This window comes from Nicotiana sylvestris, chromosome 10, assembly GCF_000393655.2.
Source record: "Nicotiana sylvestris chromosome 10, ASM39365v2, whole genome shotgun sequence".
In the NCBI taxonomy this organism is placed as follows: Eukaryota; Viridiplantae; Streptophyta; class Magnoliopsida; order Solanales; family Solanaceae; genus Nicotiana; species Nicotiana sylvestris.
The window spans coordinates 160557220-160629308 of NC_091066.1; the positions used below are offsets into that span (position 1 = coordinate 160557220).

The following is a 72089-nucleotide window of genomic DNA, read 5'->3' on the forward strand; positions in this document are numbered from 1 at the left end:
TATACAGGTATGCGAGAACAACAGCACCTCAGCTGTACTGGGGTAAATCATCCAGCTGCTGAAGATGATGGAGAAAGCGCATACTCACTTTACTCCCTGAAGTGTTCGGGAACAAGACATACCCGAAAGGTAGGAGCAGCGCCAACCGTGTGTACCTCTCAATATGGAGATTCTCCGTCTCGCCGGTAATGTCTGGGTGCAAAAACGCCATATGATCTCTGATGGCTGACAAAGCAACGCAACTGTCCCCAGCGTCACCCTGATGTCTATAACCAGTAAAATTCCCTATCATAACCAAAAATTGTGCACGCGTCATGGTTCTAATGTACTGGGGCAACGCCACGGCCCGTCCATCTACGCATAGCCCGTACAAAACCCGAACATCCTCCAGCGTGATGGTGGCCTCTCCAGTGGGCAATGAAAAGTGTGTGTCTCCGGTCGCCACCGCTCTACCAAGGCCGTGATGAGAGACCAATCAAGTTGCATCCATCCAAGCTCAAAATCGCATAGAAACCCGTAGCCTGTAGGCGCGCGACTACGCGGGCATGGAAAGGATGCTCCACGATGAATTCCCACAAATCGTTAGGTCTCCTGGGGCGTAGAGCCTGCATCGATAGTTGTCCCTCCCATACAAAGGAGGACCTATGGTCGCCCTGCAACACTAGTAGCCGATCCTCGGCAGGTCCAGGATGCGCAGGCGGAGGAAAGTCCATGTCGTCTACTATAATTTAAACAAAATTAATTGTGTGTTAGTTTAAGGAATTAAATAATTAATTATGTTTAATATTGGACTGAATAATTATGTATGGATTCCAGGCTCGATATTTGAGGCCCGGTAGCACCAAGTTATCCTTAATTATTATGCGTGTCAAGTTCAACATTTTTATAATTTTGTTAGCTTAATAAATTAAATAATTAATTATGTTTAAAATTGGACTGAATAATTATGTCTGGGTTCCAAGTTTGATTTTTGAGGCCCGGTAGCACCGAGTTATCCTTAATTATTATGCGTGTCAATTTCAACATTTTTAGAATTTTGTTAGCTTAATAAATTAAATAATTAATTATTTTTAAAATTAAACTGAATAATTATGTATGGGCTCCAGGCTCGATATTAGAGTTAATTTTACAACATATATTAATTTGTTACTTTTGTAAGTTTATTGTTATAAATTAAATAATTAATTTTGTAAAGTGTAATTGGATAGAGTTTGTAGTTACTACATACTTAAACTACATAGACTCTACGCTAAAGGTTCTACATTTTACTACGCCAAAAGGCTCTATATTTTACTACGCTAAAAGGCTCTATATTTTACTATACTATAAGGCTCTATATTTTACTACCTAAAAGGCTCTATATTTTACTACGCTAAAAGACTATTTATTTTACTACGCTAAAAGGTCACTATTACATATAAAAATAATTAACATAAAATACAAATATGAACAACAAACAAAATAAATAATATTAATTTTTTAACAATACAAATAATTTATCAAATTTTAACAATTTTTTTGTACCAAAGCTAATAAATCAATCCGGGTATAAATAAGATACAAATTTAAACACAAACATAACACAAATTAACATGGAAACACATTAAACAATACAAATATGCATGTACTATACGAGTTTCGACATAAACAAAATCGAAATACCTCGATTTAAGTTTTTTGAATTTGATTGAAATCGAATTTTTGCACCCGAAAGAAGGAATCCAAATCTTGTCTTGTGTGTGGGACCTACACTCCTTGCTCTTTAGGTGACGGGTGGGGCCCAAAAAAATTTATTAAAACTTTGACGCGGGGGGAGGGGGGGACCAGCAGAATCCGAAATTTTTTAATGGGGTGCGTCGGTTCTGTGGTCCAAGGAAGAAGAAGGGGCTTTATTTTATTATAGCAATTCGCAGTATTATACTGCGTTTTAAGAAGAAGAGGCTTTATTTTATTAAAGCAATTCGCAGTATTATACTGTGTTTTAGTTAAAACGCAGTATAGTACTGCGAATTGTTTTAATAAAATATAGTTGGGCCCAGATTTTAAGTAAAACGCAGTATAGTACTACGAATTAGTAAAACACAGTATTACCTAGTTATGTAATTTTTTTAGCATTAAAAATATGTTTTTTGTCCAAAAAAGCATAAAAAATGTTTCGGACTCGTATGGGATGGGGGTACACCTTATCCTGGGAAATGCTAACCAAGCTATCAAATCAAAATCATGGTCAAATGTTTGTTATAAAACAAGATTTTGGAATATTGCATTGATAAGATCTCTCCTTTGCTTTTTCTTTGTCAATGGATAGTAAATGTGCTACTCCATTTAGGTTGTCCCCAACCCATTCCCCAACGTTGAAATCATGATCTTTGTGGCCCCCTTTAAAAAGCAAATTCTGGAGTATAAAAGCATATTCTTCTTCTATTTATAATTAAGAACCTCATTTACTAGCTCTTTAATCACTTTGTCTTGCTTTTGCTTCTTTATTTTAGATCTTCTAATCTTCAAAAACAAAGTTTAGAACAAAAATCATGTAAGGAGGGGGGGAGGGGGGTCCAGAAATCATTTGCATGATAAAGAATGTGAAGAATGTTTCCAAAAGAAATAACAATCTTAAAAAATGGACTGCAAATGTAGGGACCAATACTAAAATTCGAAAAAAGAAGACAAATTCAAATCACAAACATGTAGGTAATGAAATAATATTCAATGTGGACCATACATTATGCAAATGGCTTCAATTTCACCTTTCTATCCTTTACATACCTCTTCTTCTTTTCCCTTTTCCTTTTGCTTTTGTTGTAGCGTGCCACTCACAGTTTACACAAGAAAGGAAAAGAAAATGCAGCATCCCGTATTTATGCCAATGAAGAACTGCACCCCAAAGGGTGTGATGTAGACAGTCTACCCTAAAGCAAACATTAATGGTTGTTTCCACAGCTCGAACCCGTGACCTATAGTTCACACGGAGACAACTTAATCGTTGCTCCAAAGATTAACAGAAATTCAAACAAAGGGAAATAACAGCCAAAAATTGCTTTTACAGACACTAACTGGAGTAACAATTTAAAGACTTTGATTGTATTAGTCCTCCTCAGATAGTGTCTGCTTCAAACAGTCAATATTGCAATATGCTACTGATCTCATCATATCTCCAAACCTGCAATCAGTCCAAATCAATAGTCAAAATACAGCATGATGATATTGCTAATCATATTGTAAGACCATAAGTAAACGTGCCGCATGCAAAAGAATTTTACACTATCAGCCTATCAGGTCAAGATAATTATAAGTAAACTGAAATTACTTAACGTGGAAAATAAAGTAGGTCCACTGCTATAACATGTTAATATATATTGATAGTGTAAAAATTCTTTACCGGTCGATGTTGTTCCTCCCTCTCTCAGCTAGATCAGTGCTAATTCTTGATTTCCAAAGTAATCCATACTTTTTCTTAGTTTTTCCCTCTTGTCAACACTATTTCTTGGCTTTAGTACTCTTCTGTCTGTGCTAGGCCTTATTGCAATGATCTCTTTATGTTCAGTACTGATTCTTGACTTCTCTATCTCTTCAATCCTTGGTCTGCACTTAATTTCATTTGTAATATCAAGAGTATAATTTAAGTCAATTATACTTTCCTCAATAGTTTGGCGATCTGATTGTCTTTCCACTGAAGTTATGAACTTTTTGAGATGAGTAAAGAACTGAGGAAAGACTTGTAAGTCACAATGATTTCCTCCATTTATCCACAAGGGTTCATACTTCATTTTACTGAGCTCCCAAAGTTTTTTACCATGTGAAAAATCAACTACTTCATCTTCTGTTCCCTGCAGACCAAAATGAACATGTCCAATGGTATATTCTAAGAATTTATTATAAGTTGCAAATACAAAATAAATGGGAGACAGTCAATAAAATCTTATCCATGATTTAGTCATAAGCCTGAAGGTGAGCTTCGACGTAAGTAGTAAAATTGTTGGCATGTGATCAGGAGGTCACGGGTTCGAGCCGTGAAAACAGCCTCTTACACAAATGCAGTGTAACACCCCAAATTATTTTACAATATTTGCATTCTTGATTGAGCATTTTTTTTATAACGAGGAAATATTTTACTTTGCACTTCCTAAATATAGAATGGTCAATATATGAAAATTTCTTACTTTAGGTTGTGTTAATATTGGCAATGAAATTCCATGGTGTTGCTATATGTAACACTTAATATTATTTTGACGAGTTGTTAGTAAATATAGTATATAATTAAGTTTTGGGTTTCCAACCTTTTGTATTTAGCTAAGAATATTTAGTAGTTGGGGAACCATTTTATTTCATATATGTCCATAAACTCCCTATTCTTCTACTCTTCAGAAACAAAGAAGAATAACTATCTACCTCTCTCTCTTTCTATCTCTATCTTTCTATCTCTATCTCTCTATCTCTATCTCTCTCTCCTCCGTAAGAACAAGAAGCTGAAGTTTCATAAAAAAAAACCATGGATTTCTACTAAATCAACGCACAAAATTCGTTTTTGGTGAAGATCAAGTTGCTCCTCTTGGTAAGTTTCTAAACTCGTTTTTATACTAGACACCTACTAGTATTTTCTACATATTTTTTTGTACAGAGCTCCGATTTAAGTGATCCAGGACTTTCTGGAAAGGTATTTCATAAATCTATAATTTTTATGAAGGAATCCAAATCTAGTTTTGTCGGTATATACCTGAAAAAGGGTCAAAAAGTACAGGACAGGTGCTGCCCAGATTTTCAGTTCTTGAAATACTTCATGTACTGCTGTTAGTAATTTTAGCATAACTGTTTGTTCAAAATTGATATGTTGGTGATTCAAGATGTTCAGAAACGGTAAGACATAGATCTACAACTTTTGTGAATACTATAAAGTTTCGTTCTATATTCTATTATTTAATAACACTAGAACATGAGATTGACACACAATAATATCAAAACAGATTAACTATTCTTTGATTAATTTAAACTAACATTATTAGATGAAGGAGTTATTATACATGCGACCCCATTATTCATTAATCAATCAACTACATTTTTATACAAAGAAAGAAAAAATTCTATTCAAACACAAATCTAAACAGGAGGAATTCAACAGGAACAAAGCCTGGTCAATATTTCATTTCGCCTCAAGCCAAAAGTGTACAAATGTGTACCTGAAAATGGCAGTACAAGAAGAAAAGAAGGAGTCAGCAGCAGTAATAACACAGCGACAGCAGGTTCAGCAACACCACAAAACCAGTAACAACCAGTAGAATAACCCAGTAACAGATTGAAAAATCAGCAATACCAAAGTGCAATCGCAGTCAAAGCAGAAGAGATACGGATACAAGATGCAGTAGTTTACTGATTTTGAATAACACTCGAGGAAAGGCGAACAGAAATTATTCAAGTGAAAGTTCAAATTGTCTTTCTCTTTTACTCTCAAATTCTGATTTCTTGAAATTCAGTCAACTCTCTCAATTTTTTTTTTCTTCTAAAAGTCTCTTCCTTTCTCTCTCTCTAAGTCAAAGTCTTTCTCCTCTAAGTCCCTCCTCCAGAATGTGTCAAATGACCTTATATATAACAAGACTCTTATCTTGAACCCCTAACCCAAAATATTTCCATCATTGCATGCTTTGCTTCCCACTTTCTTAAACAAATGAATTATTCCCCAATATTTTGTGTCTTGTCCCCCACTATATTAAACTAAAGAATTATTCCCAACCCATTATGTCTTGTCTCCCATGCCTAACATAAACAATTATATTACCCACACCCCATTACATTTTGTCCCCCATGCTTAACATAAACAATTATACCACTCACACCCCATTACATTTTGTCCCACATGCTTAACATAAAGAATTATTCAAAATGTTCAATTACCAAACTACCCCTCTGACCTTATTGCAATTACCATTTTACCCCTGAACGTACTGCAAATTACCAAGCTACCCCCATCAGCTATAACCAATTCACCTAATCAATTTCAACCAAAATACAGCAAATGTAACCAATTTCTAAACAATTTTCAACAACAAATTCAAACTAAATGATGAACAATAAAGAACAACTAAAATTATTTTGATTGAACAATATCTTAAAACAACAAACAAACCTACTTTCAGATTCAACAATCAACAAAACAAACAAGTATATTCAGATTTCTAAATTCAATAATCATTTGAACTTAAAATTAAATCTAACAACATTACAACCAACAATTTCTATATTAAAACTAAACAAAATCATGAAGTAAGCTGAAGAAATAATCATAAATGATAAACAACAAACAAGAAAATCAAACTTATACTAATTTCGGATTCAAGAACAATCAAACAAAGTATGAACATAAATGAAAAGTTTCAATAACAATAACAAGCAAGTTTTATTCAAATTCGAATTAAGCTTAAACAAAACAAATAAACATATTCAAATCACTAAACTTCAAATAATCAATTGATCTTTTTAATTAACTCCAATAAAATTATAACAAAGATACATGATTCAAAAAAAATTAAAAACCAAAACATAACTTCTCATTAAATCACTAAATTAAAGACGAACTTTAGACAAAATGAACACGAATTTAATCTACAACAAACAACGGATTCAAACGATTTAAACTAACATCTAACAATATTAAAATTAAACTAATAATTTCTTTTACAAATACAAAATAAAAGCACATAAAATAAACTGAAAAACTAATTAATCAAAGTTCCATTTGAATCTGAAAATTAAATCAACAAAACATATGAACAAACCAAAAAATTAATTCAACGATGAACAAAACAAGAATGTGAAACCCAAATCTTAAACCCACTAACCGGATCGAAACGACGATCGAAGAAGATGGTCGTTTGGCGTCGTTTGAAGACGACGCAGCAGCTACAGTAGCAGTTCTAGGAGCAGCAGCACAACACGTCGGAGCAGGCAACAGCGCGGCACAGTAGCAGCAGTGCGAATGGAGAAGATGCAGCGGCAGCCATGGGAGCTCGAGTTCGAGCTCGATGAAGCTCGTCCATGGCTGGACGTAGCAGAAGGAGCACAAGAAGTAGACGATGCAGCAGCAACACAGCTGAAGCAGGAGCATGCGCAGCAGTCATCAAGCAGTTCTGAGGGGTCGTTTGGGCATGAAGGTGGCGACTTGGGTGAGCTGAAGCTGCTGGACATTGAGCGACGATGGTGGTCGTTCACGTCGCTGCTGGAACTTGACGAAGAAGAGGGCAGCCATGGACGAGCTTTTTGAGCTCGCCATGGAGAAGACAAAGACGCGGCAGTGGCAGCGCTAGCCATGGCAGCCATGGTCGTTGGGTGTTGTGGTTGGTCGACGGAGGGGCTGTGCGTGTGTGCGAAGGTGAGGCAGAGGGGGAAAGGGTAGCTGCCATGGTTGGGGAGCTCGGGGAGTTGGAGAAGAAGAAGAGAGAAAGAGGGAGGGGCGGATCTCTTTAGGGTTTTTTAGGTTTTGTTTTGTTTTGTTTTGTTTTTTGAGATGCAAGATAGGGGGGTGTTAGGTCTTTGGGGTTGTGGACCGGGTCGACCCAATTAAAATGGACCGGGTCATGGAAAAGGTTGGGCAATTTTTTGGGCTTGTAGCTTGAATTTGAAGAAGATGCCCAATTCCGATTTTCTTTATATTTTTGCTCTCTCTTCTTCTTTTATTTTTCTAAAACTAAATTAAAAATCCTTAAATTATTATTAAGAACTAAATTAAGTTATAAAAGCGCAAATTAACTCCCAATGACAATTAACGCACAATTAAGTAATAATTAAGCATAAAATTGTACCATTGGACATTAAATGCTAAAAATGCAAAAGATGCCTATTTTTGTAATTTTTAATTTTTGTAAAACAAACTTAATTACTAACAATTGTAGAATTAAATCCTTCATGCAAAATGCGACATATTTTTGTATTTTTTTTTATTAATTTAACAAATAAACATGCACAGACAAATACAAATAATTATCCAAAAATGTCACAAAAATTCTCAAAATTGCACACCAAGGAAAATCATTTTATTTTGAATTTTTTTTTGGGAATAATTCTTTCATAGGGCAAAAATAACGTGCTTACAATACCCGATAGTTTGAAATTTATGTACAATATAAACTTGCGGTGATTTTGAATGATTGTATAAATCAGTTAGGAAGTTGTTTTAATCTGTTAATGTTTTGACATTGTATTTCATTTAAAATAAAATTATGGTGTATTAAAATATATATATATTGTACTTTCAACCTTTTAGCATGGGCCTACTTCCGTTACTAAAATTATTCTAAATATTTTTATTAATATTTCTTTTAATATTTTGTAAGTAGGAAATTAGATTTGTTTTCCTAAGTAGTACCCTCCCAAAGGGGTTGCTACAAGTTTTGGTATCAGAGCCACGGTTTGTGATTCTAGGATTTGTTTTGTTGTGATAGTACCTAGTATTTATTGTTATTTCCTTTCTTTAAAATGACTTGGAGTTTATAAATTTTTGCATACTTGTTTAATTTAATTTATGGTATTTTGTGTGCATATGCATCATGTACATGTCCCTAATGCAGTGTGATCTTATCTTTTATAGGACTTTTAATATGGCCACTTCTTCGAATAGAGTTGTTGAATCCGTTGATGAAAGTCAGGCCCAGTATAATGTCATGCCTCACCTTCAAGGAGGAAATGAGGAACCCTTTCCTGACCTAAATCATCCTTGTGTTAGTGGAAATGAAATGGGCAGTAATCCAAGAGCAATGAGTCATAATACTCCATTTATGACTCCCCCATTCCAGCAGATGGCTGAATTCTTTCGTCACTAAGCTGGGACAATGTCAGAACCAAGTGAAATGAATTTTGAGAAGATGAGAAAAATGGGCGGTGTTGAATTTGAAGGCACTACAGATCCCACGGTAGCTTAACAATGGCTTGAGCGCATGGAGAGGGTCTTTGAACAACTGGAGTGTACTAATGCTGCCAAATTTAAGTATGTTATCTCTCTTTTACAAAAAGATGCCTATGATTGGTGGGTAAGTGTGCCAAATGCAAAAGCAAAACCTCTGGTGCTGACTTGGGATGACTTTGTGAAATCATTTCGTGCAAAATATGTTCCCCCTGTCTATTGTGATGATAAAAAGAAAGAGTTCCTGAATTTAAGACAAGGGAGTATGTCTATTGCAGAGTATCAACAAAACTTTCTCAGGCTTTCTCGCTATGCTAAAGGTATTATTGATGGTGAAAGAGACAAGTGCAGAAGATTTGAAGAAGGTTTGAATGGTTACATTCGAAAATCAGTGGCAATCTTACAACTTGATGATTTTTCCAAGCTGATTTCAGCTGCACTTACTTGGGAAAGAATTGACAAGGAAGAAGCTAGTAGGAGAGAAAACAAGTTTAGGAAAGGTAATTCAGAATATGGTGGTCCATCCAAAAAGGGAAAGTTTGACTATTCCAAGACCGAGAGTACACATAAATCATTACATCATAAGCAGAATAAGTCAATTTTTTCTACTGCCAGTACTCTAAGTTATGGCCAAGGCAAAACTCATACACCTACTTGTGCACAGTGCGGGAAGAATCATTATGGTGCATGTAGACCAGCTTCTGGTGCTTGTTTTAATTGTGGAAGTATGGATCATAAAGTGAAGGATTGTCCTAATCCTAATCCTCTTTCTTATACCCATATAGAGGGATCAGTTCAAAAGCCTGTCACTACTCATTCTCAAGCTAATAGCAGTGCTAGACCTCGAAATATGCAAGCAGCGGGTTCGAGTGGAGCTAATCAGGCTGGTGGGTCAAGAGCTACTGGACGAGTTTATGCTATGAGACCGAAGAATGACCAGGATGGCCCAGACGTGGCTGCTGGTAAATTTCACTTATTTGGCATATCTGTTGTTACACTATTTGATCCTGGATCTTCACAATCTTATGTTTGCTCATCACTTGCATTTCCTGATACTGTTAAATCTGGGAGACATGACTTTAATGTGCTGGTCACGAGTCCATTAGGTCATCAGGCTGTTATTAACAGGATTTACCGAGATTGTCCATTCATGATTCAAAATCTGGTCTTCCCTGCCGACTTACTTGAAATGCCCTTCCAAGACTATGATGTTATTGTTGGCATGGATTGGCTCCATAGGAACCATGCAGTGGTTGATTGTAGGTTGAAGTAAGTGACATTTAGAACTCCTGCACATTCACACATAGTAGTTCAAGGAGAAAGATCATTGACATCTAATATTATTTCGGCGGTCTTGGCAAGGAAGATGATTTGTCAAGGTTGTGATGTCTATCTTGCTCATATAGTCGATACACGAGTGGGAAGTCCAAGTCTTAAGGACATACCAACTGTGTGTGACTTTCCTGATGATCTTCCTGGGTTGCCTCCAGAAAGGGAGATTGAATTTCCTATAGATCTTGTCCCTGGAACTACTCCTATTTCTATCGCTCTGTATAGAATGGCTCCAGCTCAATTAAAAGAGTTGAAGGCTCAATTGCAAGAACTTCTTGAGAAAGGTTTCATCCGTCCCAGTATTTCACCTTGGGGACCTCCTGTTTTATTTGTGAAAAAGAAAGATGGCGCTCTTAGGCTTTGTATTGATTACCGACAGCTGAACAAGGTAACAATCAAGAACAAATACCCATTGCCTAGAATCGATGACTTGTTTGACCAACTAAAGGGTACCAGCTTATTCTCAAAAATTGACTTGAGGTCTGGATATTATCAGTTGCGTGTGAGGGAGCAAGATGTTCCTAAAACTGCTTTTAGGACCAGGTATGGCCATTATGAATTTTTGGTAATGCCATTTGGTTTGACAAATGCTCCTGCTGCATTTATGGATCTAATGAACCATGTATTCAAGCCTTATCTCGATCAATTTGTGGTGGTATTAATTGATGACATTTTAGTCTATTCCAAGAATAGAGAAGATCATGATAAGCATATCTGAATTGTCATGCAAATTTTGAAAGAGACACAACTCTACGCGAAGCTTTCCAAATGTGAATTCTGGCTGAATGAAGTGGCTTTTTAGGGCACATTGTATCATCTGAAGGTGTGAAGGTTGATCCTAGTAAGATTCAAGCTATTGTTGATTGGAAACTCCCTAAAACTCCAACTGAGATAAGAATTTTCTTGGGATTAGCAGGATACTACAGAAGGTTTGTGAAGGGCTTCTCTATTATAGCTTCTCCCTTGACCAAACTTTTGGGGAAAGACGCCAAATTTGTATGGGATGACAAGTGTCAGGAGAGCTTTGAAAAGCTCAAATCCTTGTTGACACAAGCTCCAATACTTTCTTTGCCAGCTGAAGGAAAAGATTATGTGGTATACAGTGATGCATCTCATCGTGGCTTGGGTTGTGTTTTGATGCAAGAAGGGAAAGTAATTGCTAATGCCTCTCGAAAGTTGAAATCACATGAGTTGAATTATCCCACTCACGATCTTGAACTTGCTGCCATTATTTTTGCTTTAAAAATTTGGAGGCATTACTTATACGGAGAGAAGTGTCACATATTTACTGATCACAAGAAGTACTTGGGTACACAAAAAGAGTTGAACTTGAGACAGCGTAGATGGCTTGAACTCATCAAAGATTATGATTGCACGATTGATTATCATCCTGGTAAAGCCAATGTGGTTGCAGATGCGTTGAGTCGCAATTCTCTTGCAAGTTTAACTCTAAGTCCTTTACCTTTGCTTCTTGAATTAAGAGCCATGAATGTTTGTCTTTCATTTAATTCTAATGGTTCTATCATTGCTAATTTGCAAGTCAAGCCAGTCTTACTTGAGCAAGTCCAAGAAGCACAGAAGTTAGATGAGAAGCTGGTGAAACGGGTTGAAGAAGTCCAAAATGGAAGAGAATCAAATTTTTCATTAAGGAAAGATGGTACCTTATTTTATAAAAATAGGTTGTGTGTTCCTAATGATGATGAATTGAGAAAGCAGATCTTAATTGAAGCACATAGTTCACCTTATGCAATGCATCCTGGAGGTACTACAATGTATCGTACCATTAAAGAGCACTATTGGTGGAGTGGTATGAAGAAAGACATTGCAGAGTTCATTTCTAAATGCTTGGTATGTCAACAAATAAAGGCTGAACATCAAGTCCCAGCTGGTCTCCTACAACCTTTGTCAATACCTGAATGGAAATGGGAAAGGATAGCGATGGACTTTGTTTCTGGACTTCCACGCACTCAAAGAAATCATGATGCAATTTGGGTCATTGTAGATAGACTGACTAAGAGTGCTCATTTCTTGGCAATCAGAATGGACTACTCACTGGAACGTTTAGCAGGAGTGTACATTAATGAGATTGTGAAGTTGCATGGAATCCCTGTTTCTATTGTGTCTGATAGAGATCCGAGGTTTACATCCACATTTTGGTCTAGCTTGCAAGAAGCTTTGGGTTCCAAGGTGAATTTTAGTACCGCTTTCCATCCACAAACAGACGGCCAGTCTGAAAGGGTAATACAAATCTTGGAGGATATGCTTCGAGCCTGCATTATTGAGTTTAAGGTTAGTTGGGACAAACATTTGCCCCTAATAGAATTTGCTTATAATAATAGCTACCAATCAAGTATAGGCATGTCACCTTATGAATCTTTATATGGGAGAAAATGTAGAACGCCTCTTTGTTGGAATGAGGTTGGTGAAAGAAAATTTGTGGGTCCTCAGATTGTGCAACAAACTGAAGATAAGGTAAAAATAATCAAGGATCGTTTGAAAATTTCTTCAGACAGACAAAAGTCCTATGCTGATCTTAAAAGGCATGAAATTGAGCATCAGGTGAGCGATAAGGTATTTTTAAAGGTTTCTCCATGGAAGAAGATTATGAGATTTGGCCAAAAAGGTAAACTTAGTCCTCGATTCATTGGACCTTATGAAATACTTGAAAGAATTGGTCCGGTTGCATATAAGCTAGCTTTGCCACCTGAATTAGGTAAGATCCACAACGTCTTTCATGTTTCTATTGTGAGCACGTGATTTTTGCCTTACGAAAAGCTACTCCAAAATAAATCAAAAAATAAAATAAATTTCTTTTACTGTGTAATTTTTTGAATTTGCGTGGTGTTAAATACTTGTGTTATGTCCGTAAGTGTTTACATTGTCATAATAAAATGAAAAAATTAAAATAAAATACATGTTGCATGCATATAGGATTTAATTATGTATTTAAAAGATAATTTAAACAAAATCACAAAAAATATGCAATAGTTCTATTTTAAATATTCCACTGTGTGATTGATGTTTTGTCTATGTGTTAAATAATTGTTATAGAATAATTAATATATTTTTGTGAAGTTAAAATTGTTTTATAATTAAAATTAGAAATCTAAATTAGAAAAAAATGAAAAAATGTATATATATATATATACAAAATCGGACCTGGATTAAAATCCAGGCCCAAAACATTTTAACCCCCACAGCCCAATCCTTTAGCCCAGGTCCGGTCCAAACCAGACGAACCAAAACGACAGCGTTTGGTCGTGGCTTCTCAGAAACCGTTGGATCAAATCCAACCAACGGTCAAGATCTCACCCCCTTTACCCGTAACCCGTAACCCGATCCAGTGACCCGACTCAGCCGACCCTGGCATTAAACCAAACGACATCGTTTGGTTTAATGAATTGATCCTGGCCCTTCATTCTACTTGATCTAACGGATAGTATCAATCCACCCCACCCCTATATAAGTCCCAAGCCCCTACCCCGGCCCCTAACTGAACACCCCCCTCCTCTCACTGTTCATCATCTTCCTCAGACCCCCCCCCTAACCCTAGCCGCCCTAGGATCCCACCGCCCTGAAACCCGGCGGCATCAACGCCGCCGGTCACCAAAATAACACCCTAGAATCCCCTGAACATCCTCTACACAGATCTAACATTGGTTTCCTTCGAATCAGGCCCCAACTCTTCGAATCTTAAATCGAAGGTTGGCCTGAAAACCTTATCTTCTCCGATGACCTCCAAAATAACACCACAGTTTCTCCTAAATCCCCTCACCAAGGATCTGTTAGTTGCATGGTTCGAATCATACTGGAACTACTCGAATCTTCATTTGAAGATTCGAGTACAACCTGACCTTATCCCAACCTACTTCAAACTCACACCAGTTACCCCTCTGACCTCCCTCGTGCCTAGAACATCTTTGGTTTCCCTCGAATCTAACCAGAAATGAGTAAATCCCAAATCGAACTTTCAAGAACCCTAAAAATACCAGACTTTTGGATTCTGTCCAGATTGAATAAAGATTGAGGTTTAATCGACCTTAGTCGAAGTATTTTCAGTGGAAAATACTTCGACTAAGGTCTGTTTGATTTCAAACAAATCCGAAGCCAAGTTGAGTTCGAGTCTGATTAAAATTCAGAGGTACTTTTCTATTTCTGTTTGTGTATTCTGTATGTATTTTCGTTTGTTTTAATAACTTGTTAATTTTTCATATTTTTGTTTTGATTAATTCTGTCATCTTTGTCTCATGCCCGTCTTATGATCAAAATATGAAATTATTTCTGTTGGTTGTGATTGTTTACAATGTGTGTAATCGACTCGATTAAGTTCGTCGATTAGTTATATTACGAATTTTCATTTCTGAAAATGCTGACTGAAACAGTCTGCTTCTATTGTTTTAGACTGATTATGGACAAATGTTGTAAATAGTCAACTGATTAATACTCGTCAATTAAATCATGTTTGTTTGTGAATCAGTGAATTCAAATGTATGCTGTATATGTTGTTTTCTGAACAGGGCATTGTCAGTATATTGACAATGCTCCTGTGTATGTTTGATCTTAGTTCAATTTGAAGATCAGTTTGAATTATTATGCTGAACTCAGTGTAATATTGTTGTAATGTCAAGTTTGAATTCAAGTTTACAAATGTTGATTGGATGTAATTGTGTTAGGGGGTTACATTCTTAGTCAGGATTCAGTCCAAACTTTAGGATTGGTTGTAGCTGTTGTAAATCAGATTAATAATCAGGCTTATACAGATTTTAAAATCTGTATTGTTAAGATGCTGAATTTAAGGCAGTAATACCAGTAGAAAACAGTAAATCTGGATATTTCTAGGATAGAAACAGTAGGGTAATGTGCTAATAGTAGTGGGCTGAAAGTGGAAAGTTAATGGCTATTATTTAGTGTGATAATGGGAAACAAAGGGTAATGGGCTGCTGAAAATCAGGGAAAAGTTAGCCTAATGGGATTTAAAGTGGAAAAACAGATTTTTTATGGAAATTTTCTGTTTTTAAAAAGATAAAAGGGGTCCGAGCAGCACTTAAAAAAGGGGGGACAGACCTGTATAAGATAGAGGGAATTGGGACTGATTTAGATCAGTTTTCAGAGAGAAGAGTTTTCAGACAGACTGGAAGAGAGTTTGAGAGATATTAGAAAGGAAGAAGAGAGAAAAATCTGATTTGAAAAGGAAAGGGTCAGATTTTGAATACAGATTTGGAAGAAAGATTGAAATCAGATTTTGAGAGGGAGATCTTATCAGTTTTCATAGAAAGAAAGAAAAACTGAAGCATAAAAATAGAATTCTGTCTCGGAAGTCAGGATTGAAGTTGATTCTGTGTTTTAAAAATTGAAATTTTTTCAGTCTGTTTTGTTCTAAGTCTCAGAATCAGAAATATTATTCTTTTCATTAAATCTGTACGGATTTGTTCAATATCATTGTTCAGTTAAAAATCTGAAACTTCCTAAAAGTATTGTCACTGTGCATCTGGGTTCTTCGGGTCTTATTTTTGCTCAAACTTGGGGAAAGACTGTTATTCCGTTGATTTTGTTACTGCTGCTACTGCTGAAATTTACTCCTTCTACCTTCATTTTCAGGTACATATCCTTTTAAATTCTATGTTGGAAAGAGATTCAGCATGACAGATAAATGAAGCTTGAATTGTAATAATGTCTGTTATTCATTTGAGCTCTTTAATTAAAAATTCAGTTTTGTTTCTTGATCAAATAAGTAATATATGTTGATAGGATGACTGTAAGTTAAATGTCCTTTATTGAAGACTGTATAAGTGTTGTAATAAGGTTAATTTTCTAAATTTTCATTAAAGTATAGTTATGATTGAATTGTTAAGATAGGGAATATGGCAGAAAGTTGGCTATTAGTTAAGTCCTATGACATTGTTAGTCAGGTATAGAATATTCTGAAATATCAAGAAAATGCATGGTTAGTGTAATTCGATTGTTTGGTTGTGGATTAAGGTCTGATGTTGTTAGTTGAATAAAGAGTAGTACAAAAATATCAAAAACCATATTGCTAGTTTATTCTAATACCAGATTTAGTTATGGATTGAATGGTGTGAGTTATACGTTCATATATGGCGTGATAACAGGTATATATATGACCATTAAGGGATGATGAATTGATGTATCTCATTATGATGTTAAGAATATTATGAATGTTTAAGCGTACAACTATGTTGTATGTAATACAATTTGAATTGAATCAATTTGCATAATAACTCTATTCTCATCAATTTGATCATTTATCGTTATAAATAAGCGGAGTAATTATAATTCTGGATCAAAAACAAGCATGTGAGAATGAGGTGATATGTATAAGAACAAAGCACAACATTTTATATCAATGGTAAATAAAAGTAGAATTTGCATTAATTAAAATAAAATAAAATAAAATTTGTTCAAAAATACTTCTTCCCTTCATAAATTATTTTTGTGAGTTTCACATGGCATTCATCCTTTGGTATATGTATATGTTGTATTTGTGAAGGATAGTATTAATCATGTTCTTATTTTACTTTGAATTTGAATAGTCTTGGGATGAACATAATTAATACTCGGAAATTATAGTCAACGGGCAATATTTAATAAATTGTGAATTTTTTTTAAGAATTTAAAGACATCCCTTGAATATGAATTTCTCAGTATTTTTATATAAAATGTAGATACAACAAACAATTTGTAGAAAAATTCATAATACCATTACGAATATTTGGTGTGATTAGGGATACGTTCGCGTAATCTGATTATACCAATAAAAGCAATTCGAATTATGCGTACGCGCAATTTCGAATGAATATTTAATATAAGGGATTTCTTCGAGGACGTTAAATTAATTTCATAAAAACCCGAGATGTGCGGTTCACTATTTAAGAAAAACAAATATTCTTGATTCAACACAAATTTCGAAAAAATGATTGCTTAATAAATATATTATCAAAAGTTATTGTGTACACGTACGCGTGACACAATTCCACATTTTTAAATTTATAACACGAATATACGTACGCGTAATTCGATTCAAAGAAGGGTCCTTAATCACAATAAAAGCGGTAGAAAAAATCACGTAACAAAAAGTATTTAATAAAATCAAGATAATTAAGCCAATAATAAAAACAGTTAAGCGACCGTGCTAGAACCACGGAATTCGGAAATGCCTAACACCTTCTTCCGGATTAACAGAATTCCTTACTCAAGATTTCTGGTTCGCAGAATAATAAACAGAGTCATATTCTCCTCGATTCAGGGATTAAAATTGGTGACTTGGGACGCCTTAAAATTCCCAGGTGGCGACTCTGAAATAATTAAATAAATCCCGTTTCGACTGTCCTTCAATTGGAGAAAACTCCCCACGCGCCCCGCGAGCGCGGTAAAAAGGAGGTGCGACAGCTCTGGCGACTCTGCTGGGGACACGAACCCAGAATCATTGGTTCAGGGTTTAAAGAATTCGAGCTTAAAATATCTGTGTTAATTGGCTTTATTTACTATATGATTTTCAACTGTTTATATGCTAATATGCTAAATGTTGCTTTTTACCGCTTTAATATTATTTGAATTGTGAATATATACAACTGTTACGAAACCCCCTTCTTTCTGAGTCTTCTGAATTTATGGTGTACACGTGCGCGTGACCCACCTTTCTGTTAAAGTCATACCAAATAAGACGGAGTTGGGACAAGTAACTAGGCCGGGCAGACTTTCGTGCTCCCGGTACGTTGCCCCCGCTTCGGCTCAAACTGTCCGTTTGGGTAAGCCAGGTTTAGAACAATCAACCTCAGGTTTTTCACTTAGAATAACTCAGCCATGTACCGGATCCCTAGTAGGAACGTATATTTGCATCATGTACATTTGGCCTTGGAGACTCAACACAGGGGTTGGGTCTGTCTAGGACAGGTGAACCCGAAATAAAAAGACCATCATGATGCATCCTACTTGCTACTTGTGCATTCATTTGCCTCGAACATGCTTGTTGACCAGCTTAAATGAAATCATGGTGAGAAGAGAGGAATAAAATGGGTTGTTTTAAAAATTTCAAAAAAAGAAAAATATAGTTTTAAATCTTGGAATAAAGGTATTTAATAAATAAAAAAAAATTCGAAAATGATTTTTTTTAGTATAAATTTTCAAAATGAATTTTGACTTTATTAAAATTAAATTTCAGATACAAAATGAGCACCACACAAAACCCCTCATCCACGAGTACAGAAGAATTTCTATTTCAACTTCAAATGTGGTGGTATGATTTAGGCGAAGATGGTCAAAAATGGGTCGTCAAGCATTTGGGAAATCTCACGGACATTATGAACGTTAAACCCCGTGATGATCTGATTGCAGCGTTAGTAACTTTTTGGGACCCTGCTCACAATGTCTTTCGTTTCTCTGACTTCGAGCTTACTCCTACATTAGAGGAGATAGCTGGATATACTGGTTTTAACGGAAGTTTAAGAAATCAAAGCTTGATATTCACAAAGGCTCCTTCGGTACATCGATTCTTCGGTCTTCTGAACATCAGCAGTCAAATTAGGAAAAACAATGTCATCAATGGATGTTGTTCCTTCAACTTTTTGTATTCAAGGTTCAGAAAGTCAGATGGGTTCGAAATTCATGAGAAAGGCCTTACCAATAAGCAAAACAAAGACATTTGGCAGATTCACCGTCGCTTTTCTTTCATGGTGGCTTTTCTAGGAGTCACGGTCTTTCCAAACAAAGAGCGAACAATTGATATTCGCACCGCAAAAATTGTGCAAATCCTCACCACCAAAGAAAATCACACCTTTGTCCCCATCATTCTATCAGACATTTACCGGGCTTTGACTTTATGTAAATCAGGAGCAAAGGTCTTCGAAGGATGCAAAATTTTGTTGCAAATGTGGGTGATGGAGCATCTCCAACAACAGCCCAAGGTCATACAGTATGGGTCAAACAATGATAATTGCATCGAGAGCTATGAGGAAAGAACAAAAAATTATCAAGCTCCAAGAAGGGATAGAAGCATGGGTATCTCATCTAAAGGCTTTAACGGCAAATCAAATTGAATGGACTCTGGGATGGCTCCCGATGAGGGAAGTAATACACATGTCAGCCTCAAATAGTTATCTACTACTATTGGGATTGAGAAGCATTCAGCCGTATGCACCACTGAGAGTCCTAAGGCAATTAGGGAGATATCAAATAGTTCCTGATGATGAAGATTTGAGTGTGCAAGTAATCGAATTACACCCAGAAGCCACTATTCCCGAGGCTCTACTTCAGCAGATGTGGAATGGGTGCCGATACTTGAAAAGTGATACTCAAGTCCCAGACGCTACAAAGGGTGAGATAAATCCTGGATATGCAAGGTGGTTTGAAAAACGGTCTCGCGTGGATGATGTACCAGAGCCTGAGCTAAGAAGGCCAACAAAAAGACCCCATATTCAAAACTTCAATGATAAAATCCAAGAACGGTTGATCTGGGGAGAAAAGGAAAAAGGGTACAAAGCAACTATCCATGCCCTAAAAGAAAATCTAAGAAGCCTCAGTTTGGAGAAAGATTTGCAAGCACAAGAAGCCGAAGGCGAGAAAAAGAGTCTAGCTTGTGAGAATGAAAATCTTCATGCTCGATTCCAAAAAATGAAAAGAGTTTCTGAAACGCCAAAGAGGAGCTGGAAGGATCAAAAAACCATCGCCAATCTCTTTGAAAGAATGCAAGATTATGATTCCATTCTTGCGGAAAACGAAAGGGCATTGAGCAAAGCAAAAGAAAGGATCCAACAATTAAACGAAGAAGCCAGATCTAACAAGGAACGCCAAGATAGGCAATCCGAAAAAGACAAGGCACAATTCAAGAAGGAAAAAGACTATTGGATGCGATCAGAAGACCAGCTTCGTGCACAACTAGAAGAGGCAAGAAGATGCAACAGAGAACATCAACAAGCAGACCTCGACAGGGAAAGATCGCAAGCAAGATTAGAGCAGGCCAGACTCCGAGCTCTATTAGAATCAGCTTTAGATCGTGAAAACCGTGTCAGAGATATAGCCACCACTCGTCAGCAGCAATTACAAGACCAAGACCAACGTCTCCAAGGTTTCAGGGCACAAATCCACGACCTGGCAGTCTTCACATCTCAAAGTTATGTAAACTGCCAAGGAATGGATTATGAAAGGTTTACAGAGCATGCGCCCACTTTTGCTCATCATCTAGCAATGGAGTTGGAAAGGATGTATCGTACGCTGGGAGGCCATCCAGGTCAAGCCCCACATTGAGCAGATAATCCAATATTTGACAACAAAAGTGGAAAGTGGGGCATGTTGTGAGATGTTAAGAATTGTATCTTTTATTTTGATTTAAGTATGTGTGTTTCAAGCCATTTTCTTAAAGTTTTCAAATGTAATTCCATCTTTGTGTAATGAATAAAAGTGATTGCTTTTAGTCCGAACTACGCAAGGTCTGATTCATGTAAGGGCATGATACGTAGGCAATCTCTAAAATTCGACCACCACGATAAAAGATATATATAATAACAATAAAAATTTCAAGAAAGCTGGGACGACACAAGCAGCCGAGCAAATGCATAATAGAAAGGGATTATTTGTCTAGGAGCATTGCATCTCAACGTGTGATTATATATGTGTTAAACTCTCAAAACTAACAAGTTTGTTCATTTTCAGAATTCAAGCAGTTAGTTTCTCTAAAGAGTATACTGGCATATTATCACTATCACACAAGATCAAAAGGACCAATACCCGAAAGTATGTCTATCCCAGATGTTGACACAGGTATGGAGCTAGAGGAGATGGATGTCGGGAAAATGAAAGAAGAGATGTTTAAACTCAAGCAGCAAATGGCTGAGATGTACCAAGCCTGGTCTACAGGACAGTTACCCCCATCTTACCCAAATAACCCTGCTCCATCAATGACCCAAACTCAGGATAATATTACCACTGAATTATCCCCAAATTTCCCCATTTACCAGCACTACCGAGGCACCACCTCTCAGACACCGCAGTCTCCACCTCCGAAACCAGTTCCATATTTTCCTCCACCTATGACTCCTGTTTTCGTAGCACCTCCCCCTGCTACATTCCACAAATTTCCTAGTGAGCCTACATTCCAGGCCCAGGACAACCAATATTGCCCCCCGGAGCCCACCCTCAAAGCTTCTGAAATTCATTCAACTACTCCTCATTTTGATCTCCCAACCGAAATTGACAAACCAACTAAAAATGTTGAACAAGAAGAGATGTTCAGGAAGGTCAAGAGTCTAGAGCAATCATTCAGAGACATGCGAGGATTAGGCGGGCAAGTCAGTGTAGCATACAAAGATTTATGCTTATTCCCCAATGTACAATTGTCAGTTGGCTTCAAGATGCCCAAATTTGACCTATACAGCGGGCACGGCGACCCAGTAGCTCACTTAAGGGGTTTCTGTAGCAAGATGTGAGGAGCTGGGGGAAAGGATGAATTATTGATGGCTTACTTCAGTCAAAGTTTAAGCGGATCAGCTTTGGAGTGGTATACACGCCAGGACCATGGGAGATGGTACACCTGGGATGACCTGGCACAGGCATTCGCATACCATTTCCAATACAATCTGGAAATCATCCCAGATCGATTATCTTTGACAAAATTTGAGAAGAAACACAATGAAAGTTTCAGAGAGTATGGTTTTCGGTGGAGAGAACAGGCAGCAAGAGTGGATCCTCCTATGAAGGAGAGCGAAATGGTAGACTACTTCCTCCAAGCCTTGGAACCGACTTACTATGCCCATTTGGTTTCAGCAGTTGGGAAATCATTCAACGAAGTAGTGAAGATGGGAGGTATGGTGGAAGAAGGCCTCAAGACAAATAAAATCATGAGCTATTCAGCAATTAAGGCAACTACTCAAGCTATTCAAGGCGGGGTAGGAGGAATCGGAAGAAAGAAGAGGGAGGAAGCAACAGTAGTTGATTCAGGAATTTGGCCGGGACCCAGAGGTTCACCGCTTTACTATAATCAACAACGACCTCGCCAATCAGCTTACCACCATGATTCATCCCAACACTACTATCACCCTTCAGAGCCTCATTTTTCCATTAACCATGCTCAAGCATACAATCAGCCACCTGTTCACACCAATTGGCGTGCTCCTGTCACACCAAATACTTACCCACGAGCCTATCCCGGACCAGGTTTCAGGCCTAGGCCAGCATTCAGGGGAGAAAGGGAACAGAAAAAGAAAACTTACACTCCATTGGGAGAGTCTTACACTAGTCTGTTCCACAGGCTGAGACAGCTAGACATGCTGAGACCAATACAATCCAAACTACCCAATCCTCCTCCAAAGAATCTGGATTACACCATTAGCTGTGAATATTGCTCCGGTGCACCAGGCCATGATACGGAGAAATGCTGGCATTTGAAAAATGCAATACAAGAGCTGATTGATACTAATAAAATCGAGGTTCAAACCCCTGAAGCCCCAAATATCAATAGAAATCCAATGCCAGCCCATCAAGAGGCTAATATGATAGAAATCATACAAGCTGATGGGGAGACAAAGAAGCCGTCACAAACTGTCATGATGATCAAGTCTCATGAAGCCAAGCCAGATAAGCAGTTGATAGAGGAGAAGCCGGTGTCTAAGCAAAACAAAAATGGTGATGAACCATCTATGATAGTCGATGAGGGATCATCGAGCAAAGTTGCCGCAAAACAAGAAAGGCCGAAAAGTGATAGTACCAGGGGTTGCTAACAAACCCATTGTATTCGTGGAAGGAGCCCGTACAGATCGGGTTATTATTGCACCTGTAATCCAGCTGCCGGTCATCAACAACAAAGCCATCCCATGGAACTATGAACGGGTGACTGTAATGTACAAGGGAAAAGAAATCAAGGAAGAAGTGTGTGAGGTGCAAGGCTTGACTCGTTCGGGAAGATGTTTACTCCCGAAGAGTTGAGAAAAACTAAAAACAATCCAATGCCAACAAAGAGAGCTGTGACGGAAGAAGAGGCGGAGGAGTTTTTAAGAAAAATGAAACTCCATGATTATTCTGTTGTGGATCAATTAAAGAAGACCCCCGCTCAAATTTCATTGTTGTCATTACTGATCCATTCAGAGGAGCACCGTCTGGCTTTGATGAAAATCCTGAATGAGGCTCATGTTCCTGAAAAGATCTCTGTAAATCATTTGGGAAAAATAGCCAACAGAATCTTTGAGACAAACAGAATTACATTTGCTGATGACGAATTACCTGTGGAAGGTACTGAGAACAATAGAGCTCTTTACCTTACCGTGAAATGTGAAAACTCCGTAGTAACTCGGGCATTGGTTGACAATGGGTCAGGTGCAAATATCTGCCCTCTCTCCACTTTAAGCAAATTAAAAATTAAAGAGGAGAGGATCCAGAAGAATAGTATTTGCGTACGGGGATTTGACGGTGGAAGCAGAGATTCATTTGGCGACATAGTGTTGGAACTAACAATAGGGCCAGTTGAATTCACAATGGAATTCCAAGTGTTGGACATAACTGTTTCTTACAACTTGTTGTTGGGTCGACCATGGATCCATGCTGCTAAAGCAGTCCCGTCAACACTACATCAGGCTGTCAAGTTTGAATGGGATCATCAAGAAGTAGTCGTGTATGGAGAAGAAAGTTTAAATGCTCACAGCAGTACCATTGTACCGGTCGAGGGAACAGAAAATGACCAGGGACCATGGGTATACCAAGTGACCGACACAGTGTCGATAGAGAAAATTCCAGAGGGGAAATACCTTCCAAATCCAAAGATATCCTCTGCATCAGTCATGGTAGCTTATGAAATGTTAAAGAATGGCTTTATACCCGGCAAAGGTCTGGGTTTATCTTTGCAAGGAATTATACAACCAGTATCTCTCCCCGAGAACTGGGGAACATTCGGTTTGGGGTTCATACCCACTGCCAATGACGTGATAAGGGCTAGGAAGCTGAAACACCAAGCATGGGTTCTTCCAAAACCAGTCCCACATCTGTCAAAGTCTTTTGTCAAGACCGGTGCTAAAAATCGCCCGATAACAACAATTCCTAAATCCCAGGTCAATCCTGAGGAGGAATTAATTGAAAGATTCGAGAAATTGTTTAGTGATGTGAATATGTTGGAAAGCGGAGAAGGGTGTAGCAACGCAGAAGTTCAATTCGTTGGGCCAGAAACAAAGCTCAGTAATTGGAAAGCCACTCCTCTCCCAATTCGAAAGGAGTCTTGGTAGTTTATTTTGATTTTCTTTCAGTTTGTTTGGGTTACTTCAGGGTTGTAATCCCAAAGCTTATCTTACAGTTTGTTTGAAGTGTGCAAAACCTTGTTATCTTTCATCATCCAATAAAAAGCAGTTTCCTTTTTATTATCATTCCTAATAGTTTTCTTTTCTGTTTCTTCTTTCCTGTACAGTTCTTTTTACGCTGGCTCTAGTGATATGGCATGCATGAGGAATCCTCAGCCCAGTCTTAAAAATCAATCTGGTTCCGAAGTAATAATTCAAGAAATATATTGTGATTATGAATCAGAATATGATGAAGATGAGGTTTTTGAAGAGATTAGTAAAGAGTTAATTCACTTTGAGGAAAAAATCAAACCTAACTTGAGTGATACCGAGGACATCAATATAGGGGACACGAGTAATATCCGAGAAACTAAAATAAGTGTCCATCTGGAACCAAAGATCCGAGAGGAGTTAATTAAAGCACTCATAGAATTCAAAGATGTTTTTGCATGGTCGTATGACGACATGCCGGGCCTGAGCACTGATTTAGTGGTTCACAAATTGCCCACCGATCCAACGGTGCCTCCTGTCAAGCAGAGGCTGAGAAAATTCAAGCCTGACATGAGTGTGAGAATTAAGGAAGAAATCACCAAACAATTGGAAGCAAAGGTCATTCGAGTCACTCGATATCCTGTTTGGTTGGCTAATATCGTTCCTGTACCAAAGAAAGACGGCAAAATTAGAGTATGCGTCGACTATCGCAATCTCAACAAAGCAAGTCCAAAGGATAATTTCCCATTACCTAATATCCATATTTTGATCGACAATTGTGCCAAGCATGATATAGGGTCTTTCGTGGATTGTTATGCCGGGTATCATCAAATTCTAATGGATGAAGAAGATGCAGAAAAGACGGCATTCATCACACCATGGGGAACTTATTGCTACCGGGTAATGCCATTCGGTTTAAAGAACGCCGGAGCAACCTATATGAGAGCAATGACCACAGTGTTTCATGATATGATACACAAGGAGATTGAGGTATACGTGGACGATGTGATCATAAAATCAAAGCATCAGGCCAACCACGTTGGGGATTTGAGGAAGTTCTTCTTAAGACTTCGCAGGTACAACCTCAAGCTTAACCCTGCCAAGTGTGCATTTGGAGTTCCATCTGGAAAGTTGCTGGGATTCATAGTCAGTCGACGAGGCATCGAGCTAGACCCATCAAAGATCAAAGCCATCCAAGAACTGCCACCTCCAAGAAACAAAACTGAAGTAATGAGTTTGTTGGGAAGGTTAAATTACATCAGCAGGTTTATTGCTCAGCTCACAACAACCTGTGAGCCAATTTTCAAATTGTTAAAAAAGGATGTTGCGGTCAAATGGACCGATGAGTGTCAAGAAGCGTTCGATAAAATAAAAGGGTACTTGTCAAACCCACCCGTGTTGGTCCCGCCAGAGCCAGGAAGACCTTTGATTCTTTACTTGACGGTTTTGGAAAATTCATTTGGTTGTGTATTGGGGCAACATGACCTCACTGGCAGAAAAGAACAGGCCATCTACTACCTTAGCAAGAAGTTCACAGCTTATGAGGTTAAGTATACTCATCTAGAAAAGACATGTTGCGCCCTAACATGGGTAGCTCAAAAATTGAAACACTATTTGTCATCCTACACTACTTACCTCATTTCTCGGTTGGATCCATTGAAATACATTTTTCAAAAGCCTATGCCAACGGGAAGGCTTGCAAAGTGGCAGATATTGCTCACAGAATTCGACATCATCTATGTGACTCGAACTGCAATGAAGGCTCAAGCACTGGCCGATCATTTAGCCGAAAACCCGGTCGATGAGGAATATGAGCCGTTGAAAACTTATTTTCCTGACGAAGAAACAATGCATATCGACGAGGTGGAGCGAATTGAAAAGCCTGGCTGGAAACTTTTCTTTGATGGAGCCGCCAACATGAAAGGAGTCGGAATAGGAGCTGTAATCATTTCTGAAACAGGGTATCACTATCCTGTTACGGCTCAATTACGATTTTATTGCACCAATAATATGGCTGAATATGAAGCTTGCATTTTGGGGTTAAGGCTAGCCGCAGACATGGGTATCCGAGAAATCTTAGTCATGGGAGATTCGGATCTTTTGGTACATCAAATTCAAGGAGAATGGGAAACCCGAGACTTGAAGCTCATACCATACCGACAATGTCTACATGATCTTTGTCAGCGGTTTCAATCAGTGGAATTCCAACATATTCCAAGAATCCATAATGAGGTTGCCGATGCATTGGCTACCCTGGCATCAATGTTGCACCATCCGGACAAAGCTTATGTAGATCCAATACATATTCAAGTCCACGATCAGCACGCTTATTGCAATATGGTTGAAGAAGAATTTGATGGTGAACCATGGTTCCACGACATCAAGGAGTATATCAGGATGGGGATATATCCCGCACAAGCCACAGGAGATCAAAAGAGGACCATTAGGCGATTGGCAAATGGATTCTTCTTAAGCGGAGGAGTTTTGTATAAAAGAACACCAGATCTTGGATTATTAAGATGCATAGATGCCAGACAAGCTACAACTGTCATGTCTGAAGTACATTCAGGAGTTTGCGGACCCCACATGAGTGGATATGTGTTGGCAAAGAAAATCCTCCGAGCTGGTTACTATTGGCTTACCATGGAGCGAGATTGTATCAGTTTTGTGCGCAAGTGTCATCAATGCCAAATACACGGAGATTTGATTCATTCTCCACCATCCGAGTTGCACACAATGTCGGCACCATGGCCCTTCGTTGCCTGGGGCATGGATGTGATTGGACCAATTGAGCCGGCAGCATCCAATGGGCACAGGTTCATTCTGGTAGCTATTGATTATTTTACCAAATGGGTTGAGGCCAAGACATTCAAATCAGTGACCAAGAAAGCTGTGGTCGATTTTGTCCACTCAAATATCATATGTCGATTCGGAATCCCGAAGGTGATCATCACAGATAACGGTGCTAATCTTAACAGCAACTTAATGAAGGAAGTATGTCAACAGTTTAAGATTACACATCGTAACTCTACCCCATATCGGCCCAAGGCGAATGGAGCAGTAGAAGCAGCCAACAAAAACATAAAGAAGATACTTCGGAAAATGATAGAAGGTTCAAAACAATGGCATGAAAAATTACCATTTGCATTATTGGGATACCGCACTACTGTTCGCACTTCAGTAGGAGCAACTCCTTATTTGTTGGTATATGGCACTGAAGCAGTAATTCCTGCAGAAGTTGAGATTCCTTCCCTTCGGATCATCGCCGAAGCAAAGATTGATGATGATGAATGGGTCAAAACCCGTCTGGAACAGTTAAACTTGATTGATGAAAAACGATTGGCCGCAGTATGTCATGGTCAATTATATCAAAGAAGAATAGAAAGAGCATACAACAAAAAGGTGCGTCCACGGAAGTTTGAAGTGGGTCAGCATGTGCTGAAACGTATTCTTCCACATCAGGTTGAGGCAAAAGGCAAATTTGCTCCGAATTGGCAAGGACCATTCATTGTGACCAGAGTATTATCGAATGGTGCACTATGTTTAACAGATATTGAAGGCAAATGCATAGATATGGCGATCAATTCTGACGCGGTAAAGAGATATTATGCATAACTTTTTGAATGTTTGTATTTAGCACTATTTCAAAGATTGGAATGACAAAGGCAATTTATTCTGTTATCCAAACACTATACCCTTTGTTTCCCCCCCCCCTTTGAGCCATACTTGTTTCTTTCCTACCCCCTCTTGGAAGCAATAAAAAAAATATATATATATATATAAATTTATATATAACTATTATTTAGTGAACTACGTTTGACCTGATTCCTCAAAGAAGGATACGTAGGCGCCTCACGGCTCGGTCATAGGGTGCACGATATACATAATGTGCACAAAAAGTTATGTCAAGCGACCCCAATCAGAAACTGGGGCAGAAATTGTATTGGAAGTAAGAAAAAGATTCCAAGAGTTGTAATTTTAAACCCATACCAGAACTGTTTAGCTTTTAATACCTTTTCCATTTCTAACCCCATACCAGAAAGACCTTTCGACCAATCTTAGAAAAATGCTGAGTCAAGCAAATGAAGATGGTTCATAACACTCTGGTACAAACAAGAAAAGAAAGTAAAAATGAGAGAGTCTTATAGGTGAAAACCCACACGGGCACCATAAGGCGACGGAAGTTGAGAGAAAAGTAAAATGAGAGAGTCTTATTGGTGAAAACCTTCATAGGCACCCTAAGGCGAAAAGGAAGTGAGAAATAAACAAATGAGGAAGGTTTATCGGTGAAAACTCTTTGAGACGTTGCACGTCCAACAGGTCTGTGAAATGAAAAATAAAATTGGGTTATGGAAATTTTGGCAAAAAACAAAAATGAGACAATTGAAAGGAGATTGATTAAAAGACTGGGTTGATTAATCCGAAATGCATACCCTGATCATTGGCGCCAGTAACTCCAATCAGATAAGTTTTTATCCTTTTTCCAACAGTCATCCAAACTTGGATTTTTCTTTTCATTCTATAAATTGTCGAAATCAGCGTATTTCGTTACTAATAATCTTACTTTTCTAAAAAGTTTTGAGATAAGTTTTATTCCAAACAAATAAGAAGGAATTTCAAGATATACTACCAAGATTCAAGGTTACAAAATACGGCCACGAAAGGTGGGAGATAAAAGATATGGGTGTAAGAAAGGTGAAATCGAAAAGTGGGTCAGCAAAGTCAGAAGGGACATATGATTACAGTTGAAAGGTTTTGAAGGAAAACATACAGAGGGGAATCCTATAGTCAAGAATCAATTACAAGGACAAAACAGTCTTTTCAACCATTCCAAGGCAATAAAGAGAGACGAAGAGAAGCATCACCATCGGCAAGAATACCCCAGTCAACCACCCTGCTTTAAACTAACGAAGTTTTCTTTGAAAACAGGGGCAAATACAATATTTGTGGCAGGAAATACCTGGTAAAAGAATTAAAGAAGTCAGACGTCCACCTGGAGAATGAGGATGAAGAATTGAAGAAGTCAGGCGTCCACCTGGAGAATGAGGATGAAGAATTGAAGAAGTCAGGCGTCCACCTGGAGAATGAGGATGAGAATTGAAGAAGTCAGGCGTCCACCTGGAGAATGAGGATGAGAATTGAAGAAGTCAGGCGTCCACCTGGAGAATGAGGATGAGAATTGAAGAAGTCAGGCGTCCACCTGGAGAATGAGGATGAAGAATTGAAGAAGTCAGGCGTCCACCTGGAGAATGAGGATGAGAATTGAAGAAGTCAGGCGTCCACCTGGAGAATGAGGATGAGAATTGAAGAAGTCAGGCGTCCACCTGGAGAATGAGGATGAGAATTGAAGAAGTCAGGCGTCCACCTGGAGAATGAGGATGAGAATTGAAGAAGTCAGGCGTCCACCTGGAGAATGAGGATGAGAATTGAAGAAGTCAGGCGTCCACCTGGAGAATGAGGATGAGAATTAAAGAAGTCAGGCGTCCACCTGGAGAATGAGGATGAAGAAATTAAAAAGAAGTCAGGCGTCCACCTGGAGAATGAGGATGAGAATTGAAGAAGTCAGGCGTCCACCTGGAGAATGAGGATGAGAATTGAAGAAGTCAGGCGTCCACCTGGAGAATGAGGATGAGAATTGAAGAAGTCAGGCGTCCACCTGGAGAATGAGGATGAGAATTAAAGAAGTCAGGCGTCCACCTGGAGAATGAGGATGAAGAAATTAAAAAGAAGTCAGGCGTCCACCTGGAGAATGAGGATGAGAATTGAAGAAGTCAGGCGTCCACCTGGAGAATGAGGATGAGAATTAAAGAAGTCAAGCGTCCACCTGGAGAATGGGGATGAAGAAATTAAAAAGAAGTCAGGCGTCCACCTGGAGAATGAGGATGAAGAAGTTTAAAAGAAGTCAGGCATCCACCTGGGGAACGAGGATGAAGAAGTTAAAAAGAAGTCAGGCGTCCACCTGGATAATGAGGATGAGAATTGAAGAAGTCAGGCGTCCACCTGGATAATGAGGATGAGAATTGAAGAAGTCAGGCGTCCACCTGGAGAATGAGGATGAGAATTAAAGAAGTCAGGCGTCCACCTGGAGAATGAGGATGAGAATTAAAGAGGTCAGGCGTCCACCTGGAGAATGAGGATGAAGAAATTAAAAAGAAGTCAGGCGTCCACCTGGAGAATGAGGATGAAGAAGTTTAAAAGAAGTCAGGCATCCACCTGGAGAACGAGGATGAAGAAGTTAAAAAGAAGTCAGGCGTCCACCTGGAGAACGAGGATGAAGAAGTTAAAAAGAAGTCAGGCGTCCACCTGGAGAACGAGGATGAAGAAGTTAAAAAGAAGTCAGGCGTCCACCTGGAGAACGAGGATGAAGAAGTTAAAAAGAAGTCAGGCGTCCACCTGGAGAATGAGGATGAAGAAAGAAAAGAAACAGCCAAGGCACCCACCTGGGGAACGAGGGAATACAATTGAAGTGTTGAAATCAAAAGCCCGCTCATATGATAAAGGAGCACACTTAGAATCAATAAAGCAGAGGAGTCCAACAAAATCCCCAGCAAGAAACAACAAGAGTCCCAAAAGAAAATACGGGACACAATAAAAGGAATACGGAATAAGCCAAATGCCCAAGAGTCACCAAGATATCAAGACAACAAGAAATGCAAGGGCATTATCTAGATAAGATTTTTTTATAATTCATGTACCATAGTCTAGTTTAGCTTTTTTGTATTTCCTTTGAAGTAAGGTGTAATAAGGAGGTCAGCAAGTAGTAAAAACAGCATGAAGCAGCAGTAACATTACAGTCCCAAGGTAGTCCCAGCTACCCAAAACTTCCCAAACTACATTGACCTGATTCCTTTATAGCCAAGGATATGTAGGAAACCTTTGAAGCAGAGGTTCGGTCAAATCTTTCTAAAAATGCTTCCCACGGAGTATTCGAACGGGAAAAAATCGCTCGTATCCGCTCACTTTATCTTTGCACGAAAACTCTTCGAGTTTCCGCACAAAGAGGGGCAGCTGTGAGCACGTGATTTTTGCCTTACGAAAAGCTACTCCAAAATAAATCAAAAAATAAAATAAATTTCTTTTACTGTGTAATTTTTTGAATTTGCGTGGTGTTAAATACTTGTGTTATGTCCGTAAGTGTTTACATTGTCATAAAATGAAAAAATAAAATAAAATACATGTTGCATGCATATAGGATTTAATTATGTATTTAAAAGATAATTTAAACAAAATCACAAAAAATATGCAATAGTTCTATTTTAAATATTCCACTGTGTGATTGATGTTTTGTCTATGTGTTAAATAATTGTTATAGAATAATTAATATATTTTTTTTGAAGTTAAAATTGTTTTATAATTGAAATTAGAAATCTAAATTAGAAAAAAAAATGAAAAAATGTATATATATATATATACAAAATCGGACCTGGATTAAAATCCAGGCCCAAATGAATTAATTCCCCCCCCCCCACAGCCCAATCCAGATGACCCTGTCCGGTCCAATTCAAAGCCAAAACCAAACGACGACGTTTGGTCACCTCCCATCAAGGGCCGTTGGATCAAATCCAACCAACGGTCAAGATCTCACCCCTTTACCCGTAACCCGATCCAGTGACCCGACTCAGCCGACCCTGGCATTAAACCAAACGACATCGCTTGGTTTAATGAATTGATCCTGGCCCTTCATTCTACTTGATCTAACGGATAGTATCAATCCACCCCACCCCTATATAAGTCCCAAGCCCCTACCCCGGCCCCTAACTGAACACCCCCCTCCTCTCACTGTTCATCATCTTCCTCAGACCCCCCCCCTAACCCTAGCCGCCCTAGGATCCCACCGCCTGAAACCCGGCGGCATCAACGCCGCCGGTCACCAAAATAACACCCTAGAATCCCCTGAACATCCTCTACACAGATCTAACATTGGTTTCCTTCGAATCAGGCCCCAACTCTTCGAATCTTAAATCGAAGGTTGGCCTGAAAACCTTATCTTCTCCGATGACCTCCAAAATAACACCACAGTTTCTCCTAAATCCCCTCACCAAGGATCTGTTAGTTGCATGGTTCGAATCATACTGGAACTACTCGAATCTTCATTTGAAGATTCGAGTACAACCTGACCTTATCCCAACCTACTTCAAACTCACACCAGTTACCCCCTGACCTCCCTCGTGCCTAGAACATCTTTGGTTTCCCTCGAATCTAACCAGAAATGAGTAAATCCCAAATCAAACTTTCAAGAACCCTAAAAATACCAGACTTTTGGATTCTGTCCAGATTGAATAAAGATTGAGGTTTAATCGACCTTAGTCGAAGTATTTTCCACTGAAAATACTTCGACTAAGGTCTGTTTGATTTCAAACAAATCCAAAGCCAAGTTGAGTTCAAGTCTGATTAAAATTCAGAGGTACTTTTCTATTTCTGTTTGTGTATTCTGTATGTATTTTCGTTTGTTTTAATAACTTGTTAATTTTTCATATTTTGTTTTGATTAATTCTGTCATCTTTGTCTCATGCCCATCTTATGATCAAAATATGAAATTATTTCTGTTGGTTGTGATTGTTTACAATGTGTGTAATCGACTCGATTAAGTTCGTCGATTAGTTATATTACGAATTTTCATTTCTGAAAATGCTGACTGAAACAGTCTGCTTCTATTGTTTTAGACTGATTATGGACAAATGTTGTAAATAGTCAACTGATTAATACTCGTCAATTAAATCATGTTTGTTTGTGAATCAGTGAATTCAAATGTATGCTGTATATGTTGTTTTCTGAACAGGGCATTGTCAGTATATTGACAATGCTCCTGTGTATGTTTGATCTTAGTTCAATTTGAAGATCAGTTTGAATTATTATGCTGAACTCAGTGTAATATTGTTGTAATGTCAAGTTTGAATTCAAGTTTACAAATGTTGATTGGATGTAATTGTGTTAGGGGGTTACATTCTTAGTCAGGATTCAGTCCAAACTTTAGGATTGGTTGTAGCTGTTGTAAATCAGATTAATAATCAGGCTTATACAGATTTTAAAATCTGTATTGTTAAGATGCTGAATTTAAGGCAGTAATACCAGTAGAAAACAGTAAATCTGGATATTTCTGGGATAGAAACAGTAGGGTAATGTGCTAATAGTAGTGGGCTGAAAGTGGAAAGTTAATGGCTATTATTTAGTGTGATAATGGGAAACAAAGGGTAATGGGCTACTGAAAATCAGGGAAAAGTTAGCCTAATGGGATTTAAAGTGGAAAAACAGATTTTTTATGGAAATTTTCTGTTTTTAAAAAGATAAAAGGGGTCCGGGCAGCACTTAAAAAGGGGGGACAGGCCTGTATAAGATAGAGGGAATTGGGACTGATTTAGATCAGTTTTCAGAGAGAAGAGTTTTCAGACAGACTGGAAGAGAGTTTGAGAGATATTAGAAAGGAAGAAGAGAGAAAAATCTGATTTGAAAAGGAAAGGGTCAGATTTTGAATACAGATTTGGAAGAAAGATTGAAATCAGATTTTGAGAGGGAGATCTTATCAGTTTTCATAGAAAGAAAGAAAAACTGAAGCATAAAAATAGAATTCTGTCTCGGAAGTCAGGATTGAAGTTGATTCTGTGTTTTAAAAATTGAAATTTTTTCAGTCTGTTTTGTTCTAAGTCTCAGAATCAGAAATATTATTCTTTTCATTAAATCTGTCCGGATTTGTTCAATATCATTGTTCAGTTAAAAATCTGAAACTTCCTAAAAGTACTGTCACTGTGCATCTGGGTTCTTCGGGTCTTATTTTTGCTCAAACTTGGGGAAAGACTGCTATTCCGTTGATTTTGTTACTGCTGCTACTGCTGAAATTTACTCCTTCTACCTTCATTTTCAGGTACATATCCTTTTAAATTCTATGTTGGAAAGAGATTCAGCATGACAGATAAATGAAGCTTGAATTGTAATAATGTCTGTTATTCATTTGAGCTCTTTAATTAAAAATTCAGTTTTGTTTCTTGATCAAATAAGTAATATATGTTGATAGGATGACTGTAAGTTAAATGTCCTTTATTGAAGACTGTATAAGTGTTGTAATAAGGTTAATTTTCTAAATTTTCATTAAAGTATAGTTATGATTGAATTGTTAAGATAGGGAATATGGCAGAAAGTTGGCTATTAGTTAAGTCCTATGACATTGTTAGTCAGGTATAGAATATTCTGAAATATCAAGAAAATGCATGGTTAGTGTAATTCGATTCTTTGGTTGTGGATTAAGGTCTGATGTTGTTAGTTGAATAAAGAGTAGTACAAAAATATCAAAAACCATATTGCTAATTTATTCTAATACCAGATTTAGTTATGGATTGAATGGTGTGAGTTATACGTTCATATATGGCGTGATAACAGGTATATATATGACCATTAAGGGATGATGAATTGATGTATCTCATTATGATGTTAAGAATATTATGAATGTTTAAGCGTACAACTATGTTGTATGTAATACAATTCGAATTGAATCAATTTGCATAATAACTCTATTCTCATCAATTTGATCATTTATCGTTATAAATAAGCGGAGTAATTATAATTCTGGATCAAAAACAAGCATGTGAGAATGAGGTGATATTTATAAGAACAAATCACAACATTTTATATCAATGGTAAATAAAAGTAGAATTTGCATTAATTAAAATAAAATAAAAAAAAAAATTGTTCAAAAATACTTCTTCCCTTCATAAATTATTTTTGTGAGTTTCACATGGCATTCATCCTTTGGTATATGTATATGTTGTATTTGTGAAGGATAGTATTAATCATGTTCTTATTTTACTTTGAATTTGAATAGTCTTGGGATGAACATAATTAATACTCGGAAATTATAGTCAACGGGCAATATTTAATAAATTGTGAATTTTTTTTAAGAATTTAAAGACATCCCTTGAATATGAATTTCTCAGTATTTTTATATAAAATGTAGATACAACAAACAATTTGTAGAAAAATTCATAATACCATTAAGAATATTTGGTGTGATTAGGGATACGTTCGCGTAATCTGATTATACCAATAAAAGCAATTCGAATTATGCGTACGCGCAATTTCGAATGAATATTTAATATAAGGGATTTCTTCGAGGACGTTAAATTAATTTCATAAAAACCCGAGATATGCGGTTCACTATTTAAGAAAAACAAATATTCTTGATTCAACACAAATTTCGAAAAAATGATTGCTTAATAAATATATTATCAAAAGTTATTGTGTACACGTACGGGTGACACAATTCCACATTTTTAAATTTATAACACGAATATACGTACGCGTAATTCGATTCAAAGAAGGGTCCTTAATCACAATAAAAGCGGTAGAAAAAATCACGTAACAAAAAGTATTTAATAAAATCAAGATAATTAAGCCAATAATAAAAACAGTTAAGCGACCGTGCTAGAACCACGGAATTCGGAAATGCCTAACACCTTCTTCCGGATTAACAGAATTCCTTACTCAAGATTTCTGGTTCGCAGAATAATAAACAGAGTCATATTCTCCTCGATTCAGGGATTAAAATTGGTGACTTGGGACGCCTTAAAATTCCCAGGTGGTGACTCTGAAATAATTAAATAAATCCCGTTTCGACTGTTCAATTGGAGAAAACTCCCCACGCGCCCCGCGAGCGCGGTAAAAAGGAGGTGCGACATCTATGCTTCGAAAATACCGCTCAGATCCATCTCATGTTCTTCCTATTGAATCTATTGAGGTTAATCCTGATTTGACATATGAAGAAGAACCAATCCAAATCTTAGCGCATGAGATAAAAGAGCTTAGAAATAAGAGAATCCCATTAGTGAAGATTCTTTGGAGAAATCATTCAGGCGAAGAAGCTACCTGGGAGCGAGAAGAGGATATGCGAGTTCAATATCCACATTTGTTTCGGGACTAGTACAAGGTAAATTTCGAGACGAAATTTTTTTTAGAGAGAGAGAGTTGTAACACCCCAAAAATTTTTACAATATTTGCATTCTTGATTGAGCATTTTTTTTTATAACGAGGAAATATTTTACTTTGCACTTCCTAAATATAGAATGGTCAATATATGAAAATTTCTTACTTTAGGTTGTGTTAATATTGACAATGAAGTTCCATGTTGTTGCTATATGTAACACTTAATATTATTTTGACGAGTTGTTAGTAAATATAGTATATAATTAAGTTTTGGGTTTCCAACTTTTTGTATTTAGCTAAGAATATTTAGTAGTTGGGGAACCATTTTATTTCATATCTGTCCATAAACTCCATATTCTTCTACTCTTCAGAAACAAAAAAGAATAACTATCTACCTCTCTCTCTCTCTCTTTCTATCTCTATCTTTCTATCTCTATCTCTCTATCTCTATCTCTCTCTCTCCTCCGTAAGGACAAGAAGCTGAAGTTTCATAAAAAAAACCATGGATTTCTACTAAATTAACGCACAAAATTCGTTTTTGGTGAAGATCAAGTTGCTCCTCTTGGTAAGTTTCTAAACTCGTTTTTATACTAGACACCTACTAGTATTTTCTACATATCGTTTTGTACAGAGCTCTGATTTAAGTGATCCAGGACTTTCTGGAAAGGTGTTTCATAAATCTATAATTTTTATGAAGGAATCAAAATCTAGTTTTGTTGGTATATATATGAAAAAGGGTCAAAAAGTACAGGACAGGTGCTGCCCAGATTTTCAGTTCTTGAAATACTCCATGTACTGCTGTTAGTAAGTTTAGCATAACTTTTTGTTCAAAATTGATATGGTGGTGATTCAAGATGTTCTGAAACGGCAAGACATATATATACAACTTTTGTGAAGACTATAAAGTCTAGTTTGTCTGTATAGATCTTCAAAACTGAGTCACAACGCGGAATAGTGATATTGTCCAGAATTTCTGTTTCAAACGTTTTTGGGTAATTTCACCAATATCATGTTTAGTTGACTTGTTAAATCACTGAACTTATTTGGATATTTGATTATGTATTTAAGGTATATAAACTCTTGAAAAAAATCAAAGGGGAAGTGTTTGAGGAAGTGGACATATTGGTTTGTTTACGGCGTAGACGATTCGAACGTCCCCTAGTTGTGATTGAACTGTTTTGTGGTAAAACACCAAGGTTTGTGTATAAACTTGTACTCTTTTTGCTTGCTGGAAATATGTTGAAATAATCTGATATTTTATTTTTCTTGTCTTCGAATTATATTGTTATATTCAGATTATATCAAGTCTTGTAAGAAATTTGTTAAATCGCTCATTCGTACGGATTGTTTGATCATTTTGCATTCTTGTTGGGACTTTGTCCTTCTTGTGGCAGTGACTTGGTCACTCACTTGGCATGCCTCTTGATTCGGATCTTTTGCCATCTTGACTTTAGATTTGTAGTTCGTCTTGAATTATGGAACTCGTCCGTGTTAAGTACGAACTAGGAAGCCATTTTTAATATGGTTCTTGATTCTCTTGTCTATTGGGTTTTGACCCTACTTGATTTGGGGCTTTGGTCCATCTTGATATCTGATTATGCTTAGTGTGATGGCATGACGTACATATTGGGCGAAAAATGGATATTTGGTATACTTTCTTAAATTGATAATATACACTTTCTAGACTCTTGAACATTGTTATTGATATTTGGAAACACTTCAAAGTTTGATATTGGTATGTTTGATATATTTGTTCACTTGTTTTAATTATGTTAAATTGAGCTAACTATGACTGAAAAAGGGAATTGGAGAATTTAATGACTCCAAGCCTAAAGTTTATACACCACTACGTTTTATGCTTAGCGATAGTTGTTTTCTATAGTAGGAAATGTTCGGGATAAAATCTGAAGATGGCCAGGGTGAAGTAGTCTCTTTGGGAGAATTTATGGAGATCACATTTGCATATGCACCTTGGTTTGCATAGTTTTGGGACGTATACATGATATACATGATATACATGATATACATGATATATATATATATATATATATATATATATATATATATATATATATATATATATATATATATATATATATATATATGTATGTATATGTCACACTTATGTTATTTGGAGGCTTGTTGGATTTTAGAGACCAAAATATTGTAGCTTGAATTTGTAACCTATTTCATTGTATTAGGGTGTTTTAATAACTCAAGTCTTGTAATATGCTGAATTTACATTTTCTCTTGTAAATATGTAGAAAAAGAGAAAACCAGTTTCCTTTGTTTTTATATATACCCGATAGTTTGAAATTTATGTACAATATAAACTTGCGGTGATTTTGAATGACTGTATAAATCAGTTAGGAAGTTGCTTTAATCTGTTAATGTTTTGACATTGTATTTCATTTAAAATAAAATTAATATATATATATATATTGCACTTTCAACCTTTTCGCATGGGTATATATATTGCACTTTCAACCTTTTCGCATGGGCCTACTTCCGCTACTAAAATTATTCTAAATATTTTTATTAATATCTCTTTTAATATTTTGTAAGTAGGAAATTAGATTTGTTTTCCTAACTAGTACCCTCCCAAAGGGGTTGCTACATGCAGTTATCCATAATTTAGTCATAAGCCTGAGGGGAGCCTCGGCGTAAGTGATAAAGTTACTTCCATGTGACCAGGGGGTAACGGGTTCGAGTCGTGGAAACAGCCTCTTGCAGAAATGCAGAGTAAGACTGCGTAAAATAGATTCTTGTGGTCCGGCCCTTCCATGGACCCCGCGCATAGTGAGAGCTTAGTTCACCGGGCTACATTTTTTTGTAGTCATAAGCCTATTTGATCCCACTAAATATTGTGTGCCAGCTAATTAATATGTTTAAACTAATTATTGTTCTAAAAACTAATCAAAGTCTGTGTGCCTAAGGCATGCCACAAAAACAAGAAAAATTGACAGTGCATCAGAAATTAAGATCAAAACCACTAATATTACGAACCGAAAATTAAAAATGTTTAGCCCGGTGCACTAAACTTCCGCTATACGGTTCAAGGAAGGACAGAAATCACAGGGGGCTAAGAGGCTGTTTCTACAGCTCGAACTCGTGACCTCTTGGTCATATGACAGCAACTTTACCAGTTACGCCAGAAGTAGGTAAAGAAGGAAGGAAAGATCCCTTTAAAAGCCGCAAGCAAGCTGCATATCTTTCTTCTCTTTTCAAAGATGGGGCTGATGGGCCCCTGCTGAGATTCATTCCTCGTATCATCTAGGAGTGAATAGGGCTTACGGAACAGCAACTGAATATCTACTTTTTTTAAGCGAGTTGACATGAGGACCTCTTTTTTACTATGTATAAAAAAGACTTCATCGTAATAAAGTGGGTTTGGCTGCTAATAACTAAGGAGGTCATCCTTCTCGAACCGAAAATAGTAATTCTATTATACTAGTTGAGTGTTTGGAAACTTACATGAATCACAAGAATGGGACAACTGACATATGGTATTTTGTCAATATTCTGCAGAAATCAGATAAAAAAACTGTACTTTAACAAATAAATTAGGAAACTTAAATAAATCTTGAACTGAAAATTTGACTAACTTGTATATGTCAAGCCAAAGAGAATACTTTATACGGTACATAACTCGAAGTCCAGAAAGTATTGCACTTTGCAGAATTACAGCCTTAATTTTAGGCAATTTTGTGGCCAATTCAAGAGTTGGACCACTTCCAATTGATTGTCCATATAATATAATGTCTTCCCCCTTCACTTCATAAATCTCTTTTAAACATTTGTATACAGGTTCTATATCAGCATATGTATTTTGCTCACTTGGCTAGTTATACAAAAACAACACAAAAAAATTAGATCTCACTTAAATTTCTGCGTGCACTAGGGGGGAGGAGGGAGGTGTGTGACACCCTAGGCGAATCTCACATCGACAAAACACGGGAAAGATGCTGGGAATATAAGTAAATATGACTTAGACTCTAGTAACGCATTTTAAAGCCGTGCAGGTCTAGGTCCAAAGCGAACAGTATCACTACTGGTATGAGCTGCTGCATAAAGATCGAACAAAATATTTGAGGTGTGCATAAGATTATCCGGTCGGTGGTCACCACTATTTGTTTTTTAAAATTACTTAATGCTGCTTAATTTACAAACTCTTATGTAATAGTGATGTCTGCAAGTTAACCTCAACAAAGATTATGAATTAACCACTTTGGTGTCTGATGGTTTGTGTGAATGATTTTAAGTGAAATCAAAGTAATAATCATGAGGTTTTAACATGGTATAGCCACTAAAGGCAAAAGTAATTAAGATGTGTTTAGAACAGTAACTAAATGTTAGTCAAAGGAAGCAGAAGGATCTTTGATATTTGAGAAGATCAAATCAGTTGATTGCATTTGAAAAGAGATGAACAATATAATCACACTGAGCACAAAATTAAAGAACTTATTGATTGACAATTTCTAAAACAGAATTCATAAGTCAGAAAAGAACCTAAAAATGGCCCCATTCTAAAGCAAATATTCATAACATTGTGGGCCTAAGTAGTTAAGTTAAGGGGGAACCAATTTATAATCTTGCATCATGACATTTTTTTCCCTTTTTGACCTAGGTGTTAGTGCACTTGTGAATGTTATAATTTTATTGTTTACATTTTTCAAGTATATTTTTATATTTTTAGAGCTTTTTCTTTTTAGTTTCATGTGAATAGTTGTTAGAGAAATTCATGAACTAATTTCTATTTCATCTTACAACTAATTGATGGGGATTTGAAAAATTACAAACAACTAGAAATTTCGCGAAGAATACTCAAGATATAATATATATGTACAAAAAATAATATTTGATCTATATATATGTATAAAAAGTAAAATTAATGTTTTACTTTTTGTTCATTTTTTTTGTGGTAATTTTTCATTCGGTGTCGGATATCTATATTGGGGCCTGACTAAATTCGGATTGGCACCGGAAATCTTTTGTTCATTGTCATCTTGAAGTAATCTCAACCTTTTCTTATCCCTTTTTGTCCTTCCACATGTTGTGTGATTTTTCATTTTATTCTCATTCTGTTTGTTTGCATGGAATGTTGTCAAAGTATAATTTTCTTTACTGTTTCTTGTATAACTATGTGATATTTGGAACTTATTGTCCCTAGTTTTCGATTAATTCAGATTTGCACCACGTGTGATATTTAATAAGAAACTGCTTTCTACCGGGAATTCCTCCATTTTTCAGATTCCAACCGAAAACCTCTAGTTGATGATGGAGGCCGGAGGATTCTCACTACATTTCTTGATTCTGGGAAGTTGTCTACCTTCTAATCTTCACTTTTTAAACTATCATTCATATTTTACTTATACGTCTAGTATGTTATATAAAGAGGCGGATCTAGAATTTTAGTTTTAAGAATTCAGTTAGTGGCGAAGTTAGAAATTTCCTTAAGGGTATTTAAATTTGAAAGAAATGAAAAATTCCCGACAAAGGGTGTTCAATATGTGTTATATATTTCTAAAACGTAATATTATACCTATTTACACAATGCAATTTTTCGACGAAGGGTGGTCAATTGACGACCCTTATGACCATGTGGCTTCGCCACTAAGTTCAACATTTAAAATTATGGATTCATATCTATCATTTATTATAACTTTAGTAATTTCTTATTCGTAAATTAATGCCCGCGTCGAAAGTACGAGGTTCAGTTGAACCCGATAGTTCTATATTGAATCCGCCCCTGGTTATATATGTTTTATTCCTAGAGTGTTAGTGTATTCTTTCTTTTACAGTATTTTCCCTTCCATTTCCTTTTGACTACTTCTGTCATTTTCCAAATTTTTATTGTCAACCATTATCGTCTCACTATCATATCGTGTCAAGAAAAAGAAAAACGTGAGTCACATTATCTCTAAGACTATATGAAGGGGAAAATATAGAAGTTTTTTCAACAAATGCTTACCCTTTGAAGTTTGTTGTTATCTTTATAACATATAGTCAAATTAGTTAGATGCATGGCATGCTATACAAACGGCCAAAAAAAAAAAAAAAATTTCAACTCCATTTGTTTATTCTTTTCTTTACTTTCTGCTAAAAGTCTTTTAAGAGTCAATTTGGACTAGGGGTGGGCATTCGGTATTTTGGTTCGGTATTTAAGAATTTCGGTTCGGTATTCAGTTTATCAATTATGTATACCAAATACCGTACCAAAATATTTCAGTACGGTTCGATATTTCTTATTTTGGTTCGGTACAGTTTCGATTTAAACCAAATCTATGTTATAAGGCTTCTGCATAAGAGATTGTGATTGTGAAATATCTTGATACAAATTTATTAGATTAACTATATCAGCTAAACCAATAACTAATTTCGAATGATATGGCTTGTTAAGTCATCAGCCTCATCTATCCCTGTATGGCAATAATATTCATGTTTCATGAGATTGGAAAAGTTTCTAGGCTGAAACCACAATTAGATCAAGTTCAACGGTGAGAAAAACTACTGTTGAAAAGGAATTAATAAGTCTTATAATGAACATTCACCTGGAAAGAACATCTAATTTCAAATAAATGGTAGATATAACTCAAAATACTTAGGGAAACATGCTTCAATAGTTTTCAAAATCTACAAACTAACACAATACCGCAACCATTTACTGGCTAATTATTTCGGTATTTCGGTATACCGAAATACCAAAAATCTAATACCGTATACCAAATCGAAATATCGAAATTTTTGTATCGAAATACCGAAAAAAACCGAAACCGAAATACCAAATTAATTCGGTTCGGAATCAGAATTCGATTTTTCGGATTTTATGCTCACCCCTAATTTGGACCAATACTAAAGCTCACCTAACATTTGAAAGTGTTGATTTTGTGCAACATCTATTTAAACTCTTGAAATAGACCACTCACTCAATCTACCCAACTTTGGGCAAGTTAGACAAATCACACATTTACGAGCCAAAGTCTTTTGTGACGAATGAGAAATGAAGTGAACTTGACCAAAAAGCGATAATGTATTTGTAAAGGGCCATAGAAGTTAAATTTTTGAATCTACTATACAAGCACATGGCTGAAACACAGCCTATATAAATAGAATGCTCCGTAACAACATAGTTTTCGTACTACAAAGTTCATTGCTTTCCAAATTCCGCGATCTACAAATTGAACTTTTAACACTTTAAAAGAAATAATGAGATATCTTGATAATATGGACAATATCAACTTGTCTCATTTTTCTCCATCACATACAATTACATTGAAGTTTAAGCATGCACATAAGTGTGAGACATAGGCCCATCCAAATTGATTAAGAGTTGGCCCAACTACACATTTTTGGTACATTGGCATGAATTTTCAACTTTGAAGTTGGGACAACTCTCTCACTATCCCATCTAAAGCCCTTCTAGAGCTTCCTCCAATTTTAACAGCTTCAAGTGCTTCATCTCTCAACTTTTTTGCCCTTTCCTTAAACAAGTCATTACCCATTGCATCACTAATTCTCCGGCCCAACTCTATCGGGTCGGGGACTGAGTCTGCGCCCTCACAAACTCGGACCGATGTTTTCATGTTCTCCACCAACAACCATGCGTTAATGAATTGGTCCGCCTCCATGGGCCAACCCAATATTTGTACACCCGCAACTATCGCTTCCAATACAGAATTCCATCCACAATGACTCAAAAACCCGCCTATAGCTCGATGGCCCAAGATCTCCACTTGTGGGGCCCAACTCTTTATAACTAGGCCTCTCCCTAAGACACTCTCCTCAAACCCCTCAGGCACTGATCCATAACCCTCTTCCAATTGTTGGGCTGTCAATTGTTTAGCTACCAAAATGAACCTCACTCCACTTTTCTCAAGCCCAATAGTTAAAGACTCCATTTGGGCCTTTGTTAGCAATTTTTGACTACCAAAAGCTACATAAAGAACAGACCCATCATCACATTCATCAAGCCAAGTGAAAATTCTCTCATTTACACCAACATCCACATTGGACTTCCCATTTCTACCAGGCCCACCAACCAAATTTATAGGCCCAATTGAATACACACGATCATGGCCCATTTCCTTCTTTAAAAAGCTCAAATACTCACTCTCCAAAGCCTCAAAAGTATTGAAAATTGACCCAAAACTCTTACCATTAGCAATAAACCCATTTCTCACAATCTCCCAAGTTGGGTCACCCTCTCTGTACTTTTGAAATACTGAAGGCATATGTTCCCTCACAAATCTTGGACTTTTAGGCAGCCCATTAAACTCAATAAGGCCCAAATCTCTATAAGACCCAAAATTCTTCCAAATTTCACCAAGTATAGAAACCAATAACCCCCCAGAAGTGTAAAAAACAATTCCGGGTATACCAAGTTCTTGGGCCAAATCTTGAGTCCAGCCCAAGAAAAAATCATAAACAATAGCCACAGGAGGATTGGGTTGGGCCTTGAACCATTCCAAGATTGGGCCACGAAGCTTACTGAGCCCAGCAATGATCGGAGCATTGCCGGAGTTACCAACGTCTTTAACGTTTTCAACGCCGGCGGGAAGTGAAGGGTGGCCGGGAAATGGAAAGACAAGTGTTTGAACAGAAGGGTGGGCGGATAAAAGAGGATCAAGAATTGGGAGGTTTTTAGGAGTGACTAAAATGGTGATTTTAAAACCATGGAGAAGAAGTTGGTGTGTGAAATCAAGAAGGGGTAATATGTGACCTTGTGCTGGAAAGGGAAAAATTAAGACATGGACTCCATTTTTAGAGCTTGACATGTTTGAGTTTCAGATCAGACAAGAAGTTAAATTGATGTTTGATATTTGGAAATGAAAGAGGAATATTAGTGGTGCAAAAAGATAGAAATTTCTTGGTAGGTACCAGTGGTTATTGGTATGAAAATTCTGCAATAGAAAAAGAGTAGATTCCGACATAAATATGTGGGGTTTAGCCGTTAGACGATATACGTAGATGCTGACCTCAAATGTATGTGTAGGATATTTGGTGGAGAAATTATAAAATATCCAAATTTACAAGTGGTCATTAAAAAATAGTCATAATTTCAAAAGTAATTAAGATTTAGTTACTTTTCATGTAAAGATAAATATGAATGAAAATATGGTTCAAAATCAGGAAAATATTCCAGTATAATATACCGATCCAACATAATATGCTGGAAGTTCGTACACAGGTGCTCCAATCTCCAGTATATTATGTTGGAACTTTTCGCGTGTTGAAGTTCCAACATAATATGCTGGAAGTTCATATACAGGTGCACCAATCTCCAGTATATTATGCTCAAACTTTTCGTGTTGCAGCAAAATAATGGCTATTTTTCAATGACTTTGCAAAAGCTGACTATTTTTCAATTACCAGTCCGAAAACTGGCTAGGGAATTGAGCCCAAATTGATATATAGGGAATTGATAAAGGAAATTGATATTGAAATAGATGGTCTTGATTTTTTCATGAACAAACTATTAAGGTAAGAAATAAGAAATATTGCTCATATGGCAAGTGAGGGGCACAGGTAACACTTATTAAACTTGAAGGTTTACCCACGGTAAAAAAAAAAAATCAAGAATGACACAGAAGTGTCCTATTTGTGCAGGCATATCACCCGAATTCATATATACTACCACTTGACATGTTTAGTGAAGATCAAGCGATCAACACCTAGATTCAGTACTATGGTATTTTATAAGTAAGATTTATTAAAATAAGTGAACTACTTAATTTTACATTTAATAAAGGATGATTCAGAAGGAGAGCCTTGGAGCAATCATCAAGTTGTCTTCATGTGGCCTATAGGTCAGGAGTTCGAGCGGTGGAATCAATAGGCTGCCTACATGACACCTCCTTGGGGTGCGATCCTTTCTCGGACCTTGCGTGAATGCGAAATGCTTTGTGCACGGGACTGCCTTTTTTTTTAAATAATAATGGATGATTTATTTCATTTATTTTGGCATATGTCACATTCTTTATGAAATCTCTGCGCTTCTGATATACTATGTTGAATTGTATGAATTCTGATAATCAAATCATAGTCTAGCCTTATTAATTACAAGATAAGATCATTTCAACATATGAGAATCATGATGCATGAGCACATATCTATAATAGTTCACCGTTCGATCAAAATTTGTTTTCATACAAAGAGCACTAGTATTTTAGTATTTAAGTGTATAGAAAATAAAAAAGAAGCTATAATAGAGAAAACAAAGATATGTATATTAGCTGCAGAGGTAGTTAAACCATATTGTATATCATAGTAACATCATATTCCTAATTATTTTTAGGAGGATGATGCCTTGGTAATTTGTAATCTGCAGTAAATACTACATATCCACCCATCTTTTTCTGATCTCCAACCAGTGAAATCAAACGTCTTGTTCTTGTAATCTCTTGGCCTTTTACATTTGCAATATTTTCTGCTTGCTTGCTTTCTACAGTGATATTTTCTTTCACTTTCTCGGAAAATGCCAAATTTCGTCCACTCAACTTGTTTTCTCTTATTATATATAGCCGCTGCATGCATCCCATCAAAGGGTAATTAGAAAATGAGTTTAACTTTTATACACCGAGTAAAATCAATCTTTTATAACAAAATCAGGTCATTTAAAAACTTCTACACTATTAGGTCATCTAAATATTAACCACATGTAACCGTCCATAAAAAACAAGATTAGTAACCTGTAAATAAGTCATAGCTTTAGAAAAGAATATTTACATAACCTAAAAATATGCAGATACTTGAAACATTGAAGAGCTAGTAGTTAAAACTAATTTCATTATGATATACAAAATGGAAAATGATTTAAACCGAATGAAAATTACGTATACAAACAAACCTCACTGTTTGGGATGAAGTTGCATCTTTTGGTTGCAATATTGCTACCTACACAGAAAAATCAATAAAGTATATTTTCTTCTTAGTTTTTAAGTAATAACAAGGAATAAATAAAGTTATAAAACTTATTTTTTTCTGCAAAAAAATAGCTAAGATATAGAAAAATAGTGAAATTACCTTGGTAAGAAGTTGTGTAAGAGAGACTTTGAGCAATGAAGATTAGGAGCAACAATAAAGTTATAACTCGAATAGGTACTGACATTGTAATTACTTTCTCTGATTTAGGGTATGTTTGTTTTTCTTTTCCAAATATATATCCAAAGAAAACAGAAAGTCGATTATATAGGGAAAGCACATGTACACAAGTCAAAGATTTGGTACAAAGTACACAAACATTAAAAACTTCTACCATTCCCAAGTCAAAGTAATAAGATTAGGGTTCCCAGGAATAATTTTAACCTTCAAATCCAAGTTTAACAAATAAATAAGTTTTACACAAGGGGACCAAGTTTACTGGCATGCATTCCCATGGTAAATTTTTGTTTAAAATAAAAATTGGTGTTGATCCATGTGGCAGTCATATTTGTAGTACTAAGATCTCGAAACTCTTGAAATATTGAAGGAAAAAAAAAACCTCCCATAATATTCATTAGATATTTAGTGCCGCCGAACAGTAGTCATTTTTCGACGACCTGAATTTTCGACAACTAAATATTGACAAAAAGTGTGAAATCATATGATCAATTTGATTTTGTGTGGGTAAGAGCTTATTTGTTGTAAATATTTTTTCCGGATTCAAATATTAATGGTTTAGTAAATTGAACTAGTTTATTTTGAAATATATAACGTTTTCATTACTTTTTTTGCCCAAAATATATTATTACTGTTCCAATGAATGAAATGTTAATTAGTGTCACATATATTTAAGGAGAAACATGATGAGTAATTTTAGACAATTTATTTTTAAAGTTAAAGCTATTAAATATCTTTCTTAAGAACGCAAAAAAATCTAATTATATGGATAGGAGGAAGTAATTTTTAAATGAAGAAACTTACAAATTAATCCCTCTTCCATTGTACTCTGAGGTCATTTAATTTTATACTTTTTGTTAACAAATCGTCTCATATTTGTTCTTGATTTTAACGGAGGTTCAACATTGACTAGGTGAACTCTACTGTCAAAATAGTACTTCGAAACAATGGTTCAAATTTACCATTATACTTTTGATTATGGGGTAATTAAAATTATCATCTGTTCATACTTTAAATTGGAATTTCGTTAGGGTTAAGAACAAAATTTGATATACTCTCTATGTTCATTTTTAGTTGTCCACTTTTGACTTTATATTCCCCTTAAAAATAAATAAATGAAATATATATTTTACATTTTTATCCATAATAACGATAGCATTTCAAAAAATATTGAAAAATAATTTGGGGAAGGAGTAGTTAATGATAAGGGAAAAAGAAGAATTTTATTTGTCTTTCTCTTGATTTATTAAAATGAACAAAAGTAAAAGTAAAAATATATTTTTAGTATAATGAACAAGGAAAAATGAACAAATGAAGTATCTACTAGCAGTAAGGGTGTATAACATGAGTTCATTACATTTTCTAATGTAATTATGTACTTCTTCCGTTCACTTTTATTATCCATTAAAGCATGTTTTTTACCAACGTACAAAAAAAATATTTTGTTGCAAATGAAAATATATTTTCATATTTACTTGTTTACTGTATTAAATCAAGAGAAACACAATTTCTTTTTTCTGTTTTACCCTTAACATTAATTACTCATTCCTCGTATCTTTCCCAAAACTTTTGGAAATGCTATTATTATTACGGATAAAATTGTAGTAAAATTTATGTTTTATTGATTATTTCTGGAGGGACGTAAAAGTCCAAAGCAAACAATTTAAAGTGTACGGAGGAAATAAACAGGCAGTTTAACCATTTTCAATGCAGTTTTCAAGATCGAAGTGACGAATGGTTTGAAGTGGAGATTTGTACTTTGGGGTATGGGAAATGTGTACTATATTAACGTGGAGAGTAAGATATGAGTGTTTCGAGCTTGTCTGCAATTCCATGCATATATTCAACGAGAATTTAACAATCTTTTTTTTCTTATATTGCCGAGGCAAGGCCGCCTAATGGTCCAACTTACCTTTTTCGATGTGTTTTCTCTTTATGAATATGAATTCTCCCCTTGGTAATTACTAAAGCAAGAGAGATGAAAAGAGATTACGCTTTTGTTTTTCTTTTCTTCTCTCATCTATTCACCATTGGGAATATTAATACCAAAAATACGAATATTGTGGTGTTCATAGAGGAATTTAAAGTCGTATCAAGACTTGCAGGTTTTTGACACCATACAAACAGTGGCGGAGGTATAATTTTCGTTAAAAAATTAAAAAAAAAATTAAAAACTAAAAGAAACTATACCCAATGGGAATGGAACCAACAATCTAACAAAGATTTTGAACCTCTTTGACCACTAAGCTATGATTTTGGGCTATGTCAAGGGGATTCAAAATACAATATATATAGAGGTACAAACTAAATTTTGTCTTATTTATACACTGTAATTTTCCAGCGAAGGAAGATTCGGATGAATCTCTTTCTGCCCCTAAATCTGCTCTTGTATATATAAGACAAGGCGCTAGCGTGTAATGATTTTCTTTGATAGAGGGTCGCTTCGTCAAGTTTAAGTTTCACTTACTGCTTTTCATTTTGATATGAGTAGGTGCTTGCAGCTCGCTCAACAGCTTCCCGATTGACGCCACTATCTTTAATCTCAAGTATAAAGTGAAATCAAATCAATAAAGTGAACAACCCAACCTCTTTTTTTGAAGTTTAATTTTGTCAGAAAATTTTTATTTGTTGAAGTTTCATTTTTCTTAAGTTCGGAACACAACAATAAACTTGCCACTATAGTTTAGGAAAAAATTTCTCTTTTATAAACGGTCATAGGAGAGTTCAAAAAGGATCTCATCAGTAGATAGATATTTCAAACTGTGTGGGGATAGGAACAAATATAGCCTAGTGAATCAAGATAGTGGATTGTGAATCCACCATTTATTTATTTTGAGTTTAAACGATAGTGTTAATGATTCTTACACTGGCAATATATAAAACAAAAAATTATTTACTTTTTGGTCTAACTTTTGAGGGTAATTAGATGGACTCAATATTTTATTTTTAATTATATGATATCAGACCAATTCCATTTTTTCTTTAGCCAATGCTTGGTGCCACATTAAAGTCATAAAGTTTATACACGTACCAAATAATTAATCAGTCTTTGACGTACCAAATATATGAGATTGAATTTGGTCTAAGATCTTTTTTTTACTTTTTACATTAACTAATATGCAGATCTTTTTATGTACTTAAGAAATCAAGGTGTCACTAGGTCGAGTCTAAAGCCTGTCTACTTATATAGCCAGCATCTCTTTCGTATTTTATTAATGTGGGATTCGCCTAGGGTGTCACATATAACCCCCTTAGGGACTCAGCGTCGGTCCTCGTTGAGGTTTGCCCCGTCATTGTTCAAGGTTGCACGGGGAGTGACTTTAATACCATATGTAACATCACAATTCACTTGTAATATTGTCCGTTTCGGGTCTAGGCCCGCACGACTTTAAAATGTGTCACTAGAGTTTAAAACATGTCTACTTATATACCCAGCATCTTCCGTATTTTATCGATGTGAGATTCGCCTAGGGTATCACAAGCAAGTTAAAATAAAACTATACAATGGCGAAATATCATTCGCGAGAATATTATACAATACCAAATGAATGCAAAGGTTCATATTACAGTCATACAATAATCCAAAATAAATGGGGCAAGTGCATAGATAGTCATTCTCAAAAATATTATTTAGAGATTTTTCAGTATTTATTTTGTCCTGAAATTATAAACTAAAAATTTTAATTTCAAGACAATTCAGAATATTTGTCCTGAAAATTTGAATTGAAAAACTAAAATCTAGGATGCACCGGCTAATTTTTAAATACAGCCCAGTACATAAATCCCTTTCTTGGCAGCATTCCTAGAGAAGCAAAAAATCTTCTTTTCGACAAAAAATAGTCCTTAAGTGGCATAATTAAAAATCCTTCAAACGGAAAATTATTGCCGCAACAACGGTAGCCTCACTCGCCACCTTTTTCTTTAATTACTTCAACCTAAACTGAACAAAAGATAATAATAATAATAATAAACCCAAATGATTAGATATTTAAAGACCTAATACTTGAATTCAAAATGATTAAACTTCAGCAAAACAAATGATTAGATATTTAGATTATCGTAAAGGAGATTTGAAATTTATGGGTTTGAGACTTTGAGATTTTAAATTCTTTAAGTTATTGGGTTCTAAATTAATACTATACATATTATTTGTCACACCTACTTTTTGCGCGCCCGCCCCGGAGGGTAAATGCGCGAGGGAGTTTTTCCAATTTAAGTGACAATATTCGAAATGAGATTATTTATTTAATTCAGAGTCGCCACTTGGGAAAGGTTTGGCTTTTGGTGTCCCAAGTCACCGGTTTATCTTGAATCCCAAATCGAGGAAAATATTCAACTTTCCAAATGAAGTCTGCGAACCAGAAATTCTAAGTAAGGAATTTTGTTGACCCGAGGGAAGGTGTTAGGCACCCCCGAATCCCGTGGTTCTAGCACGGTCGCCAAAATTGTTATAATGGCTAAATATCTGATTTAATACATGTTATAACTTATGTGCTTTTATTAAGTTTAAACCGCTTTTATTATTATTATTTTTATAGAATTGCAACGTCGTGAAAATGCATCTCGAACCACGTCACAATCAATGCACCCGTGGTTGTTAATACAATCCGACTCCGTTGAGATTTGAATTTGGGTCGCATAAATGCGCACCCGAATTTAAGAATGTAATTTAATTAAGTCGCGCCTAAAGAGTCTAACGCGTTATTATCTTTGGGAAAGGCAGTGAGATTCACTAAATAGTCCATCCCGAATTCTAAGTATTTTATTACGACCAATTATTGAGGGCCCCACAATTTGCATTTTTTATTGGCGTGACTCGTCTCATTTTTTTTGAAAGAATAAACCTACAGCGACTACATTTTTTTCTATTATGTTTGTCTCTAAAATGAAAAAAAATACACGCTAATTAAATTAAACATGCTTGGCCAGCTCCGGCCTCTTATTGATTATCAGATTAATTATTTATGAGGCGGGGAATTGTTTCATGCCTTATTCCATGAGCAAACATGCTTTTAATTTAATAAAGAAAATTGCATACAAGATTAATAAAATGTTAAGCTCACGCTAAACATTCTTCAAGTTGAATTTAAACTAACTTATTTAAACTAGATTAATGGAATTAACTACTAGAGGGTACTACTAACGGGGTTCGAACACTGCCTAATGGAATCCGATTTTGACAGAATTAGCTCAAATGATTTAAAACTATATTGTATTTTTTGCCAAATTAGAAACAACCTGCCTTACGTATTTAAAATAAGAATAGAGATGAGATTTAACTATCGATATACTAAACACCTGTGCATTCCATGTCATACAGACAACTAAATAACTAAGATCATAGTATTAAACAAACTAAGTTTTAATTAAGTACAAACTACCTAATGTATTTTCTATTGAGTTACAAACTAAAGAATACACAAATCTAACAACATTTTATAAAGCTGTAATTACGGCAGCAAATGATTAAACTCCTTCGCATCTTTCATTTCATGCTTTTACTGTTACATCAATGTGAAATTCTAGTGTGTACCTGGATGTTGGACACAAGAGGAGAAAGGAGTGATTAGTGCAGCAGCAGTGATAAGAAGCAAACAGCAACAACAACTCAACAATGATTTAACACCCAGAAATGTTTGACAATCAGACGGAAACCAACAAAACAAACAACCAACCACTTGAAATGCCCCCAAACAAATTCGACAGTGAGCTTAAAATGCTTGATGAAACTTCTTGGAACAGTACTTAATCAAAAACCAGACCAGACAGATCCAAATGTACTCAATCAGACTGCCGAATATTCCTAAACGTTGCTGAAATTAAAAGGAGATAGGTGGCTGAAACTTTTGGAGTTTACAGGGGTCTTTTCCTCCTTTTTTCTGATCTGATCCTGTCTTTTTTAAATTCTTGATCTCCTGATGTTCTGCCCTCTTCCCCTTTTATTTTTCTGATTCTTAAAACTCTTTCTTGTCTGAATGTTTATCAAAACTCTCTGACCAAAACCCCCTCTATTTTCTGATTGTTCTTGTTGCTCAAAATTACGAGGGAAATAGATTTTAGAGAGGTTTTGAAGCACTGAACCTTTTTTTAGTTTTTCCAGGGATCCCTCCTTATTTTTTGATTCCCTCCTCCTTTTTATCCTTATAGAAATGAAGAAAATCCCTTTAAAGACAGGCTGCCCAGGGCTTAAAATAAGCCTTAAAGGCTGTCATCTCCACTTAGGGTTGTCTAGGCATGGGGTTTCTTCTACTTTAAACTGCTGAACTTTAAAAATGTAGTGGATATCCTACTGTACAGCAGGTTCCACTACTATTCTCATGTGCATTTTTAACTTTTTATCATCAAGCCCATGTTGTTACCTGATCAATTAACATCATTAGTTTAATTAATATTTTAGTACCTTATTGTCAGCTCACTTGCCTTTAAGCAATTCAGAACCTTTAAAACCCTATAATACCCTTGAAACTCCTGTGATTTATTGTATTACCCTTAAGCTTAGAGGTTTGAGGTTATAGTCTATATAAACTTACACTAAACACTGATTTCAGGTTGAACTTATCAGTTTACTACAGCCATATCCAATTCTCAACTTAGGTTCAAACACATCATAACACAGAAGGGGTGTTAATCAAATGGCATGAGTTGGTCATATTGGGAACCAATCCTGACCAACTCAAAACCAAACTTGATCAACAAAGAGTTAATGATGCAAACTAAGGAATGAGGCAGTATCAATCAGGTCTTAGCACAGACAAGAGAAACATGCAAGTAGTTACACTGACATGAGCAAACTCATGTTTCTCTAGTTTTTAAGATGATTTTAGTTAACGACATTTACATAATCGACTATACGAGCTATAATAGATAGCAAACAATTGATAAACATCTAGACAAACTAGGTTATCATGAGGCTTCAGTGACTTTAGACATAACAGGGAAACTATATGAACTAACTATTCGACGACTCTGAACAGGTTAAACACATAACTCACAACAGTTACAATTAATAAACAAAGAGAAGGATCAAATAAAAAGGTCTTATGAAGACAAGCATAATTAATTTTAAAAAAAGAAAAATCATATAATCTAAACTAAACACGTAATGAGATACAAACAGAATCACTAACAGAACAGAAGGAAAGGAAAAATTACCTTGGAAGCTTAAGAACGAAGAAGACCCGGACTCGAACTGGACTTGACTTCTTTGAGGTCGAACGGACTTCAATCGAAATGTTCTCAACTGAGAACAACTCGATTGAGGTCTATTAGACCCCAACTCCTCTTTTAATTTGACAAACCCCCAGGATCTTGAGTTCTAGGGTTCATACAAGCTGATTTGGGACTCGGGGTTTTCTGGTTAGATTCGGACCAAACCAAGCTTGGTTTGGTCACGAGGGGAAGTTATGGGAGTAACTGGTGTGGATTTGGGGTGGTTTGGCATAGGTTGAGGTTTAGCTCGAATCTTCAAATGAAGATTCGAGACGATGGGAGGAGGTTTGAGATCAACGGTTTGCAGATCCGTGTTCAGGTGGTCGAGGTGCACTAGGGGTGTTAATCTGAGGGTCACCGGCGCTGTTGCCGCTGGGTTTACGGTGAGGGGAAAGGGGGGCGGCGCTAGGGTTCTAAGGGGTTTGGGTTCGGTGAGGGAGACGAAGAGAGGGGGGGTCTAGCTTAGGGCGCAGGGTGAAGGGGGGCAGGCTTATATATGGGGTGAGTGGTTTGATCTGGGTCGTTGTATCATCGATGATCAACGGCCTTGATCTTTCCACTTAAAAGGGACGGCGTCGTTTTAGTCTCTGTGGGGATTGGGTCGAGGATGGTGCTGGGTCGGGTTGGCTGAGATGGGTTGGGGTTTGTGATCTTGGCCGTTGATCATTCTGAGATCAACGTCCCAGATCAAGCATAATCAAGACGACGTTGTTTGGACGTCCCTGAGGCCAACTGATCTGGACCGGGCAACACAAATGCTTTGGGCCCAATTTTGGGTCTAATTTGAAATGGCCCAAACCCAATTTTATCCAATTCAACTTATTTCTTTTCCTTTCCTACAAAAATCCGAATTTACAAAATTCTAAAAATATTATAAGAAATATAAAAAAATCAAAATTATATCACAAGACACCGATTGATTTTTAGTAATAATTAACACACAATATCAGATATTAATTAAACAAAAATCAACCTTTAAACGATAAAACGAAAAAAAATTAACAAGACAAATATTTTTGTGATTTTTTATTCATTCAAAAACCAAATATGACTTTAATTAATTCCTAATAGTAGCACAAGATCCCAGCTTTATGCGCGACATATATTTTGCATTTTCAATTGATAAAATTAAACAATCACAGATAAAAACTACAAAAATGCCAAGCAAATTCACAAAAATTTGTACAACAAAACCATTTATTTTATTTTTCGATTTTCTTTTGGAGTAATTGTCGCGTAGACAAAAATCACGTGCTCACAGCTGCCTCTCTTTGCCTGAAAACATGCGAGGTTTTCGTGCAAAGATAAAGTGAGCGGATATGAGCGATTTTTGCCCGTTGGACTACTTCGTGTGAAGCGCATTTTTGGAAGATTTGACCGAATCTTTACTTCAAAGATTTCCTACATATCCTGGGCTAAACAGGAATCAGGTCAATGTAGTTCGGGAAACTTTGGTAGCTGGGACTACCATGGGATTGCAAAGCTTGTTGTTACTACTGTTGTTGTTGCCGCTACTGCTTTACCGACCTCCTTATTACAACCAAAGGAAATTGAAAACTGAACTAACTACTTATGTCTGTCAATCGCTAGTTACAAGATTCCTATCTATAATTCTTTTGCCACTTGATCTTGGGTCTTAGCTGATTCTGCTTGTAGACTTCGATCTGAATCTTGATGCTCGCAAGTTGTAGGTGCTTGTTTATTTCTGCAGTATTGAGTGAAATGGGATTGGCGGAGCTCGGGAATTTGATCCAATTTTTTTTGAGAGACCTGCCCTTTGTTTGTTCCAATATTTGGGAACATCGTTTTTTTTTGTTCTTTTTCTTCTTTTCTTTATTCTGGATTGAGACTCATCCCGTAGGTCGTCTCGATCCATGCACCTCGAGGTCAGACCTGCTGAGACACCAAAACAAACGAACGAAATTTTCTACCCCAGTTTCACTAGGAAAATTTCATGAGTTAATTGTCATGAAAATTTACGGAACTGATGAGGGAATTGGAAAACTCTAGTCTAAAAGGCGCAACTCAGGGATTGGAGCCCTAATGTTTGATAAAAACAAACTGGTTAACTCAAGGATTGGAGCCCTAATGCTGGCTAAAGGAAAAATCGCTCAACTCAGGGATTGGAGCCCTGATGTCGGCTAAAAGAAAAACGCGCAACTCAGGGATTGGAGCCCTAATGCTGGTTAACAGGAAGCACTTTCAACTCAGGGATTGGAGCCCTAATGTCGGCTAAAGAAAACAGCTCAACTCAGGGATTGGAGCCCTGATGTTGGCTAAAGGAAAAACGCTCAACTCAGGGATTGGAGCCATAATGCTGGCTAAAAAAACGCTCAACTCAGGGATTGGAGCCCTAATGTCGCTAAAAGCAAATTGCTCAACTCGGGGATTGGAGCCCTAATGTTGGCTAAAGGAAAAATGCTCAACTCAGGGATTGAAGCCCTAATGTTGGCTTAAAGGAAAAAATGCTCAACTCAGGGATTGGAGCCCAATGTCGGCTAAAAGAAAAATGCTCAACTCAGGGATTGGAGGCCTACTGTTGGCTAAAGAAAAAATGCTCAACTCAGGGATTGGAGCCCTAATGTCGGCTTAAAGGGAAAAATGCTCAACTCAGGGATTGGAGCCCTAATGTCGGCTAAAAGAAAAATGCTCAACTCAGGGATTGGAGCCCTAATGTCGGCTAAAGGAAAAACGCTCAACTCAGGGATTGGAGCCCTAATGTCGGCTAAAGGAAAATTGCTCAACTCAGGGATTGGAGCCCTAATGTCAGCTAAAAGCAAAACTCTCAACTCAGGGATTGGAGCCCTAATGTCGGCTAAATGGAAAACTGCTCAACTCAGGGATTGGAGCCCTAATGTCGGCTAAAAGCAAATCGCTCAACTCGGGGATTGGAGCCCTAATGCTGGCTAAAGGAAAGTTGCTCAACTCAGGGATTCGAGCCCTAATGCTGGCTTTAAAGGAAAAACGCTCAACTCAAGGATTGGAGCCCTAATGTCGGCTAACAGGAAAAACGCTCAACTTAGGGATTGGAGCACTAATGCTGGCTAAATGAAAATTGCTCAACTCAGGGATTGGAGACCTAATGCTGGCTTAAAGGAAAATGCTCAACTCGGGGATTGGAGCCCTAATGTCGGCTAAAGCAAAACGCTCAACTCAGGGATTGGAGCCCTAATGCTGGCTACAGAAAATTGCTCAACTCAGGGATTGGAGACCTAATGCTGGCTAAAGGAAAAATGCTCAACTCAGGGATTGGAGCCCTAATGTCGGCTAACAGGAAAAACGCTCAACTTAGGGATTGGAGCCCTAATGCTGGCTAAATGGAAATTGCTCAACTCAGGGATTGGAGCCCTAATGCTGGCTTAAAGGAAAATGCTCAACTCAGGGATTGGAGCCCTAATGTCGGCTAAAAGCAAAACGCTCAACTCAGGGATTGGAGCCCTAATGCTGGCTACAAAAAATTGCTCAACTCAGGGATTGGAGCCCTAATGCTGGCTAAAGGAAAAACGCTCGACTCAGGGATTGGAGGCCTAATGTCGGCTAAAAGCAAATTGCTCAACTTAGGGGTTGGAGCCCTAATGCTGGCTAAAGGAAAAACGCTCAACTCAGGGATTGGAGCCCTAATGCTGGCTAAAAGGAAAAACGCTCAACTCATGGATTGGAGCCCTAATGTTGGCTAAAAGGAAAAACGCCCAACTCAGGGATTGGAGCCCCAATGTTGGCTAAAAGGAAAAACGCTCAACTCAGGGATTGGAGCCCTAATGCTGGCTAAATGGAAAAATGCTCAACTCAGGGATTGGAGCCCTAATGTTGGCTAAAGGAAAGACTGCTCAACTCAGGGATTGGAGCCCTAATGCTGGCTTACAGAAAATTGGGGATTCTAACTAACCCTCTTTTTTGAGTTTTCTTCTTACTTCTTTTTTTGTTTTTTTTATTATTTTTTTTGTTTAGTAAAATGCAGGAGAGAATTTTGGGAAAACTTCCCTTTTGGGTTGATTCCTTATTGCAAAGCTGTTTCTTGCATTCACGTATTTATTTTCTTTTTGGGCGACACCTGCTTCTTCCACGGTTGCTTTGGATCACACCTGTTTCAATTTTCCAAACAAAGAACAATTGTCAATTTGAAAATGGTGGTTGGTTCGGTGGCCTTGATTGTTCCAACTGCTTTGTCCTGTCCTTATTCCTGTTAAGAAACTCTGTCATTGATTGGATTCACAGGCGAAACCCTTTTAAACTGCTCAGACTCGCATTCCCGGATTTTGTGATGATTTGCCCGTGTAAGGCTTTGGTTTTTCCATCCCATTCTGCTTGGGGATTTTTACCGAGGCAGACTCAGTGGGGATTTTTATTGGGGAGACTCTGTGGGGATTTGTACAAGGCAGACTCGTTGGGGATTTGCTGGGGCAGACTCTTGGGGGATTGTACAAGGGGAGACTCTGTGGGGATTTTTACAAAGGGAGACCCTGTGGGGATTTGTACAAAGGGAGACCCTGTGGGGATTTGCTGGTTCGTTTTTTTTTGGATGTGTGTGTGGCTTTACTTTGAAAGCAATCAGCATCATGATCAATCGGGATTGGACAGACGTACCACTGAAGCAGGGTATTTTCTTTACTTCTTACTAAACGGAGCTCCGTGAAACCGGCTCTGCCACCTTTTCCTTCCAACATACTCAGGGTTGAAACGAAAGGGATTCAAGGAAAGGTAAAACAAAGAGTAGAGAAAAAGAATTTAAAAGAGAAGTATCCCTTTCGGGACAAGAAAGACTTATCTGATGTAAAAATGTTGACTTTAAATTGACATGACATGCTTTTTGGACTGGATGCCCGATCTTCGCGAACTTGCATTTCCTCATGAACCAAAAACGGATTTATTTTCTCAAACTAGTGGAACCTTGCCAAAACTTTCTGAGGTGGAATCATCTTTTCGGGCGACAGCGCCCTTTGCGGGTTTTCGCTAGTCGACCTCTCTCATTTCTCTCCTTGTTGTCGCTTGATAGCACTCTTTGCGAGTTTTTACTAAACAAGCTCTCTCATTTTCGATTTCTCTGCTCCCGTCGCCTCACGGTGCCCGAAGGTTTTCACCGACAAGACTCTCTTATTTTATTTCTCTCAATTTGAATGTACCGGCCTCCAATCATGATATCTCTTGGCTTCCCCTGCCTTTGGCAATTGATCCGAAGGACTTGTTCTTGGTAAAAAAATTGTAGATGAAATTACAACTTCTAAACCATTTGGTGTGCCCCGGTTTCAATTTCAGGGTAAATTGGATTTTATTTTTGGTGTGACTGAACCCCAGGGAGAGGCTGCCTACGTATCCTTTCGGAATCAAGTCAGTCGTAGTTTAGGTTCAATCAATTTTTTTTTTACACGGTAGCCAAAGAAATGTAACCGACTCAAAAGGGCTTGTAGAGAGAGTTGATAGTGTTTGGGTAGTGGGAATAAACCCTTCATCATCTCAAACATGCCAAGACCACTGAAGTAAAACTCAGACATAATACTTTTTGACGGCATCCGCATTCACTGCTGTTTCAGGATCATTTCCTTCAATATCACCCAGATACAATGCTGCTCTCGGCAATATTTTCCTGATGATGTATGGGTCTTTCCAATTAGGAGCAAATTTTTCTTTCGCTTCCTGGTGATGTGGCAGAATGCGCCTTAATACCAGTTGCCCTACTTCAAAATTCCTGGGTAGTACTTTCTTGTTGTAAGCATGGGCCATTCTATGTTGGTACAACTGTCCGTGACAAATCGCGGCCATTCGTTTCTCATCAATCAAAGTCAACTGCTCCAATCGAGTCTAAACCCACTCGCTATCTTCAATTTCTGCTTCGACAATGGTTCGGAGCGAAGGAATTTCCACCTCTGCCGGTATCACAGCCTCGGTCCCATAAACCAACAAGTAAGGGGTTGCCCCTACTGATGTGCATACTGTAGTGCGATATCCCAGCAATGCAAAGGGTAACTGTTCATGCCATTGTCGGGAACTCTAGATCGTCTTCCTCAAAATCTTCTTGATGTTCTTGTTTGCTGCTTCAACAGCACCATTGGCCTTGGGCCAATAAGGAGTGGAGTTCTTATGCGTTATTTTGAACTGTTCGCATACATCCTCCATCAAGTGACTATTCAGGTTTGCCGTGTTATCTGTGATGATAGTTGCAAGAATACCGAAACGACATATGAGATTTGAATGTACAAAATCCACCACAGCCTTCTTAGTGACGATTTGAGAGTGATAGCTTCTACCCATTTCGTGAAGTAGTCGATAGCGACCAATATGAACCTGTGCCCATTTGAAGCTTTCGGCTCAATCGGACCAATGACGTCCATGCCCCAAACAACAAATGGCCAAGGTGCCGACATGGGATGCAGTTCTGTGGGAGGTGCATGAATCAGATCATCGTGCACCTGACACTGATGACACTTTCGAACGAAACTAAAATAGTCCTTTTCCATGGTCATCCAGTAATAACCCGCTCGAAGGATTTTCTTTGCCAAAACATACCCATTCATGTGGGGCCCGCATACTCCCGCGTGTACCTCAGACATGATTCTTCCTGCCTCCTCAGCGTCAACACATCTTAACAAGTTGAGGTCCGGGGTTCTTTTATACAATACCTCTCCGCTCAAAAAGAAACCACCTGCATGCCGCCTAATAGTCCTCTTTTGATCTCCAGTAGCATGTTCGCGGTATTCTTGTGTCTTTAAGAACCTCTTGATATCATGGTACCATGGCTGGGTACACGATCCTGCCTCGATTACATTACAGTAACCGTGTCTTTCCTTGATTTGAATTTCCAAAGGATCGATGTGGGCATTGCCTGGGTAGGGTAACATTGAAGCTAAGGTGGCAAGTGCATCCGCTAGTTCATTGTGACACCGCGGGATATACCTGAACTCTATTGATTTGAACCGCTTGCCTAGATCCTCCACGTGTTGTCGGTAAGGAATGAGCTTGACATCCCGAGTTTCCCATTCACCTTGGGCTTGTCGGATAATCAGGTCAGAATTACCCATAATCAATAAATCTTCAACATCCTGATCTATCTCCATATGTATGCCCATGATGCAGGCTTCATATTCAGTCGTATTGTTCGTGCAAAAGAAGCGCAGCCTAGCTGTAGTAGGATAGTGCTGACCAGAGGGTGAGATCAAGATTGCCCCAATTCCTACACCTTTGGCGTTTACGGCCCCATCAAAGAACATCTTCCAAACATGAGTGTTTTCCGAGACTACTTCTATGGTGTTTATTTCTTCATCTGGAAAATAAGTACTCAATGGTTTGTATTCCTCATCAATCAGATTTTCGGCCAAATGATCTACTAACATCTGGGCTTTCATTGCCGTGCGAGTGACATAGACTATGTCAAATTCCGTGAGCAAGATTTGCCACTTGGCCAGTCTGCCAGTAGGCATTGGTTTCTGAAATATGTATTTCAAAGGATCCAGCCTGTTTATGAGGTAAGTAGTATGAGCTTGGAGATAATGTCTCAATTTTTGAGCCACCCATGTCAAAGCATAACACGTTCTTTCCAACAAAGTGTACTTGGCCTCATAGCTGGTGAATTTCTTGCTCAAGTAATAGATCGCCTGCTCTTTCTTTCCGGTTATGTCATGTTGCCCGAGGACGCAACCGAAAGAATTTTCCAAGACTGTCAGATACAAGAAGAGGGGTCTCTCTGGATCTGGCGGGACCAAAACTAGAGGATTTGAAAGATATTCTTTGATCTTGTCAAAAGCTTCTTGACACTCAGCCGTCCATTTGATAGCTGCATCCTTCCTCAATAGCTTGAATATGGGCTCACATGTGCTAGTCAGCTGGGCAATAAATCGACTGATATAGTTTAACCTGCCCAATAGACTCATCACGTCTTTCTTGGTTCTTGGAGGAGGTAGATCTCGGATAGATTTTATCTTTGTTGGATCTAACTCGATAACTCTCCTGCTTACTATGAAACCCAAAAGCTTGCCTGATGGGACTCCGAAGGCAGTCGGGTTCAGCTTCAAGTCATACTTTCTCAGTCTCTTGAAGAATTTCCTCAAGTCTTGGACTTGACTATCACGTCGTCCACATACACCTTTATCTCTTGATGCATCATGTCATGAAAAATGGCAATTATGGCTCTCATGTAAGTTGCCCCAGCATTCTTCAGACTGAATGGCATAACCCGATAACTGTAAGTACCCCAAGGTGTAGTGAAGGCAGTTTTCTCGGCGTCTCCTTCATCCATCAACACCTGATGATATCCAGCGTAACAATCTACGAAGGACTGTATCCCATGTTTGGCACAATTATCAACAAGGATGTGGATGTTGGGCAATGGGAAATTGTCTTTTGGACTCGCCCTGTTCAAATCTCGATAATCCACACACACCCGAGTCTTTCCATCTTTTTTCGGCATTGGAACTACATTCGCCAACCACGTGGTATACTGGACTACCCGAATTACTCCTGTTTTCAACTGCCTGGTGATTTCTTCTTTAATCTTATCACTGACATCAGTTTTGAACTTTCTCTGCTTTTGTTGAACTGGAGGACAATCAGGGTGAATTGGCAATTTATGCACCACTAGATCAACACCTAATCCTGGCATGTCATCGTATGACCAAGCAAACACATCTTTAAATTCAAAAAGGAGTTGAATTATCGCGTCTCGCATTTTTTCGTCCATGTGAATGCTTATTTTGGTCTCTCGGATTTCTTCAGGAGTTCCCAAATTAACTGGTTCAGTGTCATTCAGATTTGGCTTAGGTTTATTCTCAAAGTGTTCCAATTCTCGATTTATTTCCCTAAAAACCTCTTCTTCGTCATATTCTGGTTCTTGGTTTATTATTTCACAATTAAACATCTCGTTGTGATCTGGGCGTGAAGTCCGCAAGCATGTCATATTATTTAAAGCCGCTTTATTATAACTGAAAGGAAAAGATAAAGGAAAAATAGCAAAAATCAGAATAAAGGAAAAAAATGAGGAAATACTAGTTTTTATTCCTTGGAATTTGGAAGATAACAAGGTTTATAATTCAAGAACTCAAAACAAGAAACTAAATAAAAACATCCGAGTTACATCCTTGGGATAACTCGTGATGCAGGAAAGGTGGCAGGATAGGTCTACCCGGACTCCTGCCTAGTTGGGAACAGCGTGGCCTCCCAATTTCGAAGCTTGGCATTTGGCCCCACATATAGCATCTCAGCGGTGCTTGTGCCTTCTCCCGGTTTAACCATGTGAGCTTCGTAGAGCATTCCTCTCATTGCCCCACATATTTCTTCGATCTCTTCGGCCGTAAAAACCTCGTCGTCCTCTTCTTCGATGTATTTCGGTCCGACGAAAGTATCGTATAAATTTGGCAATGGTCGAGGCAGCTTCCAACCCTCATTTTTCCTCTTCCTTGCCCACTCTTCATCTTTTGGAGTGGGTTGAAAACCTATCCCAAAAAGTTTCCTAGTGGAAGGCAAGGTGATGGGTTCCGTTATTCCTTGCAGCGTTTGTCCAAGCCCTTTCCCTGGCATGAATCCATGTCGGATCATTTCTTTAGCCACCATGATTGAGGCGTTGGACAGGAAAGGTTGGGGGCAAGGTCTTCCTTCTTTATACTGCTCCGCTAGCACAACTTCGAAAGCCTGATAAACTGTGTGCTCGCTCCCTTCCCTTGCTTCAAGATATGGGATGGATGGGTCCCGATAAATAGACTGTTCGTCTTCTCCGTGGACCACAATTTCCCGATCTTCATATTCAAACTTCACCATTTGGTGAAGAGTGGAAGGTAAAGCCCCTGCCGCATGAATCCAAGGTCTGCCGCATGAATCCAAGGTCTGCCGCATGAATCCATATCAAGCACCTGGAAAGTTATTTCGAACTCCACCGATCCTATAGTCAACACCAAGTCTATTTCCCCGAGGGTGTCCCTCTTGACGCCATCAAAAGCCCTTACGCAGACATTATTGGGGCGAATTCTTCCAGTCCCAATTTCCATTCTCTGCAGTGTGGAGAGCGGACAAATGTCAACACCTGAACCTCCATCTAACATTACCTGCTTGACGTAGTAGTCTTCGCACTTAACTACCAGATGTAAAGCTTTGTTGTGAGCCGCTCCCTCTGGAGGTAAGTCGTTCTTGCTGAAAGAAACCTGATTAACTGAGAAGAACCTTTCCGGCATCCGTTCCAGTTGTTCAACTGAAGTCTCAGCCGGTATGTACGCTTCGTTCAGGGTTTTGAGCAAGATCTTCTGGTGTTCGACGGACTTCATCAGCAGAGATAGCATAGACACTTGATCGGGGCACTTGCGTAACTGATCCACCACATCGTAGTCGGGCATTTTCATCTTTTGGAAGAAAACTTCCGCTTCTTCAACGCTTACAGGCTTCTTGGGTGGGAAGCGTTTCCGTGTGGCGTTGTTTAACTCTTGAGTGTTTGAATATCTTCCAATGAAAGTATTCTCCGGAAGTTCCCCCGTGACTTCTCTGCCTTTGTACGTAACCAATGTTCTTTGATAGTTCCACAGTACTGCAGACGGGTCTGTCATTGGCTTCTGTGGTACTCGTCCGATAATCACTGGCTCATTCAGCCGAGGTGGTTGAATCGTCCCCCGTACCACATAGTCCCCTTTCGATACGTACATTGGTTTTGCCCTTTTGACTTCGAATCTCTGCAGCTTCTCTGCTCGACCTCGTGGAACGTAAAGAACTTCATTCCTCGCAGGCACCATCGTTACTGTCTTTGTCTTGACCTTCTCTTCGAGCTCAACCTTGACAGCACTAGTCTTCTTTTCCCCTTTCTCTAGCTTCGGGGCGATTTCAGGCTTTTTCCTTACATCGACGATGGCGATTATAGCTTTTAAGGCAGGATCAAACTGTTTGTCCTCACAAATCATTCCAATCAATGGCCCGTTATTATGAGCGGGCAACGGATTGTTAGTCACATTTGGGACCTCCTCGTCCCTCAGTATTATCTTCCCCTTCTCTATTAAGTTCTCAACCACCCTTCTCAAAGTCCAACAATCATTTGTATCGTGCCCTCCTGCTCCCGAATGATAAGCACACCTAACACCGGCTTTGTAAGCAGGTGATGCCGGATTGTGCCTTGTCTGAGGGACTGGCTGTGGGAAACCCATCTGGACTAGCTTTGGGAACAAGGTAGAATACGGTTCACCAATGGGTGTGAAAGTCCGTCTTCTGGGTGGTTCTTGAGGGCGGAAGTTATTTTGAGGTGGCTGTGGATTATAGTGGTTCCGGTAAGGAGGATAATTTCTGGGGGGTGGAGCTTGGCCTCGATTGGCTTGTTGTGGCGGCTGGACATAAGGTTGGGTGTTCATGACGATGTAGGGTTGAGGAGCATAGGTCACATTTTGGTGGGGGTAATAATGTTGTGGGGTTCTTTCTGGAAAAAGGGGCCTGGGTTTACGATATTCCCTCGCTTATGATGTTGCCATGGACGTTTCTTCCTTTTTATTCCCTCTTGCTATTCCTCCGGACCCGCTTTGGACGGCTTGGGAGGTTGCCCTTATGGCTGCCTGACTTAAGATCCTACCTGTTTTCAAACCATTCTCTACCATCTCCCCGATCTTGATTGCTTTCGCGAAAGGCTTTCCCATGGTTGACATCATATTCTGGAAGTAGTCTGATTCTTGAGCCTGGAGGAAAGTAGTGACTATTTCTATATCGTCCATGGGAGGTTTTACCCTTGATGCTTGTTCGCGCCATTTAATAGCATATTCTCTAAAACTTTCCGAGGGTTTCTTCTTCAAGTTTGACAGAGAATTTCTGTCCGGTGCGATGTCAATATTATACTGAAATTGTCTCACAAAATCTCTGGCGAGATCATCCCATATATGCCATCGAGATTTGTCTTGGTCCATATACCACTCTGAGGCTATTCCTACCAGACTTTCCCCGAAGTATGCCATCAACAATTATTCTTTACCGCCGGCTCCCCGCAATTGGTTGCAATGCTTCTTGAGATGAGCAATGGGGTTGCTGTGCCCGTCATACTTTTCAAACTTTGGTGTTTTGAAACCCACGGGTAGGTGCACGTGAGGGAACATGCATAGATCGGTATAGGAAACACTCTTCTTCCCGCTTAAACCTTGCATGTTTTTCAAACTCTGCTCGAGGCTCCTCATTCTTTTTGCCATCTCATCTTGTTCAGCAGCTTTGGGGTTTTGATCTTTCCCAGGTGCAAACTCGTATTGAGGCTGTTGAGGATGAGTGCTGGTGGTGAACCGAGTTGGTTCCAGTGAGAAGGATGGTGCTTGAATGTGAATGAGGACGAGTCAAAATTCGGCATGTGTGTAGCGGGTTGTGCCACGATTGGACAGGGTGGTGCAGTGAATATGTTCGTAGCTACATCTGTTGTTGACATCCGGGGATAAGAATCAGAGGGTGATCCAGCAGAGTGGGATGAAATGGCCGGGTTCCCGAATGGGGTAGTTGGATAGTTTATGGGGACGTTGGAAGTCCCACTTGTCCTGGAGAACAACTCAGGGAACCCAGGGATTACACTTGGTGGCTCTTTTCCGTTATTCCAGTCATCCAACATTTCCAACATACGGAGCCGCAGGATTCTGTTTTCCTCAGCAGTTGCTGACTCGGGAGTTGGGACGGCCGAGATCGAACTCTCCTCGGAGACAGGAATTGTCGGCAAAGGAATTTCTGTAGACATCTCTATACTTCCCTTTGATCTCGTAAAGTAAGTGTGAATACTCCCTCTCGACTTAACGACGGGCAACTGAACACTTCCTTTCGACCTCGTGAAGTATGAATGTGAGGCCAGACCTCCACCAAACCAAACCAACTTTTCTAAAAACCTGGAACTTAGCAGCAAGCAAACGGTTAGTTTGAAACAAATAACAGATAGATAATCTCACGTTGGGGCGTGATGCACCTATACAGTTAAGTGAATTTCTACATGTTTGCAACGAAGACATGCGTCATTCCGGCTTCTCTTTAGGCTTTCCTTTATTTATCATGTATATTTTTTATTTTTATTTTTTTTCTTCTTTTTTTTATTTTATTATTTCCTATTATTATTATTTTCATTATTTGCAGTTAACAATGTGACCGGATCCGATGAGGATTGCCTACGTATCACGATGCCGCGTGAATCAGATCATTACGTAGTTCAAAATAGACGAGTGTAAAAGAAGCACTCATTTTATTACTGAAACAATCTATTACAAATAAACTTTTTTGAAAAAGGGGGAAATAACAAGCCTAAGTACAGACTCAACAAACTAATACACCCTGGTGCGAAAAGACGGACAGAAGATGCTAAGATGGAAAATACAGACTCGACCTATGAATTCATTAAGGTTTCGAGAATTGGCGCCCGCGGGGCATCGTTCGGCCTCGCCGCGGTCTTAGGTGTGAGGTCCCTTTCAAGTTGTTCCAACTCATGCATGGTCTGTTTGACATAAATCATCACTGCCGAGAGAACGGTAATGTTGGTCATGTTTTCACATCGTAGATACCTTCTGATGATGGCATGGGCAATGGTCTTAATCTTATCCCTGGTTTGCCTTTTTTCTTTGAGTAGGTGCTCTATTTGATCATTACGGGCTGTCATAATCCGAGAATCCTGGAGGCATTGATTTTGCCACTGCTGAATTTCTACTTCCATTTGGGCTAAGAGCTTGTGGCAATGTCTATTTTCAGCTCCAAGGGTTCGGGTTTGCTCAAACGCTCTGTCCACCTTTCCTTTCAGATTGGCAATGGATTGCTCGTGATCCCTTTTCAACTACTGCAGGTACCGGTTACGCTTTTCTGTCCTTCTTGCCTAGTGTGCTTCGAGTCCTGCTATGGTATTTTCAAGATTTTTTGACTCACTCCGGCACTCCCTAATTTCCATCCTTAAACCTTTTATCAATCGTTCATCTGACCGGCTCATTTGCTGGTTATCAGCGTCTATCCTCATCTGTTTGATCTGGGCCCTGAGCATCTCGTTTTCCTGAGTCAACCTATTCTTTTCTCCCATATCAGTAGCAACTTGCACGTTGTGCTCATATTTCAAACCTTCAACTTGTTGCTTCAATTTGCTGATTTCGGCACGATAGCCTCTTTCTTTTGCTAACCAATCCCACTGCTTTTGCGACGACTCGGCGAAATTCAGGATGTGGGGTCTTTTAGCCGGCCTTTCATGTTCAAGTTCTCTTCTGTACCACGCAAGGTAACCTGGCGCCATTTCACTTTTGGCCCGATCCTGCACACAAGTATCCGCTTTCAAATATTGACATTCATTCCAGATCTGGCGGATTTTTGCTTCAGGAAATTGTCCGTCATGGCTAATCTCAATTGTTTGAGCACTAAGATCTTCCTCGTGTGGCACTATCTGGCATCTCCCGAGTTGTCTCAAGACTCGACAGGGCGCGTAAGGTTGAATGCTCTTAAGTCCCATCAGTAGAAAGTGAGTTCTAGCTGCTAGCATATACATGACCTCATCAACAGGCAACCATCCCAGTGTCCACTGTATTTGGCTGGCAGTGAGAGTCTGAAAGAATGAAGTCCATGCCATAACTCCTTTGGGCAGACTGATCTCTTTGGTTCTCGTGTAAAACTCTTCTATGCAAGTTTTCTTCAAGGAACCATGGCTCAAAAGCTCAGAACGATGGCAGAGATGTTCAGTCATCCATATTTGTAGCAGCAAGTTACACCCTTCGAAGAAATTCCCCCCGGCTTTGCAGGTTGTGAGAGCTCAAAAGATATCAGATACCACCATAGGCGCGAGAGTACTATCATTCTGAGTGAGCAAAGTACTGACGACCCCGGATATTTTCAGATCAATATTTCCGTCCTTCCTTGGAAATACCAGAAGGCCCAAAAATGTTATCATGAAAGCCACCCGTCTGTGCTCATCCCACTTCTGACGACTACCTTTGTTGCATAGCTTGTTAATCGGATTATCGAATCCTCCTACATGACCATACCTGTCGCATATGAAGCATGGATTACAAAAACCGGCGGCCAAATCTGGGTTATGGACCGTCCTGGGTATTTTTAGTGAGTCTAGAAATCGATGCACCGTGACAGCTCTTGGGGAAACCAGGTATTTTTGCCTTAATGGAAGTTCAGCATTTCCGATGTACCCAGCCATTTCCTCCAGATTCGGGGTGAGTTCAAAATCGGAGAAGTGAAAAACATTGTGCGCTGGGTCCCAGTAGGTGACCAAAGCTCTTATGATATCTCCCCGAGGTTGGATTTCCAATAAACCCGTGAGACCTTTCAGATATTTCTTGACCTCATCTTGCCCTTCAGCACCTAGATCATTCCACCATAGCCGTAACTTGACAGGGATTTTAGTCATCATCGAAAAGTGTTCATTTTGCATTGTGCTCATCCGGCACATTTATTAAGGTGACTTTAAGCAAAAATGATTTGACTCAAAAATGTTTTGACTATATTTTTTAAAAAGAAGATCCGATTTTCGAACACGGCCTTTCAGCACTTCGGGGATGAAGATTTTAAGGCTGTGAGGGTCAACCGATCAAAAAATCTAAAAGATGACCGAAAGTGGCCGTTTATGCAAAATCAGCCTTCCGTCGTCCCTTTCGAGAACATTTGGCTATTTTTGACAAAAACAATCACTTGATTTATTTATGACTCTTTTCTTTTTAGTAATGAACCAACATGGGGAACACGGTCTCACATAGCCTCGGGGACGAGGATCCTAAGGCCGTTGGGCAATTTGGTCAGAAAAAAAAAAGACCAATAATGGCCGTTTGTGCAAAGACAGCCTTCCGGCGTCCCTTTCGGGAACATTCGGCTATCCTTGACAAAACGGCATTACCCGACTCATTCATGACGAAATTAAAATTCTAACATTTTGGCTATTTTGAAAAGGGGAGGTTGGACCCGATGAGGGTTGCCTACGTATCTCGCACCCAGTGAGAATCAAACCGGCGTAGTTCGGGCTGATCAGAAATAGGGGAAACAAACTAAATCCCCTTTTTTTTTAATAAAATCTTTTAAAGAAAAGGAGGAAAACTATTTTCTGGATTTATATATATATATATATATATATATATATATATATATATATATATATATATATATATATATATATATATTGAAAAGAGACGAAGACTAAGGAAATATTTTGAATTTTAAACTTCTTTTCACTTTTTTTTTTGAAATTTTGAAAATCTTTTAAAGAGATACTACAAATGAAACAATATTTTTTAAATTTTGAATTTTTCCCTTTTTTTTACTTTTAAATAGATACCCTTTTTTTGGATTTTGAAAGTGATTAAAAGGAATTTTTTTTTATATGTTTTCTTTTTTATAAATCAAACTAAAAGACAAATTTTGTTTTCATTTTTTCTTTTTTTTTAGAAAATTCCAGCGAAGTTTTGATACCTCTTGGACATTGGTTTTATTTTTCCAACAAATAAGTAATTATCTCCCTACGCTGCTATTTTCTTTTTCTTTTTTTTTAAAGTTTTTTTTAGAAACCGGTCAGCATGCAGAACTGAAGCAAATAAATGCGCAAAACAAATGGGATGCAGTAGGATGGACTTTTCATTTCAGGTTGTCTGTCCTAGACGGACCCAACCCCTGTGTTGAGTCCCCTATGTCAAATGCAACATGATGCAAATAAGTGTTCCTACTAGGGATCCGGCATGAGGTTTTGTTATACTAGGTTTATAACCTGGGTATTTGTTCTAGACTGTGTACCCGAGCGGACAACTCGGGTCGAGGAGGGGGCTACGTACCGGGGACCCGCGAGATCGTCCGACTTTGTAACTTGTCCGACCTTTTTCTTATTTCAGGTATTGACACTAACAGAATAGGGAGTCTCGACCAGCGAGCTTCTCCCCAGAAGTAAGAAGAGAAGGGTTTCGGCACAGTTTATACACAGTTCAGATAATATCAAAGCGGTAAAAGACAACATTTAACACGTTATGCCAAAACATGTAATAAAGATCAGATAATAAAGCCAAATATAACAATTATTCTAAGCTCGAATTCTTGAACCCTGAACCAAAGGTTCTGGGTTAATCCCCAGCAGAGTCGCCAGAGCTGTCACACCTCCTTTTTGCGCGCCCGCCCCGGAGGGTAAATGCGCGAGGGAGTTTTTCCAATTTAAGTGACAATATTCGAAATGGGATTATTTATTTAATTCAGAGTCGCCACTTGGGAAAGGTTTGGCTTTTGGTGTCCCAAGTCACCGGTTTATCTTGAATCCCAAATCGAGGAAAATATTCGACTTTCCAAATGAAGTCTGCGAACCAGAAATTCTAAGTAAGGAATTCTGTTGACCCGAGGGAAGGTGTTAGGCACCCCCGAATCTCGTGGTTCTAGCACGGTCACTTAAATTGTTATAATAGCTAAATATCTGATTTAATACATGTTATAACTTATGTGATTTTATTAAGTTTAAACCGCTTTTATTATTATTATTTTTATAG

The 72089-nt window shown here is 37.9% G+C and overlaps 1 protein-coding gene, 1 long non-coding RNA gene and 1 pseudogene across 2 annotated transcripts; all 3 read right to left on the reverse strand.

Moving 5' to 3' along the window:
- Positions 1–3079: 3079 nt before the first annotated feature.
- On the reverse strand, positions 3080–41633 carry LOC138880189 (uncharacterized; annotated as a pseudogene).
- A 1887-nt stretch (positions 41634–43520) lies between these two features.
- Positions 43521–45288, reverse strand: LOC138880335 (UDP-glycosyltransferase 89A2-like). The gene has a single exon (XM_070160265.1). It carries the CDS (start codon positions 45162–45164, stop codon positions 43761–43763), a length of 1404 nt encoding a protein of 467 aa, XP_070016366.1. The 5' UTR covers positions 45165–45288; the 3' UTR covers positions 43521–43760.
- Positions 45289–46715: 1427 nt separating this feature from the next.
- Positions 46716–47496, reverse strand: LOC104213703 (uncharacterized). The gene is made up of 3 exons (XR_011402933.1): positions 47413–47496; positions 47237–47283; positions 46716–46913 (listed from the first exon to the last, which is right to left on the reverse strand). It is a non-coding gene; the product is annotated as an uncharacterized lncRNA (long non-coding RNA).
- Between the last annotated feature and the right edge of the window lie 24593 nt (positions 47497–72089).

Coding starts and splice junctions, on each gene's coding strand:
- LOC138880335 (XM_070160265.1), bottom strand. CDS start 45,164: ATGTCAAGCTCTAAAAATGGAGTCCATGTCTTAATTTTTCCCTTTCCA.